Source organism: Triticum urartu, chromosome 6A (genome assembly GCF_056163025.1).
Source record: "Triticum urartu cultivar PI428250 chromosome 6A, HENAU_Tu73, whole genome shotgun sequence".
Classification (NCBI taxonomy): Eukaryota; Viridiplantae; Streptophyta; class Magnoliopsida; order Poales; family Poaceae; genus Triticum; species Triticum urartu.
Window position 1 is genome coordinate 325,133,637 of NC_141878.1, and position 72,089 is coordinate 325,205,725.

The window sequence follows — 72,089 nt, forward strand, 5'->3', positions numbered from 1 at the left end:
AAGCTACCGGCCTTTATCAATGCCTTGTAAGTGTTTCCCGTGCGATGACGTCCTCTTGTGTCCAAGCTCTAATGCCGAACTAAATTCGAGGCATATTTTCACAGCCGAGCTCCAACACTATTCGGCATTCAAGGTATCTGTCGCATTTCAGGTTCCGGCAAAACCCTTGAGGTTCGAACACTAGGGTGCGCACGAAGATCTCTCCCCCCTCTAGTTCGCACACACCATGATCTCAAGGCCTAGCTCGACAAACCCAAAGAACACGAGACACAAGAGTTCATACTTGTTCGGGCCACTGATGTGGTGTAATACCTTACTCCAGTGTGGTGTGGTGGATTGCCTCTTGGGCTGAGGATGAACAGTTACAAGGGAAGAACGACCTCCTAAGGAGAGGTGCTCTTGTGCTTGGTGAGTGTGGTGGCTTTGGTGGAATGGATCTGGTCCAAGATCATCTGAGATCTCTGATCTCCCTCTACGGTGGTGGCTAGTCCTATATATAGAGGCCCGGGTCCTCTTCCCAAATATTAGGTGGGAAGGGATCCCACAACGGCCAATTTGAATGGACACAACTTGTACAAGCTATCCTGACAAAAGTTGGTCTTCGCCTGCCAAAGGCTCTGGTGGTGACGCCATCTTGGGCTCCACGGTGACCTCTGTCCTGCTATCCTGCTGGTCTTGGTCTTGTTGCACCGATATGGAAACCTTTGCCTGATGCCTCAGGACTCCTCGCCCGCGCTTGCCTCTTTAACACCAAAGAGGAAATGAGGACACAGCGTGTGCTGGTGCCCGCCTGGTTCCAGTGGTCACGGCATGCGTCACACAAACCTCGCGAGGTGTCCCTTGCCTTGATCCCTCCGCCCCTCGCGAGCCGGCCTGGTGAGGCCGCCGCTGAGGAGGTCTTGTGTCGTCGGCCTCGTGAGGTTTGGCCCCTCGCGAGGGTCTTGAGTGTTTGCTGGTGAAGATGGGTTGTACACGGCCGCTGGTGGAGCCACGCTGCGGACCGCGAGCAGGCAAGTCTGGGGACCCCCGTTCCCAGAACGCCGACAGTAGACCCCGGGCCCAAGGCGCGCTCGGGCTTAGCTTCGAGGCGAAGCCAAAGGGCAAGTGCGGAGCGCCGCAGGCCCCAACAGCTTGCGACCACGGATTGGTGTGGGGCTACTGATTGGACGTGGGCGTCTCCACTTCCCCACGATGCCTCGGCAACTGACTGACTTGACGAGTCCTTGCTGCATGCATAAAAAGATCATTATTATCTTAGATCGTGGAGGCCGGTGGTGGGCCTCCCCTTGGCTATAAATGGGAAGAGGGGGCGGAGCCCCTGTCGCCCATCTCTTCCCTTTTATTCTCCCGCTCCTTCTTCTTCCTCGCTTCATCGCTTGTTACATCGACCATGGCGCCGATACGGAGGTTCTCGACCGCGGAGAAGGGCAAGACTCCCCTCGACGAGCCCGAGCCACTTCCGCCGAAGAAGAGGCTGTCTCATCGTCGAGACATTGTCATGAGGCCGGAAGTGTCGCGGCCATAGTACGAGCGGCCACCTCCAGGGTATCCATTGCCCTTGTATGCCCAACATGCGGGTTTCGGAGGGAGGGGCGACGAACGCCATCGCCCGCACCAGGGCCATGGTCGCCGCGCCGCGGTGACGCATGCCGTCGCCCAGGGGTCCATGCCATGGACTCCTCGCATGAGTTCATGCTGTGGGTGGCAATGCATCCACGCACTTGGATTCGTTTCCCGCGGTTCTTCACCGCCGAGATGCCGCCGAGGGGCCCCCTCGAGCTTTGGTTTCAGCAAGCCGACTGCGATGCCCCGGTGACTGGAGTGGAGGTTGAAGCCGTATCCTCTGGGAAGATCTTCATGGCTCGCGGGTGGGGCGAGCTCGCCCGAGTCTGCCGTTCAGAAGGCGCCCTCGCCATCCACTTCAAGTATGACGGCGCCTCCATGATGTTATTCAAGGTCTTCGACAAGGAAGGCCGCCGCTTGGAGTGCTGTGCTGAAGGGGGGTCGTCAGGACGACGCAGCGGCCAATGCCGAGCCTGCCGCTGGGCTCACCAGCAGCTCCTCCAGCGACAGTGGTGAATGCTGGTGGTCCAATGACTCTCCCGAGCTTGTCGAGACTCTGGAGACAAGCGACAACAGGTACATGCCCCCGAGCTCTCGCCGGTCCTGGAGCAAGGCTGCAGCGTCCGGACGCCGCCGTCGCTGATCTGGATGGGGTTGGCGCCGGCGTCCGGAGGCCCACTGTTGATGATGGCGTCGGCGATGTTAGGAGCGTGTAGATAGGAACTCCCTTCTTTTTGTTCCATGTGAGGAATTCAAACGGACCCTATGGGGGCGTGTAAATGGTCTGCGATGTCTTTTGTTGATATTATCCTTTATATGAAAATTTGCGAACGCATGTCCTGCTAAGGCTCGGTTTCCCCTTTCCAATCCCGCGGAAGCTTGGTGTTCTACGCCGACAGGTCCCGGTCCCCAGGCAGGCTACAGCTGTCGCTAGTATGCCAGGTCGCGATGACGTGGTCAAGGCCAGGAGGTGAGCGGCCCGAGGTCCAGTAAGAGCTCCTGAGGCGCGATGCTCAAAAGGTCCCCTTGAGCGCGCAAGCAGCTACCTGAGGATGGGAAAGGGAGGCAACGCTGCCACAGTAGGGCAGCGAAAGGCGAGTATCTTATTTTGTAGCGCTGGGTTGATCCATGCGCGAGACTTATCTTGGCATTTCAGAGCTGGTTCCTCGTGTTGTGCCAGACTTGTGCATCGACCGCTGTCGAGTAGCTAGGTTAGGCCCGTGCGAGCCTCCCCCTTCTCCATGCTCTTTTGTGTTCTCTACGTCCTCAGGTCCCGGCCCTCGAGCAAGCTCAGCTGCCGCTGGTATGCCAGGTCGCGATGTCATGGTCAAGGCCAGGGGGTGAGGGCTGGAGAGCCAGTAAAAGCTCCTGAGTCGCGATGCTCAGGAGCCCCCTTTTAACACGCAAGCGAATTGCATGGGAGAAGAGAGAGAGAGAGAGAGCCTGCGGTACCGCCTGCTTTAGTCCTTAGGAGGTTCCTGCAAGTTAGCGCGAGGAAGGGCACAAATTGCCATGATGATCATCGGTCCGCCACTGGTTGCTTCGCAAGGAGGTGAAGACACTAAGGGCCAGCTGAGGTGACGTGCGCGGGCGTGCCACGAGCCAAAGCTCGACCGCTCAGATTTGTCAGCGTTGCAGGGACGCACCCGAGCACAAGCGCCGTGCCAGCATGAGAGATTCCCGTGGCGGGCGATAATCAAGCAAGCCGTGATGACCATAGATAGATTATGCATGAAAAGCGAACTGGCTTAGGTAAATGCAAGAATGATACATGCCACTGGGTCAGGCCCGAGCGGCTTGGGGATGATGCAGCCCGAGGGGTGCCCCCAGCAGGGTGAATTAAAGATGCAGGTGGACACATGCCGCAAGGACAGACCCACGCGGCCTGGGAATAATGCAGCCTAGGGGGCGCTCCCAGCTAAATAAACTTGGAAAATGTCACCTGGTTTGGTTGTCGAAGGAGTGTTAGGGTAGCTGAAGACACGTGGTGAAGAAGTCGCTCCTCACAAGCCGTCGAGACCCAGAGCCTCGGGAGGCTCTGGAGGCTCAGGTGGCCTCCTGAGGACCGTCTCCATCTCCGCCAGGACTGCGTGGTGCCTGGCCTCCTGACCTGCCAGGATGCTCCGCAGATCACGCTAGAAGGCGGCTGTCATGCTCGGCAGGCCGAACAGCATGCAAACGTAGCTGTGAGGTGGTCCCTCACACCGGCCATCACGCGAGGGCCAGAAACGCTCCTGAGATGCGGCCTTGTTGAGCCCCAGGATGTCGATGCAAACGCGCAGCTCTCCACCCTCGTCTGGATGGGGAGCAGCGCCAGGTGGGTGGCGGTCGCCGCGTATTGCCCTTGCTTCCTGAAGCTCCTGAGTGGTCCTGACGATGAACTCCTAAGCGCCGGGCGCTCCTCACTTGGTGTCCTCCCGAGGGAAACGTGTCGCGAAGCACGCCTCCACGAGGTGCCCGAGCGCTTCCTTCGTGATGTTGGTCAGGTCCGATGCCCTCCAGAAGAGAGCCCCCGAGCCCTGCCCGAGGATGGCGCTGGGTGCGCCTCCCTATGCAAGGGAGGGAGCCACCACATGCACGGGCGCAGATCCTGAGGTGGCGCCGCTCCCTTGAGGCCTGGTGCGGAGTAGCTTCTTCTTCTTGGGGTTGGCCTCAGGAGGGTACTGCACATATGCGCTACCAGGGTCTTCGACTGCTGCAGCTTGGAAGGCGCGCTGGAGGGAGCACACCGTGTCTCTTTCCTCGCAGGAGACTGTGATGATTCCGCCGCTTCCCGGCATCTTGAGGACGTTGTAGCCATGGTGGGTGACTGCCATGAATTTGGCTAGGGCTGGATACCCGAGGATGGCATTGTACGGTAGGCGGATGTGGGCGACGTCGAAGTCGACGAGCTCGGTGTGGTAGTTGTCGCGCTGACCGAAGGTGACAAGGAGACGGACTTGCGCTATCGGGGTGGTGGAGCCGTCAGTCACTCCTGAGAAAGGCTTGGTGGGCTGGAGCTGATCGTATGGCACTTGAAGGCTGTCGAACATCTCGATGGACAGGACACTGAGCCCTGCTCCGCCGTCGGTGAGGGTCTTGGTGACTTGGATATTGCTGATGACGGGCAAACAGAGCATCGGGAGAATGCCGGCAGTTGCTGCGCATTTGAGATGGTCCGCCGATCTAAAGGCAGTGGCGTACTTGGACCATCTGAGCGGGCGCGTAGCCCCGAGCTTGGGGAGGGCTCCATTCACCTCGCGAGAGAACTACTTGAAGATGCGCTGGGAAGCTGGGGATTGAGCGCCACCCAAGATGCAGGCGATGGCGCGTGGCTCCTGGAAGCCCCCAGCCCCTTCGTCCTTCTGGTGGTCGTCATTCCTCCTTGGCGGCGGCGGCAACAGAGGGAGACCAGGGTTTCCCTGAGGACGGTCCTCACGAGGCGGATCCCTCCAGGCGCCATCACAAGGCCGATCCTGCCAGCAGTCCTCGCGAGGCTGGCCGCGCCACTCCTGGCGTGGCCCACGATCATCCCAACGTCCTCCACCTCGTCCACCTCCTCGGCCGTAGACCTGGTCATTGTGCTTGGGGCGTCGACCGAAGCGTCCATCTCGAATGGCCCCGAGCTCTTGACAATCGTTGGTGTTGTGGTTGCGGCCGTTGTGGAAGGCGCAGAACATACGACTGCCCTTGGATGACTTGGGGAGGCCTCGGCCGCGCTTGGTATCTGGTTCTGCCGCGAGTACGGCCACCCCTTTGCACTTCACGTCCTTGACCTTGACCTTCTTCTCCTCCGGATCCACAGCAAGGAGCTCGAGGAGGGAGAGACGCCCCTCCTCGGCTCTTGCACACTTGGTTGCTATGTTGAACAGCTCCAAAGTCATGCATAGCTCCTCATGGATGGCGAGCTCCTCCTTGATCTTGACATCGCGGACACCGTCGAAAAACATTAAGATGATGGCCTCGTCTATCACCTTGGGGATCTTGAGGCGCATGCTGTTGAAGCGCTGGATGTACTTCTGTAGGGTCTCTCCCGGCTGTTGCTTCATGCGGCGCAAGTCACCCGCAGCTAGCGGGCGGTCGCGAGTGCCTTGGAAGTTGGCGACGAAGCTGTCGCACATCTGGTCCCAGAAGGAGATCGAGCCCGAGGGCAGGTTCAGGAGCCACGAGCGAGCGCCGTCCTTAAGAGCCACGGGAAACCAGTTCGCCATGACCTTTTCATCGCTGTTGGCCTCCTCGATGCTCAGCTCGTAGAGCTGCAAGAACTCCGCAGGGTTAGTGGTGCCGTCGTAGCGAGGAGGCAGGTCCGGCTTGTACTTGCCTGGCCAGACAACGCTACGCAGCTCAGGAGTGAAGGCGCGACAGCCTGCCATGGCCACCAGGGCCCGTCATGGAGGTGGAGCTTGATCTTGGCGCCCGTGCGCCGCCACGGCAAGTGGCGCATGGAGCTGCCGCGTCAAGCGGTCCTGACGTGGTGGTGCTGGGAGTGGTGGAGCATTTTCTTGCAGACGGGGAACCTCTTGGCAGCTTCTTTTTCGTGCGCAGGCACACGGCACGGTGGATCACACCGCGGGACCGCACATCTTGGAGCGAGGACGCCATCTTGACACGGAGGAGGCGGAGGCGCTCCATGAGCCGCACGTCTCGGCGCGAGGGCGCCATCTTGGTGCGGACGGGGCGAAGGCGCTCCGTGAGCCACATCGCCAGCAGCCGAGGGCGGGCGAGGCAGCGAGAGGGATGGTGCAGGAGAGCCCCCCACGGCGCTGACGAGCTCGGCGATGCGGTCCAACCAGTCCTCGTAGAGGTCGTCGACCTGGCGGTAGCGCAGAAGCTCGCGTGCCATGAGCAGTGCGGCTTGCACGTCCGAGGGCGCGTGGCAAGCGTGAGACGATGAGCCGGCTGGAGTCAGTGACGGGGTGGCGGTGCCGCCGTCTCGCCGCACGGAGGGGTGAAGCAAGGAAGCTTGCTGCTCGTTTTCCACCGGGCCGGTGGCGGCGTTGGCGGCGGGTGGCGGAGAACGACGGGGAGGCCCGCCGACAGGGGCTGTCTAAGCGACACGGGCAGCGAGGGCGGCCTGGCGCTCAGTGCGGGCCTGGCGAGCATCGGCCATGAACTCAGTGGAGTGGCGAAGCGCGGATTGATGAAGGGGAAGGCTTCAGCGCACCCCTACCTAGCGCGCCAAATGTCGGATTTCGGGTTCCGGCAAAACCCTTGAGGTTCGAACACTGGGGTGCGCACGAAGATCTCTCCCCCCTCTAGTTCGCACATACCATGATCTCACGGCCTAGCTCGACAAACTCAAAGAACACGAGACTCAAGAGTTTATACTGGTTCGGGCCACCGATGTGGTGTAATACCTTACTCCGGTGTGGTGTGGTGGATTGCCTCTTGGGCTGAGGATGAATAGTTACAAGGGAAGAACAGCCTCCTGAGGAGAGGTGCTCTTGTGCTTGGTGAGTGTGGTGGCTTTGGTGGAATGGATCTGGTCCAAGATCATCTGAGATCTCCGATCTCCGGTTTCCCTCTACGGTGGTGGCTAGTCCTATATATAGAGGCCCGGGTCCTCTTCCCAAATATTAGGCGGGAAGGGATCCCACAACGGCCAATTTGAAGGGGGGCAGCTAGTACAAACTATCCTGACAAAAGGTGGTGTTCGCCTGCCAAAGGCTCTGGTGGTGACTCCGTCTTGTGCTCCACGGTGACCTCCGTCCCATTGTCTTGCTGGTCTTGGTCTTGTTGCACCGATACGGAAACCTTTGCCTGATGCCTCAGGACTCCTCGCCCGCGCTTGCCTCTTTAGCACCAAAGAGGAAACAAGGACACTGGGTGCGTTGGCGCCCGCCTGGCACCCGCCTGGCTCCAGTCGTCGTGGCATGCATCACACAAACCTTGCGAGGTATCCCTTGCCTTGATCTCTCTGCCCCTCGCGATCCGGCCTGGTGAGGCCGCCCCTAAGGAGGTCTTGCGTCGTTCGCCTCGCGAGGCTTGGGTCTTGAGTGTTTGTTGGTGAACATGGGCCGTACAGGGCTGCTGGTGGAGCCACGCTGTGGGCCGCAAGCAGGCAAGTCTGGGGACCCCCGTTCCCACAACGCCGACAGTATCCTCTTGCGTGTGAGCTCCAACACGAACTAAATCCGAAGCGTGTTTTCACAGCCAAGCGCCGACGATGGTCGGCATCCAAGGTATCATAGATTACCTTGGCCTCTGAAAATTTGAGTGAGTTTATCCGAGCTTAAATGCTGGAGTAGTCTTCCATAGAACGAGCCATTCAAATCCGAGCTTTATGCCGGACCGCTTCCGATCTCCAATGCCAGACTGCATCCGAGCTCTAACAATGGTCAATGTCTGAGGTGTCATAAACTACCTCAGTCCTTAAAAGATTGAACGAATTCAGCCGGGCTTAACGCCGGAAATGCCCTCTATGGAGCCAACCACTGGCACCCGAGCTTTATGCCGGACTGCTTCCGAGGTGGTGCACCACCCCGACTGTGGGCTGATTTTTTGTGAATATTTTCGATTGGTGCAATTTACTCTCTGCCAAGATATATAGCCAGTAGCCCTTAACGTGTGTGTAGGTCTAAAACCCGAGATGCACCTGAAGGATGAAATAGGACTGCTGATCCCAGTAGCCCCTGAGACTTAGGTTGATTCACAAAATCGGCCTGAGAATCAACTCCTAGCTCAGCAGAATACTTTGGGACACAAAAAGCGGTGTGCCTAATCCTCGAGACTCAGGTTGGGTGCGGCCGACCAACCTGACGATCGTAATCTCCTCGGAAACTATATTGCACTTAAGTTTTCTGCATTGGATTGTCAATGCAGTAGCCCCCCAGAATTGGGTTGGGCAACATAGCCGACCCTAGGATCGTACCTCCTCGGGAACTAGTTCAACTGTCATGTATGTTTTGACAATACTGAGGTGGTGTTCAGCAAGAAAGATGCAGAACTATAGTCTTTTAGAAAATATTTTCATGCCGAACACCTCAACCCAGAGAATGTCTCGCCTGAAAGGAAAACATAAAATAGGTGAAAGATGTTATAAGCTCAAAAGACCAAAAAACATGCGTAAAAAACTTTACGTCTAGATTGAATCAAGTTGTTTTGGTGCCAATACTAAATAGGTCTTAAAGTTGTACTTCTGTGGTGCTTTGACATGACACATCCAATATCTAGACTTCAAGTGGGTCAGCCTTCGGCTTCAACCTCCCTATCCCGAAGGTGGAGTGTTTCTCAGGCTAGTTTAGCGAACTAAACGTGAGAGACTTTAGAGAGAAACCAGGCTACCCGGCTATTGATCATACATCTGAGTCGAAAAAGGAGTGGTAGAAAAGACTTTGTAGCGACTAAGAAGAAAACAACTATTATAAAACAACTCATATTAATTTAAGAGCCCCCAAGTGACTTGGGTAAAAGAATTTTATGTACAATGATTGTACATATTGAAGTACTTTATATAATATCTGCATTCGCCTGAACTTTGAAAGTGTCTTAACGGACTGTCGGCTTCTCCCTCTTTGTCCAAGGGCCGAAAAGTGTTATCTACTCCGCCTACCGAGAATATCAGTGATGTTTCGGGTAACCAGGCAGTTAGGCCATGAGGCTATAACAGATAAAGCACGCCCAAGGAACTTATGCTATAGTACTTATGTAACGTAAGAAGTATCTTCAAAGAAAATAGTGCCCCCAATGGTACCTTTCCTTGGTCGCTCATGATTACTATGGTACTTGTGCAATAGATTTGTGTACGCGTGAGTTTCGTCGTGTGCCGACCATAGTTGAAAACAATAAGAGCGCTAGCTTTCGGCTTCACCCATCCGAGGTACGAGCTTGGATGACCTGGTCGTAACAATCGCAGAGGTGCTCCCTTTACTCTCTAGCCGAACAATCGGGAACGTAGAGGTAAGCACAGGAGCCAGGCAACCTAGCTTTGCGGAATACTTAAGTCAACATGATGCATATTTTGGCATAATACATGAGCAAGGAATGGTGCGCTACATTAATAATCATATGCAAGAAGAAAGGCTTCATAAAAGAAGCCCCCAAGTAAACGGGGAATTTGATTTTTTTGTGACAAACAAGGTTTTGACAAAGAAAGTTTTTCGTAAATGACTTTTTGTCAAAAAAGTATAACGCTTGGTCCAACCGAACAAAATTCAAAACTGAAAGTTTTTTAGCATGAAAGTGACTTAACTGGTTAATGTGCTCGGTGTGATGTGGGACGAGCTTATAGCAGCTCAAGGTCCCAACCCCCAAGCCGGTCTTGACATACCCGAGCGAAGAGCTTGATTGATGAAGTGATAGCATGACAGTGCCGAAGTGCCGAGGTGAATCCCCTGGTCCAGCTAAGGAGACAGAGTAGTTTGGCAGCATGACAATGAAGCCCCCCGTCACTCATCGTGTCGAAACAGGTTGGCATGGTGGACGTCAGTTTGATGAAGCGACGATGCGATAATGGCGACACAGGGTATCACACCATGGTGACGGTGGAATTTGGTTGATAGAGGCGAGAGGACGACTCCGTACGCCGAGGTGACTATGTGACGCAGCAAAAATTAATTATGTGCACACATAAAATAGTGCAAGGCAGAAGTAATAATAATAAAGTAAAAAAATCATTGCATAATCAATAATTTAAGCAAAGCGAATAATAATAGAAATATGCCCCGCCGAACACCCGCCGAGGTAGAGCTCTTTTGGTGATACCGAAGTCCTCGAGGCAACCGAACATGTCGGTATGGCAATTCCACCAACAAGGTGATCACGCGAGCCAATTTAGGCTGATTGGGACGATGACGCCTGCTTGCCGAATTGACCGCGTGACGTAGTCGAAGTCGATCATCTACACACGTAAAATAGTGCAGTCCAAAAATAATAATATAATGCTGGAATTTGATGGTTTTTATGAAACTGTCATACAATGCTGGAATAAGAACCAACAGTTGTTAAATTCTGCTCAAGATGTTGCTGGTAGATTCAAATTTCTTAGAATGGGTCTCAAGAAATGGAGTAAGAACTTGTCCAAACTCAATACCAACATCTCTGCTTGTAATTATGTTTTATCTATGCTGGATGGCATTGAAGATCAAAGAATACTCAGCACTATGGAAGCCAACTTCTGGATTATATTGAGGAAGCACATTTCCAAATTAATGGAAGTGAAAAGAATATATTGGAAAACAAGATTTAAAATGAGATGCGTGAAACTGGATGATGAAAATACTGATTTTTTCCATGCCATGGCTACCCAGAGTTACAGGAAAAACTACATTACTTTTATCAATGATGAAGATGGTAATCCTGTCCAAAATCATGATCATAAGGCTACTATCATATGGAAATCTTTCAAATACATACTGGGCAAGTCAATTGAGCCTCATATGTTATTTAACCTGGAAGAAATTATTCAGCCATCTGACCTATCTGCACTTGAAGCCCCTTTCACTATGGAGGAGATTGACCAGGTGATTAAGGATATACCATCTGATAGAGCTCTAGGACCTGATGGCTTCAATGGTGCATTCCTAAAAAAATGCTGGGATATTATTAAACAAGATATTTACACTATGATTTGGGATTTTTTTGAAGGGAACAGTGACATTCAAAGTACCAATACTGCCTTCATTACTCTTATTCCAAAGATATCAAACCCTACCAACATGAATGATTTTAGACCTATTTCTCTGGTCAGTCTTCCTTTAAAGATTATTACTAAGCTTATGGCTAACAGAGCTCATAAAATTATTACCTCAGTTATACATCAGAATCAGTATGGGTTTATCAAAGGTAGAAATATTCAAGATTGTTTGGGTTATGCTTTTGAATATCTCCATTTATGCCATCAATCCAAAGAACCCATCATCATTCTAAAATTAGACTTTGAAAAGGCATTTGATAAGGTGGAGTACAAGACCATTACTGCTATGCTCAAAGCAAAAGGGTTTGGGCCTAGATGGATCAAGTGGGTAGAAAATATTCTCCGAACTGCATCTACTTCTGTCCTACTTAATGGAGTGGCTGGGAAAAAGATCATCTGTAAAAGAGGGGTCAGACAAGGGGATCCTCATTCACCTCTATTATATGTTATTACTGCTGATCTCTTACAATCTGTTATTAATGCTGCTTGGTCAAATGGGGAATTATCACTTCCTAAAAATCATGCATATGGGCAAGATTATCCAATCATTCAATATGCTGATGATACTCTATTGATTATGTCTGCCAATGAAGACCAGTTAAATCATCTCAAATACCTTCTGAATCTGTTTAGTCTGTCCACTGGTCTCTTTGTTAATTTTAGCAAATCCTCAATGATTCCCATCAATGTTAATCATCAAGAGGTCACCAGACTTGCCATAGTATTTGGATGTAAAGTTGAAAGCCTTCCTTTCACCTATCTAGGTCTACCCATGGGCACCACAAAGCCAACAGTACAGGATCTCATCCCTGCCATATCCAGAATTGACAAAAGATTATCTGGGGTTGCTAGATTCATGAATTATTCTGGCAGACTAACTTACATCAATTCTGTTGTTGCTTCGATGCCAATATTTGCCATGTGCTCTCTCAAAGTACATATTACCATTCTGGATCATGTTGATAAATCAAGCAGAAATTTCTTATGGTATGGAAATGATATTAACAAAGGAGGCAAATGTTTGGCAAACTGGCAGATGATATGCAAGCCAAAAAATCAAGGGGGTCTTGGTGTTTTGAATCTGAGAGAACAAAACAAAGCTTTGCTTATTAAGCATCTTTACAAATTTTACAACAAGATGGATGTACCCTGGGTTAAACTAATCTGGGAGGCTCACTATCAGAATAATGAGGTCCCTCATGCCAACAGAAACAAAGGATCTTTCTGGTGGAGAGATTGCATGAAAATGTATGATGACTTTAAAGATATGACCATATGTGATATTAAAACTGGGGATACCAATATGCTATGGGAAGATAAATGGAATGATGACATTATGAAGATAAAGTTTCCAGAATTACATTCCTTTACCTACAAAGAAAATATATCTGTCAAGGATGCCAAGGATATGGATAATTTGTATAGTTTATTCCAGCTACCCCTATCCATTCAAGCACATCAAAAATTTCATCAACTTTCTGATGAATTAAATAATATCAGGCACATCCAAGAGCATGACAGTTGGAATTTCAATTGGAGCAGCAACAAGAGCATGACCAAGATGATTTATCAACACCTTATGAGGGGTGAAGATGCTGCTGATACATTTAAATGGATATGGAAATCATGCTGCCTTCCTAAACATAAATTTTTCTGCTGGCTTATGCTTAATGACATGATAAACACATGTGACCTTTTAACTAGAAAGAGCATGCATCTTGATTCCACTACTTGTGTATTATGCAATGCTGAAGACATGGAAGACAGAATGCATCTCCTATTCACCTGCCCATTTAGTCAAGGTTTCTGGTGGGATATTGAAATTGAATGGAACTCAGATTTGGACATTCACAATATGATCATGGATGCCAATCACAGATATAAAATCAAACATTTTATGGAGATTATGATAGTGGGCTGTTGGAGCATTTGGAATCAAAGAAATGGAAGGATATTTGAGGGGATTCCTTGCTCAATTAATGAATGCAAGTATGATTTCATCAGATCATTCAAAATTACCATGATGAGAGCTAAACCATCTCTGAAGGATGGCATGTCATCTTGGATTGATAACATTTAGTCTCAATAATTTAGATTTCCCTTCTTTTCTTATTGTATTTCTTTCATTATTCTGGTTGTACCCCCAACAACCATTGTAAAGACTTCTTTATTTTATCCTTTATAAATGAAAATGACATACAGTAGGGTTGTTGCCCTACTGTTCTTTGGTCAAAAAAAATAAAAATAATATAAATATATAAAAAATTCTCGCATAATTAACTTAAGAAAAATGTTTTTTAAAGAGATGTGGCCTGACGCCGAATTCAATGTCGATGCAGGGCATCGGCGTGATGCGGTAAAGGCGTGACAAAGCCTGAATTCATAGGTCGGTCCGTGTTCCGGGTGCGGCGTTCACCGACCTGTGTACGGAAACTGACCAAACCACCACGCGACCGTCGTTAATGCGGCCACCATTTGACCCTGTGTGTAGAGAATGGAACAGACCAGGGTAATAATTCATCGGGGAAAAATAAACCCACACAAGCAAAACTTACTAGGGTTAATAGCACCTGGTTTATTTTTTGTAGTGATCCAAAGAGACACATGCGGGCGTTCATGGATTTGCATCTAGTAGTAGTACTAGTGCCAGCGCTAGCTTGATATTGTGTGCGCGTGCTCGACTGGGACGCATCCGTTCAGGATCTCCCACGATGCGCAGCATGTCCTCACAAGTCGCGTATGCTGCTAGTCCGTCATAACGGACCTCAGATACAATGTGTAACCAGGCGGCACACACTGCTGCCACTGCTGAAATTTTCTTGATAAACAGAATAGCATGACCCAGCGGCAGTGATTTGCGAAAAAGATAGTTTATGTAAAACTGATCTAATTGAAAAAGTCGACAAAATACCTCCACAAAAATAATGCAAACCAACAAATAATATTCTATAATAATTTTACGTGCTAAAGGAAAAATTTAGAAAAATAAAACCTGAAATTATTCTGTGTGATTATAGTAGTTGGAGACATAACTCCTGTATGGCAGCCAAATCAATTAGGTGTGAGAACACTTTGGTACATGTGGACGGAGGAAGATTTCGGAGCCCAATGCTTGATGCCCTCGCACATGGGGGGACAACAGCAGTATGCCAGGCCTCGGCCGATCTCGGGTCACACTGGGACGACGGATCAAGTTGACCTAAAACGCCATATACTTGTGCTGCCCCAAAATATGCCTACAAAAAAATGCCATGCACACCAAAAGAAAAAAAGAAAAAATATACTGGATTCTCCGATGGAGCACGCAGGAGTGATATTCTTAGAGGGATATCACCTGAGTTGGGTTTACGCAAGGAACCGCCCTTAACTGTTTACTAGACATCGGTAAGCGTTCCCAAGTACTAGTACTAATTGTGGTAGTATAACCATCCTCACGTGCACATGAGTGAGCCCATGCAATTTACGATGCCTTGATATTATTTGCATGCTTTGATGCCTATGATCGCCAGGTCTCTGCGTGGGCCTCGGGTGCTACTGCCGCCCGATGGACCACCACGTTGATCCAATCAACGGACCGAATAGTAACCGGCGAAAAAACTACATAGAAAAACTCATGCAAACCAACAAGAGAATATCTGGTTCATATTTAATATATATATATATATACACACACACACATCCACACTACAAGTAGCTAGAAAGATAAAACCTGGAGGGAGGTGTTGAAATCCAAGGTAAAAAGCCAGGTGAAAGTGCAACTATCCCTAGGTGGTTTTGGTAATTCATAACAACATATAGCTCATTGAGCTAATGCTATTCCAAGATGACTATTTCAGGAAAGCTCAATGATTGGCATGGCATGGACGTGAAAGTGGAACCCTTAAAATGCTAAGGACAAAGGATTGGCTCAAGCTCAAAAGCTCAAGACTCTTCATTTTATATTTTAGTGATCCAAGATCACATTGAGTCTTTAGGAAAAGCCAATACTATCAAGGAGGGATTAGGTGTTGCTTAATGAGCCTCTTGCTTCATGTGCTTAGTGATATGCTCCAAAACCCTCAACTACTTTCCCATATCCACATTTGACCTAAACCCTAAGCCAAACTCGGTCCTACCGATTCTTTCTATCCGGCGCCACCGAGTTTCACTTGTCATAGCCATTGCCAAACCCTAAGCAAATCGGTTCTACCGATAGGGATCTCGGTCTCACCGAAATGGGATTGCAAACTCTCTATTTCCCTTTCGTAACTTTTCGGTCTCACCGAAAGAGCAGATCGGTCCCACCGAGATTGCAATGTAAATTCAGTGTTTCCTTTTTGTAACTTTTCGGTCTCACCGAAAGAGCAAATCGGTCCCACCGAGTTTGCCTGACCAACTCTCTGGTTAGCTAATTACCAAAATCGGTCTCACCGAGTTTGTGTAATCGGTCTCACCGAGATTACGTTATGCCCAAACCCTAACCATATCGGTCCTACCGCGTTGCATGTCAGTCCCACCGAAAATCTCTAACGGTCACTAGGTTTACCTTTTCGGTCTGACCGAGTTTGTTGATTCGGTCCCACCGAGATTGGAAAACTGTGTGTAACGGTTGGATTTTGTGTGGAGGCTATATATACCCCTCCACCTCCTCTTCATTCGTGGAGAGAGCCATCAGAACACATACACAATTCCAACTCATATGTTCTGAGAGAGAACCACCTACTCATGTGTTGAGACCAAGATATTCCTTTCCTACCATATGAATCTTGATCTCTAGCCTTCCCCAAGTTGCTTTCCACTCAAATCTTCTTTCCACAAAATCCAAATCCTATGAGAGAGAGTTGAGTGTTGGGGAGACTATCATTTGAAGCACAAGAGCAAGGAGTTCATTACCTACACACCATTTGTTACTTCTTGGAGAGTGGTGTCTCCTAGATTGGCTAGGTGTCACTTGGGAGCCTCCGACAAGATTGTGGAGTTGAACCAAGGAGTTTGTAAGGGCAAGGAGATCGCCTACTTCGTGAAGATCTACCGCTAGTGAGGCAAGTCCTTCATGGGCGATGGCCATGGTGGGATAGACAAGGTTGCTTCTTCGTGGACCCTTCGTGGGTGGTTGCTTCTTCGTGGACCCTTCGTGGGTGGAGCCCTCCGTGGACTCGCGCAACCATTACCCTTCATGGGTGGAGCCCTCCGTGGACTCGCGCAGCCGTTACCCTTCGTGGGTTGAAGTCTCCATCAACGTGGATGTAGGATAGCACCACCTATCCGAACCACGGGAAAAACATCCGTGTCTCCAATTGCGTTTGAATTCTCCAAACCCTTCCCTTTACATTCTTGCAAGTTGCATGCTTTACTTTCTGCTGCCAATATACTCTTTGCATGCTTGCTTGAATTGTGTGATGATTGCTTGACTTGTCCTACAATAGCTAAAATCTGCCAAGAACTAAAATTGGGAAAAGGTTAAGTTTTTATTTGGTCAAGTAGTCTAATCACCCCCCCTCTAGACATACTTTCAATCCTACAAGTGGTATCAAAGCTTTGGTCTCCATTTGCTTTGATCTCCATAGCTTTTGTTGGTCATAGCCTTGGTTTCACAACCTAGGAGAGTATGGCGTCTAGCGAGGGAAATTATCACCGTAGAGGTCCTTACTTTGATGGTACTAATTTTGCTAGTTGGAAGCATAAAATGAAAATGCATATTCTTGGACATAACCCCGCCGTTTGGGCTATTGTGTGTGTTGGTTTGCAAGGTGACTTCTTTGATGGGAAAGAACCAAACCGTGAAGCTACCGCGGATGAGTTGAAGATGTTGCAATACAATGCTCAAGCTTGTGATATTCTCTTCAACGGATTGTGCCCCGAAGAATTCAACAAAAGCAGCCGTCTTGAGAATGCAAAGGAAATTTGGGACACTTTGATTGATATGCACGAAGGTACCGACTCCGTCAAGGAATCCAAGTTGGATGTGCTTCAAAGTCAACTTGACAAGTTCAAAATGAAGGATGGTGAAGGTGTCGCTGAAATGTACTCTAGGCTTGCTCTCATCACAAATGAGATTGCCGGCTTAGGAAGTGAAGAGATGACCGATAGATTCATCATCAAGAAGATTCTAAGAGCCTTGGATGGAAAATATGATACTGTGTGCACATTGATCCAAATGATGCCCAATTACAAAGATCTCAAGCCAACGGAGGCGATTGGAAGAATTGTTGCTCATGAGATGTCACTTAAGGATAAAGAGGAACTTCACAACAAATCAAGTGGTGCCTACAAAGCCTCATGTGAAGCCCCTACATCATCAAGTGAGAAACAAAACTTCAATGAAGAATTGAGCTTAATGGTGAAGAGCTTCAACAAGTTCTACAAGAGTAGAAGCAAAGATAGAAGCTTCAAGTCAAGGTCCTACAATGACAAAAGATCTTCTAGTCGAGAGCGAAACTGCTACAGTTGTGGAAGACCCGGACACTATTCCAATGAGTGTACGGCTCCCTACAAGAGAAGAGAAGATTCTCCAAAAAGAAGAAGCAAAGAATCACCACCAAGAGAGAGAAGGAGTAGAGATGATCGTTATGAACGAAGATACTCACGGAGAAGCAAGGATTCGGAAAGGAAGGAAAAATCATCAAGGAGCTACACAAAACGAAGACATCAAGCTCATGTTGGTGAATGGGTATCTAGCTCCGACTCCGACAGCCACTCCGAGAGAAGTTATCACTCCGACTCCGGAGATACTCAAGATGAAGGTGTTGCCGGTCTAGCACTTGTGTCAACCAACTCCTACGACATATTTGACTCACCAAATGAAGGAATTGGAAGATGCTTCATGGCCAAAGGTCCTAAGGTAACACACCCCGAGTATGTTGATTTCAATAGTGATGAAGATGACTTGTTAGGTGATGATTTGCTTGTTGACAACTCTAGTGATGAATACTATGATGAAACATCAATTAATCATGCTAATCAAGATAAAACGAATGACAATGATAAGGAGAAGATTGAGGCTCTAACTAAAGAACTAAACACTCTTAAGTTAGCTCATGAAACTATCTTCAAAGATTATCGAGGACTTTTAAGAGCTCATGAGAAATTACGCTTTGAAAAGCTCAATCTTGAGCAAGAGCATGAGTTCTTAAAAGCAATCAATGATGATCTCCGCAAGAAAAGTTCTTCTTACATTGCCAAGCGTTTACTCTTATCCACTTACATGCCTCAAGTCAAGTCTAGTAACAAGAACAAGAAAGATTCTTCCTCTAGCAGTAACAATGATCATGCTAAATCCAATATTGTTGCTTCTAGTAGTTCTCTTGATTCCACTAATGATTCTCTTAGCCAAGTTACACTTGAGCAAGAAAATAGCTTATTGAAGGGAATTATAGAGAAAGGAGTGTACAAAAGCCTTGCCGGGAGTAAGCATCGAGGAAATTGTGCGCAAGCAAGGAATGCACCGGAAGAATCAAGGTGTTGGTTTTGAACGAAAGTTCAATGCCAATGGAGTTGAGTGGGAAGAAGATCAATACCCCAAGACAAAGTTTGTTCCTCAACAAGAGAAGTATGATACTTCTTTCAAGGGGACACAAGCTCAAGATGATCTTCCACCACAAGACTACAAGCAAAAAGGCAAGGACAAGCTTCAAGAGGAAATTGATGCATTTGAAGAAGCTCCTAAGACCTTAGTCAAGTGGATTCCCAAGACTACTTCAAGTTCCACTTCATCAAGTACGACTACAACTCCAAGGATTCCCATCAAGATGGTGTGGATCCAAAAGAAGAAGAACTAGAGAGTTCTTGAGGGTGACTCCGCCAACATACTTCACTCTTATCATTTTGGCAAGAACAAGTGCAATCAACTTCCACATCTTGCACTAGTTCAAGGAGTCACAAACCCTCTTGTTGGTAAGACAACAGACAAGGTAACCTAAAAGTTTTCATGGACATCATCTTGTGTGTGCATCACTCTATGTCTATGGATATCCGTGTTTGTTCCTTGTGGGACTAACCCATGTAGGTATTGAAAGTGCAATTCACTCAAATGGATAGCTCCAAGTGATCTACATCAACATTGAGCATCCACATCTTCAACATCTACATGAAGTCATCATCGACAAAACCCGAGGTTAGTTCATCCCTCTAAGGGGGGATATCACATCTAGGGGGAGCTTTACTCTAAGACTTGAGCTAAAGCAACTCTAAAGATGTGAACACAACAATGCTTTATGTAAAAGTGGTAACCCCACTTGAGCTTAAACAATGAGTATGACCTATGATCAAGTGTTCTCACTTGACTCCTAAGCCAATATACTCATATATAGATGACCTTGTCATCGCAAATTGCTTGATAGATGCTAGAATTGGTTGTGCATGCCTTGTCACATATTTCATTTGCCATCTTATTGTGTGAGCATGCTGGTTGCATATTTTACTCATTCGAGGACATCCACTTGTTGTTTTGATTGTTTGGTTTTATTTCCTTTTGCCAAGTGGATGGACAAGAATGCCTAAGAACCTCCTCTAGCTATCTATGCTTTTCTCGTCTCAAACTCTATTCATGCTACATCACAAAATTTGATCAAGTCAGATTCGAACCACTCTGTGTGAGGAGCGCTCGGAGTCCCCGATTCGTCATAGACTTAAACTTCCAAAACCTCTTTATGATTCTCGGTCTGACCGATACCCCACTTTCGGTCCTACCGAGATCATTAAGTTGATCTAGGTTTTCGATCTCGGTCCAACCGATTTGAACCATTCGGTCACAGCGAGTTGCAACAACTGTATACAGTTTTGCATCTCGGTGCCACCGAGTTGTTCCACTCGGTCACACCGACAGGGTCGGGCTATATATAGTCACGGGCAAAAAAATTGGAAATTTCTCCGAACCCCTTCGCCCGCGCGATAGCCTGCTCTGCCAACTTGGTCTCCGGATCGTCTCCTCGCCGCCAGCTGCCTCCAGTCGCTGGTCTCCGTCACCGTCAACGGGAATTCTACCCCGTCGTTGCCGCCGTAGCGAGTCTCCGCCGAACTAGGGTATGGACTCGATCTTTGTCCTATTCTCCAATCCGATTCTTAGCACATTATGATCATCATGATTCTTTCCACGATTGAAACACTCCTATCCAGTCAATGCGCTTGTAGAATAGGTTTGATTCGAAAATTTTAGGGTTAGGTTTCCGCCGAAACCATCTCGGACCCACCGAGTTGAAAAACTCGGTCCCACCGATTTGGCTTATGCCATTGCACAAGTGAGACTCGGTCTGACCGAGAATTACTTATTGGTGTGACCGATTTTGGAACTCTGTGAAACCCTAGCAGTCCCGGTGCCACCGAACTGTGACTCGGTCTGACCGAGTTCACTAGTTTAGGTGCCAAAACTGCTTCAGTATCACCGAGTTTAAAAATCGGTAGATCCGAGATGATTTCAGTGGGAAACTAAAACTAAGTTTTTGGATCATTCTTTTGCAAAAATCTCTGCATTTTGTGATGCTCATCCACTCTATCTCATCTATAATCTATTCACAGGGTCAGCAGTCAGAGTTTGCAACATGTCTGATCAGAGTGACAGCCAGAACATGTCAGAACAGCAAGTGCAGATGAGTGAGGGCACTAGTCCCTCAAGTTCTTCAGATGATGGCAGCAGAAGTACTCCTAGCAATCTGCCTAAAGCTGCCACCAGACAGAGAAAGAAGAGAACCTCAGAATCAGAGGATGAGGACTATGTGGCAGAAGAGGAAGCAACTTCCAAGAGAGTTGAGCCAGCACAGGGCACAAAGCCAGGGTTAAAGATCAAAAGGCCAGCAGGCAGGCAGCCTATGTCAAAGGCCAGAGCTTCAACTGAGAAGCTCACTCCCATAGAGCCAGTTGCTGCTGAAGGCAAGAAAAGAAAGGAAAGGGTGAAGAAAACCGTAGCCAGAGTGCTTGGCAAGGCTTCCATCATGGAAGATGAGGAGGAAGAAGAAGAGGTAGCTGCACCAGCACCTAAGGCACCCAAGCTGATGGGTGATGCCATAAGATCAGGGGCAGTTGCTTCCAAGGCCAAGCCAGCTCCAAAGCCAAAACCAAAGAGGAATACAAGAAGCATCCCAGCTGCTGAGAAGAATAAGGCCCCAGTGCTTGACACTTTAGAAGATGATGAAGAGCAAGTTCTCAAAAAACTCAAGCCCAAGATCCCAGACCACAACGATGCTCATCCTGTAGCTGAGGATATGAAGCTCAGGAAAGACTCAGGGCTGAGGAAGTGGAGAGAAGCAGATCCGTATGCTTCAAGGAGGAGGACTGCTGTTGACTACAGGTTCCACACTAAGGAATAGCAGGACTTCTATGAGATAGTCTTATTGGACAAGAAGCCAATTGTATGTGATATGAGATGGGTTGATTGGCAATACATCAAGGACAACGAAGAGTACTACCCTGGAGTGCAGGAAAGCTTCAAGGCATGTGGAGTAGAGGACTTTGTTGGGCAGAAGCTCACAAAGTGGAACGAGGAGCTTATCATGCAGTTCTACTCCACAACACATTTTTATCCAGATGGTAGGATAATTTGGATGTCAGAAGGTACGAGGTACCAGTCTACAGTTGCTGAATGGGCACAGCTCATCAATGCCGCAGAGGAGCATGAGGATGACTTGGATATCTATGCCAAGAAGAAGATGGACCACAACTCTATGTCCAATATGTACAAGGAAATTCCAAACGAGGCTCTTGAAACTTTCAAATTTGGCTCAGTGCATTATCTTTTGTCAGGGCTGCCAACTATTAATTGGATTTTGAGGCACACTCTCTTGCCCAAGTCAGGTGATCACAAGATGATCAGAGGCCATGCAATCAATTTGCTTCATGTATTTGATGTACCTCAGAAATTCAAGGTCATGAGCCTCATAGTAGAGACTATCAAGAGGACTGCAGCAGATCAGAAGAGGAGCCTTGTTTATTCCATCTTGCTTGCAAAGCTGAACATGAAGTGCAGGATCGACAGACATTGGTGCGAACTAATTTTTCTGCAGGTCCTACAACATCACCACTGACTTCAGCCGCCAATTCCAACCGAGATACAAGAAAACAGGCACCACCACCACCATCTGCTAGGAGTACACCTTCTGGGCCTGCCCAGAGCTCTTCTTCGTCCATGGCATCAACAAGGCACACACATGATATTATTTGTCGTCGTTGTAAGGGAAGAGGTCATTATGCGAGAGAATGCTAATCTCCGCATGTTATGATTGCTACTGAGGATGGTGGGTATGAGTCCGCTAGTGACTATGATGAGGAGACTTTGGCTCTTATTACAAGTGAAGAACACGACGGAGATGATTCTGATCATGAGACGCAATACATGGCTGCTGAAGATGATGATAGGTATGAAAGTTTAGTTCCTAAACGTGTATTGAGTGTGCAGGTCACACAAGCTGAGCAAAATCAGAGACATAATTTGTTCCATACAAAGGGAGTTCTAAAGGAACGTTCTGTTCACGTCATCATAGATGGAGGGAGTTGCAACAACTTGGCTAGCATGGAGATGGTGGAGAAGCTCTCTCTCACCACAAGACCACATCCACATCCTTACTACATTCAATGGTTCAACAACAGCGGCAAGGTTAAAGTAACATGTACTATTCGTGTGTATTTTAGTATCTCGACATATGCTGATTATGTTGATTGTGATGTGGTACCCATGCAAGCACTATGGTAGAAACAATCAGTATACTCTTGTTCATAAGGATAAACATATTACTTTGCTACCTATTACTCATGATTCCATTTTGAAAGATGATATTAATAGAGCTAATAGAGCAAAATTAGAGAAAAATAAGATTGAAAATCAGATTGTGGCAAAAGAATTTGAGCAACAAATGAAGCCTAATAATAAACCATCTAGTGTTACTTTTGAAATTAAATTGAAAAGTGCATGTTTACTTGCCACCAAATCTAACATTGATGAGGTAGATTTCAGCAAATCTGTTTGCTATGCTTTTGTGAGCAAAGAGGCATTATTTTCATTCGAAGACGCGCCTTCCTCTTTGCCTCCTGCTGTCACTAACATTTTGCAGGAGTTTGCTGACATCTTTCCACAAGACGTGCCACCGGGATTACCACCTATTCGCGGGATTGAGCATCAAAATGACTTAATTCCCGGTGCTTCGCTGCCAAGCCATGTGCCATACCGTACCAATGCAGAGGAGACGAAGGAGATTATGCGTCAAGTACAATAGCTGCTGGACAAAGGTTATATACGTGATTCTCATAGTCCTTGTGGTGTTTCTATTATACTATTGCCAAAAAAGGATGGTACGTCACGTATGTGTGTTGATTGCAGAGGCATAAATAATATTACTATTCATTATCGTCATCCTATTCCTGGGCTAGATGATATGCTTGATGAATTGAGTGGCTCTACAATATTCTCCAAAGTTGATTTGCGTAGTGGATACCATCAAATTCGTATGAAATTGGGAGATGAATGGAAAACAACATTTCAAACTAATTTTGGTTTATATGAGTGGTTAGTCATGCCTTTTGGGTTAACTAATGCACCTAGTACTTTCACGAGAGTAATGAATGAAGTTTTATGTTCTTTTATTGGACGATTTGTGGTAGTCTATTTTGATGATATATTGATTTATAGCAAATCTTTGCAAGAACATTTGGAACATTTACGTGTTGTTTTTATTGCTCTACGTGATGCATGTTTGTTTGGTAACCTTGGGAAGTGCACCTTTTGCACCGACCGAGTATCTTCTCTTGGCTATGTTGTTACTCCACGGGGAATTGAAGTTGACAAAGCCAAGATTGAAGCTATCGAGAGTTTGCCGCAGCCCAAAACGGTCACAAAAGTGAGCAGTTTTCTTGGACTCGATGGTTTCTATAGGCATTTTGTGAGAGATTTTAGCACCATTGCTGCACCTCTCAAGGAGCTTACAAAGAAGGATGTGTCTTTTTTTTGGGGTACCGCACAGGAAGAAGCCTTCACGATGTTGACACATGCTCCTTTACTCCAACTTCCTGATTTTAATAAGACTTTTGAGCTTGAATGTGATGCTAGTGGAATTGGATTAGGAGGTGTGTTATTACAAGATGGCAAACCTATTGCATACTTTTCTGAAAAATTGAGTGGGCCTAGTCTGAACTATTCTACTTATGATAAAGAATTATATGCTCTTGTTCTGACCTTAGAAACATGGCAACATTATTTATGGCCCAAAGAATTTTTTATACATTCTGATCATGAATCTTTGAGACACATTAAAAGTCAAGCAAAACTGAACCGTAGACATGCTAAATGGGTTGAATTCATTGAGACTTTCCCTTATGTCATTAAACACAAGAAGGGTAAAGAAAAGGTTATTGCTGATGCATTGTCTCGTTGTTATACTATGCTTTCACAACTTGACTTTAAAATATTTGGTTTGGATACCATCAAAGATCAATATGTGCATGATGCTGAATTTAAAGATGTATTTCAAAATTGTAAAGAAGGGGGAACATGGAACAAGTTCGTCGTTTACGATGGATTTGTGTTTCGTGCTAACAAGCTATGCATTCCAGCTAGCTACGTTCGTCTTTTGTTGTTGCAGGAGGCGCTTGGAGGAGGATTAATGGGACACTTTGGCGTGAAGAAGACGGAGGATATACTTGCTACACATTTCTTTTGGCCAAAGATGAGACGGGATGTTGAACGTTTTGTTGCTCGCTACACTACATGTCAAAAAGCTAAGTCATGACTCAATCCTCATGGTTTATATATGCCTTTGCCTATTCCTAGTGTTCCTTGGGAGGATATATCTATGGATTTTGTTTTAGGATTACCTCGAACAAAGAAGGGGAGATATAGCATATTTGTTGTCGTGGATTGATTTTCGAAAATGGCACACTTCATACCATGTTATAAAAGCGATGATGCTGCTAATGTTGCTGATTTGTTCTTTTGTGAAATTATTCGCTTGCATGGTGTGCCAAATACTATTTTTTCAGATCGTGATACTAAATTTCTTAGCCACTTCTGGAGATGTTTATGGGCTAAGTTGGGGACTAAATTGCTTTTTAGTACTACTTGCCACCCCCAAACTGATGGACAAACTGAAGTAGTCAATAGAACATTGTCTACTATGGTTAGGGCTGTTTTGAAGAATAACAAGCAAATGTGGGAAGAATGCTTGACTCATATTGAATTTTCTTACAATCTTTCGCTGCATTCTACTACTAAGATGTGCCCTTTTGAAATTGTATATGGTTTCCTACCTCGTGCACCTATTGATTTGTTGCCTCTTCCATCTTCAAAGAAGGTTAATTTTGATGCAAAACAACATGCTGAATTGAACTTAAAAATGCATTAGTTAACTAAGGAAAACATTGAGCGAATGAATGCTAAATATAAACTTGCTGGAGATAAGGGTAGAAAACGTGTTGTGTTTGCACCTGGATATCTTGTTTGGTTACATTTGCGTAAGGATAGATTTCCTAATTTGCGCAAATACAAGCTAATGCCATGTGTTGATGGTCCTTTTAAGGTGTTAGAGAAAATAAATGATAATGCATATAAACTTGAGCTGCCTGCAGATTTTGGGGTTAGTCTCACTTTTAGCATTGCAGATTTGATGCCTTATTTGGGTGAGGAAGATGAGCTTCTGCCGAGGACAACTTCATTTCAAGAAGGGGAGGATGATGAGGACATCACTACCATTGTTACACCCACAACCCCTGCTGCTATACATACTGGAACAATTACTAGAGCTCGCGCATGCCAATTGAATTACCAGGCATTTCTGTTTCTTGGTAACGATTCTAATGTTCATGAGAGTATGATGCTGCCTAAATTGGATACATTTATTTTGCTTACAAATGAAGGGCCTAGCTTGGATAAGAAAGATGACCTGGGAGCAAGTTCAAGCATGGAGATGATGGCATGCGCAAGGGGAACAAGAACAGAGTTACAAGTGATGATTTCAGGACTGGGAAGCCACCAGAATGAGTGCATGAAGCCTTGGATGAAATATAGAAGATGCCTCTTCATAAATTTCGTCCAGAGGCTATTCTAGGTCCCGTGTCACCTTATTATTGGGCCAGGCCCATGTAATTTCAAAATACTTGAGTATAGGCTGGTTTTAGAGTCTGTATGTGTGGGGAAACAAGAGTTAGGGTTGGTATCGGACCCCTCCTCCAAGGGCCACGAAATTCCCCCCTCTTCCTCCATATATACAGCCCTTAGGGCATCGTTTAGAATTTGGGTTTTGTTTAGATTAAAAGTTCGCCATAGCTGCAACTTCGCGTACTTCGTTTGTGTTCAATGACTATACCAAGACGTCACAGAACCCCACTTGATCAATAAAGCTTTCCTCTTTTATTCGCAATATCCACATTGCAATTTTATTTTATTGCTTGTTCTTCGTTTGCTTGCAGGAAATAGACCCTCGTGGTCCGGTTGATCGTGCTCCGGCGTGGTCAATAACTTCTCAGAGTTGGTTTAGCGATTGCTAAGGCGTGACATCCTCGCACATTCGTAGTCGGATCATCAAAGTCTACTCCACCAAGAATGATAGACACCATCTGATTGAAAAACGGGACACCTTTTCCTCTATCACTTATTCAAATGAATCAATCTCCTATTGAAGCTTGTCCTTGCCTTTTAGCTTGTGGTCTAGTGGTTGAAGATCATCTTGAGCTTGTGTTCCCTTGAAAGAAGTGGGGTCATACTTCTCTTGTTGAGGAATAAACTTTGTCTTGGGGTATTGAACTTCTTCCCACTCAACTCCATTGGCATTGAACTTTTGTTCAAAGCCAATACCTTGATTCTTCCGGGGCTTTCCTTTCTTGCGTACAATTTCCTCAAATTGCTTACTTCTGGCAAGGCTCTTGTAGACACTGCTACTTCTTGAGATTGCATTGGTTTTCCCTGGAAGAGAAAATGGTGATGCAGCAAAGTAGAGATAAGTATTTCCCTCAGTTAAGAACTAAGGTATCAATCCAGTAGGAGACAACGCACAAATCATCAATACCTGCACAAACAATCAAACACTTGCACCCAACGCGATAAAGGGGTTGTCAATCCCTTCACGGTCACTTGCAAATGTGAGATCTGATAGAGATAGATAAATAAAACTAAACAAAAGATAAAATATTTTTGGGTTTTTTGGTTTACAGATCTGAAAGTAAAAGATTGCAAAATAGTAGATCGGAAACTAATATGATAGAAAATAGACCCGGGGGCCATAGGTTTCACTAGAGGCTTCTCTCATGATAACAAATAATACGGTGGGTGAAAAAATTATCAAACCAGTAGGAGACAATGCACAAATCACCAATACCTACACAAACAATCAAACACTTGCACCCAACGCGATAAAGGGGTTGTCAATCCCGTGACGGTCACTTGCAAAGGTGAGATCTGATAGAGATAGATAAATAAAACTAAACAAAAGATAAAATATTTTTGGGTTTTTGGGTTTATAGATCTGAAAGTAAAAGATTGCAAAATAGTAGATCGGAAACTAATATGATGGAAAATAGACCCGGGGCCATAGGTTTCACTAGAGGCTTCTCTCATGATAGCAAATAATACGGTGCGTGCTCGCCTGCAGGATCGGTGCTGGACGGCTGATCGCCTCGCCCGCCGTGGCTTACCTCATAACGACCGGTGCGTGCTCTGCGACCAGGCCACAGAGGACATGCACCATCTTTTCACCCCTTGCCACTTCTCCCGCCAAATTTGGCACGAGGTTCTATCTTGGTGCAGATCAACCGCTACGATCCCGGACCCGGACATGCCCTTTGCGGATTGGTGGATCGACGCGTGCTCCGCATCGCCCGCTGCTCTACGCAAGGGACTAAACTCCATCATTGCCCTCACCACCTGGGATCTCTAAAAACACCGGAATGGGTGTGTCTTCGACCAGAGGCACCCCTCCATCGCGAGCTTGCTTCGGTCTATTTAGGAAGACGCTCACCTATGGGCTAGCGCCGGCGCCAACGGCTTGGCGACGATGATCTCTAAGAGATAGGCTCTAGCTTGATGTATCGGGGTTGAGCAGCCCCCACCCCAACTGCTCCTGCTACTTAAGCCCGTGCCAACTTGTGTATGCGTGGCTGATGTAGCATACACCCTTTGTATTTTTCACCCCTCCTATCAATGCAATGATACACAATCTTTGCATATTCGCGAAAAAAGCAAATAATACGGTGGGTGAACAAATTACTGTTGAGTAACTGGTAGAAAAGCAAATAAAACGTGTTGTGTTTGCACCTGGATATCTTGTTTGGTTACATTTGCGTAAGGATAGATTTCCTAATTTGCACAAATACAAGCTAATGCCACGTGTTGATGGTCCTTTTAAGGTGTTAGAGAAAATAAATGATAATGCATATAAACTTGAGCTGCCTGCAGATTTTGGGGTTAGTCTCACTTTTAACATTGCAGATTTGATGCCTTATTTGGGTGAGGAAGATGAGCTTCTGCCGAGGACAACTTCATTTCAAGAAGGGGAGGATGATGAGGACATCACTACCATTGTTACACCCACAACCCCTGCTGCTATACATACTGGAACAATTACTAGAGCTCGCGCACGCCAATTGAATTACCAGGCACTTCTGTTTCTTGGTAACGATTCTAATGTTCATGAGAATATGATGCTGCCTAAATTGGATACATTTATTTTGCTTACAAATGAAGGGCCTAGCTTGGATAAGAAAGATGACCTAGGAGCAAGTTCAAGCATGGAGATGATGGCATGCGCAAGGGGAACAAGAACAGAGTTACAAGTGATGATTTCAGGACTGAGAAGCCACCAGAATGAGTGCATGAAGCCTTGGATGAAATATAGAAGATGCCTCTTCATAAATTTCGTCCAGAGGCTATTCTAGGTGCCGTGTCACCTTATTATTGGGCCAGGCCCATGTAATTTCATAATACTTGAGTATAGGCTGGTTTTAGAGTCTATATGTGTGGGGAAACAAGAGTTAGGGTTGGTATCGGACCCCTCCTCCAAGGGCCATGAAATTCCCCCCTCTTCCTCCATATATACAACCCTTAGGGCATCGTTTAGAATTTGGGTTTTGTTTAGATTAAAAGTTCGCCATAGCTGCAACTTCGCGTACTTCATTTGTGTTCAATGACTATACCAAGACGTCACAGAACCCCACTTGATCAATAAAGCTTTCCTCTTTTATTCGCAATATCCACATTGCAATTTTATTTTATTGCTTGTTCTTTGTTTGCTTGCAGGAAATAGACCCTCGTGGTCCGGTTGATCGTGCTCCGGCGTGGTCAATAACTTCTCAGAGTTGGTTTAGCGATTGCTAAGGCGTGACATCCTCGCACATTCGTAGTCAGATCATCAAAGTCTACTCCACCAAGAATGATAGACACCATCTGATCAAAAAACGGGACACCTTTTCCTCTATCACTTATTCAAATGAATCAATCTCCTATTGAAGCTTGTCCTTGCCTTTTAGCTTGTGGTCTAGTGGTGGTAGATCATCTTGAGCTTGTGTTCCCTTGAAAGAAGTGGGGTCATACTTCTCTTGTTGAGGAATAAACTTCGTCTTGGGGTATTGAACTTCTTCCCACTCAACTCCATTGGCATTGAACTTTTGTTCAAAGCCAAGACCTTGATTCTTCCGGGGCTTTCCTTTCTTGCGTACAATTTCCTCAAATTGCTTACTTCTGGCAAGGCTCTTGTAGACACTGCTACTTCTTGAGATTGCATTGGTTTTCCCTGGAAGAGGAAATGGTGATGCAGCAAAGTAGAGATAAGTATTTCCCTCAGTTAAGAACCAAGGTATCAATCCAGTAGGAGACAACGCACAAATTATCAATACCTGCACAAACAATCAAACACTTGCACCCAACGCGATAAAGGGGTTGTCAATCCCTTCACGGTCACTTGCAAATGTGAGATCTGATAGAGATAGATAAATAAAACTAAACAAAAGATAAAATATTTTTGGGTTTTTTGGTTTACAGATCTGAAAGTAAAAGATTGCAAAATAGTAGATCGGAAACTAATATGATAGAAAATAGACCCGGGGGCCATAGGTTTCACTAGAGGCTTCTCTCATGATAACAAATAATACGGTGGGTGAACAAATTATCAAACCAGTAGGAGACAACGCACAAATCACCAATACCTACACAAACAATCAAACACTTGCACCCAACGCGATAAAGGGGTTGTCAATCCCGTCACGGTCACTTGCAAAGGTGAGATCTGATAGAGATAGATAAATAAAACTAAACAAAAGATAAAATATTTTTGGGTTTTTGGGTTTATAGATCTGAAAGTAAAAGATTGCAAAATAGTAGATCGGAAACTAATATGATGGAAAATAGACCCGGGGCCATAGGTTTCACTAGAGGCTTCTCTCATGATAGCAAATAATATGGTGCGTGCTCGCCTGCAGGATCGGTGCTGGACGGCTGATCGCCTCGCCCGCCGTGGCTTACCTCATAACGACCGGTGCGTGCTCTGCGACCAGGCCACAGAGGACATGCACCATCTTTTCACTCCTTGCCACTTCTCCCGCCAAATTTGGCACGAGGCTCTATCTTGGTGCAGATCAACCGCTACGATCCCGGACCCGGACATGCCCTTTGCGGATTGGTGGATCGACGCGTGCTCCGCATCGCCCGCTGCTCTACGCAAGGGACTAAACTCCATCATTGCCCTCACCACCTGGGATCTCTAAAAACACCGGAATGGGTGTGTCTTCGACCAGAGGCACCCCTCCATCGCGAGCTTGCTTCGGTCTATTTAGGAAGACACTCGCCTATGGGCTAGCGCCGGCGCCAACGGCTTGGCGACGATGATCTCTAAGAGATAGGCTCTAGCTTGATGTATTGGGGTTGAGCAGCCCCCACCCCAACTGCTCCTACTACTTAAGCCCGTGCCAACTTGTGTATGCGTGGCTGATGTAGCATACACGCTCTGTATTTTTCACCCCTCCTATCAATGCAATGATACACAATCTTTGCATATTCGCGAAAAAGGCAAATAATACGGTGGGTGAACAAATTACTGTTGAGCAACTGGTAGAAAAGCGCAAAGTTATGACGATATCTAAGGTAATGATTATGTAATATAGGCATCACGTCCGTGTCAAGTAGACCGACTCCTGCCTGCATCTACTACTATTACTCCACACATCAACCGCTATCCAGCATGCATATAGAGTATTAAGTTCATAAAGGATGGAGTAACACCTTAAGTAAGGTGACATGATGTAGAGGAATAAACTCAAGCAATATGATGTAAAACCCATCTTTTTATCCTCGATGGCAACAATCCAATACGTGCCTCACTAACCCTACTGTCACTGGGTGAGGACACCGCAAGATTGAACCCAAAGCTAAGCACTTCTCCCATTGCAAGAAAAAGGAATCTAGTTGGCCAAACCAAACCAATAATTCGAAGAGAAATACAAAGATATCAAATCATCCATATAAGAATTCATAGAATATTCAAATAATATTCATAGATAAGCTGATCATAAATCCACATCGGATCTCGACAAACACACCGCAAAAGAAGATTGCATTAGATAGATATCCAAGAACATCGAGGAGAACATGCTATTGAGAATCAAAGAGAGAGAAGAAGCCATCTAGCTACTAGCTATGGACCCATAGATCCGAGGTAAACTATTCACACTTCATTGGAAGGGCAATAGAGTTGATGTGGATGCCCTTTATGATCGAATCCCCCTCCGACAGGATGCCGGAAAAGGCCCCAAGATGGGATCTCACGGGAACAAAAGGTTGCGGCGGTGGAAAAGTGTTTTTGTGGATGCTTCCGGTGGTTTGGGAATATATGTGAATATATATGATGCAGAACTAGGTCAGGGGGTAACCGAGGTGCCCACAAGGCAGGGGGTGCGACCTACCCCTGGACGCGCCCTCCCCCCTTGTCGCCACCTCGTGGCTCTTCTGACTTGAACTCCAAGCCCTCCCCCCTGGACGCGCCCTCCCCCCTTGTCGCCATCACGAAGGTTTTATTCCGTTTGGACTCCGTTTAGTATTTCCTTTTTGCGAAGCTCAAAAACAAGGAAAAAACAGAAACTAACACTGGGCTCTAGGTTAACATGTTAGTCCCAAAAATAATATAAATAGCATATTAATGCATATAAAACATCCAAAACAGATAATATAATAGCATGGAACAATAAAAAAATATAGATACGTTGGAGACGTATCAAGCATCCCCAAGCTTAATTCTTGCTCGTCCTCAAGTAGGTAAATGATAAAAACAAAAAAATTGATGTGGAATGCTACCTAACATATTTATCCACGTAATTTTGTTTATTGTGACATGAATGTTCAGATCCATAAGATTCAAAACAAAAGTTTAGTATTGACATAAAAACGATAATACTTCAAGCATACTAACAATGCAATCATGTCTTCTCAAAATAACATGGCCAAAGAAAGCTCTCCCTACAAAATCATATAGTCTGGCTATGCTCCATCTTCATCAGACAAAGTATTTAAATCATGCACAACCCTGAAGACAAGCCAAGCAATTGTTTCATACTTGATGTTCTCAAACTTTTTCAACTTTCACGCAATACATGAGCATGAGCCATGGACATAGAGCTATAGATGGAATAGAATATGGTGGTTGTGGAGAAGAAAAAAAGAAGGAGATAGTCTCACATCAACTAGGCGTATCAACGAGCTATGGGGATGCCCATCAATAGATACCAATGTGCGTGAGTAGGGATTGCCATGCAACAGATGCACTAGAGCTAAAAGTTTATGAAAGCTCAAAAAGAAACTAAGTAGGTGTGCATCCAACTTGCTTGCTCATGAAGACCTAGGGAAATTTGAGGAAGCCCATCACCGGAATATACAAGCCAAGTTCTATAATAAAAAAATCCCACTAGTATATGAAAGTGACAATATAGGAGACTCTCTATCATGAACATCATGGTGCTACTTTGAAGCACAAGTGTGGAAAAAGGATAGTAACATTGCCCCTTCTCTCTTTTCTCTCATTTTTTTCTTTTTTTCCTTTTTTGTGGGCTTCTTTGGCCTCTTTTATTTTTTTGTAAAGTCCAGAGACTCATCCCGACTTGTGGGGGAATCATAGCTTCCATCATCCTTTCCTCACATGGTACAATGCTCTAATAATGAAGATCATCACACTTTTATTTACTTACAACTCAAGAATTACAACTCGATACTTAGAACAAAATATGACTCTATATGAATGCCTCCGACGGTGTACCGGGATGTGCAATGAATCAAGAGCGACATGCATGAAAAATGATGAATGGTGGGTTTGCCATAAATACGATGTCAAATACATGATCATGCAAAGCAATATGACAATGATGAAACATGTCATAATAAACGGAACGGTGGAAAGTTGCATGGTAATATATCTCGGAATGGCTATGGAAATGCCATAATAGGTAGGTATGGTGGCTGTTTTGAGGAAGGTATATGGTGGGTGTATGGTACCGGCGAAAGTTGCCCAGTACTAGAGAGGCTAGCAATGGTGGAAGGGTGAGAGTGCTTATAATCCTTGGACTCAACATTAGTCATAAAGAACTCACATACTTACTGCAAAACTCTATTAGTCATTGAAACAAAGTACTACGTGCATGCTCCTTGGGGATAGATTGGTAGGAAAAGACCATCGCTCGTTCCCGACCGCCATTCATAAGGAAGACAATCAATAAATAAATCATGCTCCGACTTCATCACATAACGGTTCACCATACGTGCATGCTACAGGAATCACAAACTTTAACACAAGTATTTCTACAATTCACAATTACTCACTAGCATGACTCTAATATCACCATCCTCATATCTCAAAACAATCATAAGGAATCAAACTGCTCATAGTATTCAATGCACTTTATATGAAAGTTTTTATTGTATCCCTCTTAGATGCCTATCATATTAGGACTAAATTCACAACCAAAGCAAATTACCATGCTGTTTAGGTACTCTCAAAATAATATAAGTGAAGTGTGAGAGTTCAATAGTTTCTATAAAATAAAGCCACCGCCGTGCTCAAAAAGATATAAGTGAAGCACAGGAGCAAAATTGCCTAGCTCAAAAGATATAAGTGAAGCACATAGAGTATTCTAATAAATCACGACGTGTCCCTCTCAAAAGGTATGTACAGCAAGGATGACTGTGGCAAACTTAAAAGAAAAGACTCATATCATACAAGACGCTCCAAGCAAAACACATATCATGTGGTGAATAAGAATATAACCTCAAATAAAGTTACCTATAGATGAAGACGAAAGAGGGGATGCCTTCCATGGCATCCCCAAGCTTACGCTCTTGCCACTCCATATTCCATAGTCCATCAAATCCTTACCCAAAACTTGAAAACTTCACAACACAAAACTCAACAGAAAATCCCATAAGCTCCGTTAGTATAAGAAAATAAATCACCACTTTTGGTAATATTGTGAATTCATTCTTTAGTTATATTGGTGTAATATCTACTGTATTACAACTTTTCCATGGTTCATACCCCTTGATTCTACCCATAGACTCATCAAAATAAGCAAACAACACATATAAAACAGAATCTGTCAAAAACAGAAAAGTCCGCAGTAATCTGTAACTCCCGAATACTTCTGTAACTCCAAAAATTCTGAAACATTAGGACAACCTGGGAAATTTGTGTATAAATCTTGTTCAAAAATAATTGGATCAAAAGCACGCTTCTGTAAAAAATGAGAATTATTTTCCTGGGTGCAAAAGTTTCTATTTTTCAGCAAGATCAAAACAACTATCACAGTAAGCCATCCCAAAGGTCTTACTTGGCGCAAAAACTAATTAAAACACCAAAACACAATTACTACTAAGGTAGTAATGTGTATTTTATTCAAAAACATAAGAAAAATAAAATACTCAAAAATAAAATTAGGTTGCCTCCCAACAAGCGCTATTGTTTAACGCCCTTTGCTGCATACAAACAGAAACAGATCTAGGTATTGTCATCTTTGGTATGCAATCCATAAGTAGCTCTCATAATAGAGTTAATTTTCTTTCTAGGAAAGTGTTCCATGCCCTTCCTTAACAGAAATTGAAATCTAATGTTTCCTTCTTTCCTATCAATAATTGCACCAATCGTTCTAAGGAAAGGTCTACCAAGAATAATAGGACATGTAGGATTGCAATCTATATCAAGAACAATGAAATCTACGGGCACATAATTCCTATTTGCAACAAGAAGAACATCATTAATACTTCCCATTGGTTTCTTAATAGTGGAATCCGCAAGATGCAAATTTAAAGAACAATCATCAAATTCATGGAAACCTAACACATCACATAAATTTTTTGGAATCATGGAAACACTAGCACCCAAATCACACAAAGCATGACACTCATAATGTTTAATATTATTCTTAATAGTAGGTTCCCACTCATCATAAAGTTTCTAGGGATAGAAACTTCCAATTCAAGCTTTTCTTCAAAAGATTTCATCACATCATCAACGATATGTTTAGTAAAAGCTTTATTTTGATTATAAGCATGAGGAGAATTCAACATGGATTGCAACAAGGAAATACAATCTATTAAAGAACAATTAACATAATTAAATTCCTTGAAATCCAAAATAGTGGGTTCATTGCTACTTAAAGTTTTGACCTCTCCAATCCCACTTTTATCAAATTTTGCATCCAGATCTAAAAGCTCCGAATCATTGGGACGCCTTTTAGCTAAAGTTTAATCATCTCCAGTCCCATCTTTATCAAGATTTATATTGGAAATCAAAGATTCAATAGGAGTCACATCAAGCACTTTAAGATCTTCATCATTATTTTCATAAAAACTAGAAGAACACGCTTTTACAAACCAATCTCACTTAGCACGCATCTTAGCGGTTCTTTATTTGCACTCATCAATGGAGATTGTCATAGCCTTTAGATATTCATTGATATCATGCTTGGGTGGAATAGATCTAATTTTTAAAGAATCAACATCAAGAGAAATTCTATCCATGTTCCTAGCCAAATAATCAATCTTAAGCAATTTTTCTTCAACCAAAGCATTGAAATTCTTTTGCGAACTCATAAATTATTTAACACTATTATAAAAATAATAGGGCATCTTATTATAATTTCCATAAGAATTGTTGTAGGAATTACCATAATTATTAGAGGAATTACTAGGAAATGGCCATGGATTAAAATTACCACTATATGTGTTATTACCAAAATTGTTCCTACCAACAAAATTCACATCCATAGATTCATTGTAGTTTTCAATCAAAGTAGATAAAGGAATATAATTAGGATCAATAGAATCACTCTTGCTAGCAAATAATTTCATAAGCTCATCAATCTTTCCACTCAAAACATTAATATCTTCGATCGCATGCACTTTTTTTACTAGAAGAAGATCTTTCGGTATGTCATTGCGAATAATTAACCATAATATTATCTAGGAGTTAGTATCTTCTCCTAAATTAATTTCTGTAAAATACCTCCCGCGGCCAAATCTAAAAGATTTCTAGAAGCAAAATTCAATCCAGCATAATTTTTTTGTATAATCATCCACAAATTCAAACCATGAGTAGGGCAATTTCATATCATCAATTTCATCCTCTCCCAAGATTGTGCAACTTGTTCATGGTCAAGTTTCTTAAAATTCACAATATCGTTCCTAAGGGAGATGATCTTAGTGGGAGGAAAATACTTAGAAATAAAAGCATCTTTACACTTATTCCATGAATCAATACTATTTTTCGGCAAAGATGAAAACCAAGTTTTAGCACAATCTCGAAGTGGGAACGGAAATAACTTCAATTTAACAATATCATTATCCACATCTTTCTTCTTTTGCATATCACACAACACAACAAAATAATTAAGATGGGATGCGGCATCTTCACTAGGAAGGCCGGAAAATTGATCTTTCATAACAAGATTCAGCAAAGCGACATTAATTTCATAAGATTCCACACTAGTGGCGGGAGCAATCGGGGTACTAATAAAATCATTGTTATTAGTATTGTAAAAGTCACAGAATTTGGTATTCTCTTGAGCCATCATGACAAAGCAAGCAATCTAAGACATGAGCAAACAAAAAAGATGAACGTAAGAAGGGCGAGGAAAAAGGCAAATCTTTTCGCAAATCATTTTAGAAGTGGGGAAGAGTAAAACAAGATGCGAATGGCAAATAATGTAATGCAAAAAATGAGAGTTTATGATGGGTACTTGGTATGTATTAACTTGGCGTAGATCTCCCCAGCAACGGCTCCAGAAATTCTTCCTGCTACTTCTTGAGCTTGCGTTGGTTTTTCCCTTAAAGACGAAAGGGTGATGCAGCAAAGTGGAGATAAGTATTTCCCTCAGTTAAGAACCAAGGTATCAATATAGTAGGAGATAACACACAAACCACCAATAACTGGACAAACAATCAAACACTTGCACCCAACAGGATAAAGGGGTTGTCAATCCCTTCACGGTCACTTGCAAAGGTGAGATCTGATAGAGATAGCTAAATAAAACTAAACAAAAGATAAAAATTTTGGGTTTTTTTGGTTTATAGATCTGAAAGTAAAAGATTGCAAAATAGTAGATTGGAAACTAATATGATAGAAAATAGACCCGGGGGCCATAGGTTTCACTAGAGGCTTCTCTCATGATAGCAAATAATACAATGGGTGAACAAATTACTGTCGAGCAATTGATAGAAGCACAAAGTTATGACGATATCCAAGGCAATGATTAGGTAATATAGTGTCATGAGAAACCATGACCACCTATGGGGCCAAGGGCCCCTTGCTGATTCGGCAGGGGGGGTGTCACGTTGCACAAAGAGCAGAAGAGCAAGGGGCAGCATGGTAGAAATCACACGGGCAATTTTACCCAGGTTCAGCCACCGCAAGGCATAAAACTGTACTCCTGCTTTGGTCGATTGATGGTGGAAGAATGGTGGTGGAGCGTAGTACACTTCCCGGCAGGGTTGCCTTAGGGCGATAGTGGCTACACGCGTATGAATGTGTGGGTTGCCTTGTGACGGTTGCCATGGGCCTCCTTTTATAGGTTAAGGGGTCACCACAATGGCAAAGTAGTCATTGTGCACTGATAAGATAGCAAATAGTGCTATCATACCTAACCCTGCAGGCTGACATGGTGCATTAAATGTGCCGCTTAACGTCACATCGTCGCTTGCCCGGCAAGCCTTGCCGGTCTGTTTTGCCAGGTTCACGCCTGCTTGCTTGACACGTCGCAGGACGGGTGTCGTTCGTAGGCATTTCCCGTAGAAAGAGGTTGCCATGTGGTGAGTGACTGCCAATTAGTCACTTTGCGGCTCGACACCGCATTGATTGATGATGTGGGACGTGGTGGAGTGGTTGGGTGAAGTGGTTTTGACTCCGTGAGTCCCGGCAGGCCCTACCGGGATGTCTTGGACGTTCTCTTTCGGGGGTGACCCCGCCCTCGCCGAGCTCGCCTGATCGGCATGGGAGGCTTTTCTCTTGGTGGTATCTTGCTTCTCTGGCTTGATCTTGGTCCTCTTGATCTGCATGTTGGTCCTTCGAAGATCTTGATCTCTTGTACTATCGCATGGTCTGGCGCTGGAATCTTGTTCCCGTGCCTGTGCACAGTCTAGGCAACACACCCCGGGTTTGTTGCACCGATAGAAGCCCCCGGGCCTCCCCCGAATGCGCTGTCGAGCGTTGTTGGGGTAGGCCCTAATAAGTGCGGGCGGGCCTCTTGTAACATCCCAAAATTTCAATTTGGAATGTTATACATAGGTCATCCATGCATATCATAGGACTCCTGGCCCGGCCAGCATTTATAAGCCGGGAGGCCCGACCTCAGCAGCCCAGCGCCCCGCCCGAAACCCTAAGCCGCCGCCGCCCTAGCGCCACCGCCGCACCAGCCGCCGTCGCCGCCTCGCTGCCGCGCCGCCGCCCCGCCGCTGTGCCGCTCGCCAGAGTTCGCCGCTGCCGCCGCCGGTTTTCTTCGCCGGTTCGGTTTTTCCGGTAAAAACCCTAGATCCTTTTTTATTAGATTGGTTTGGTTTTTATTTTTTTCTGGTTTAGTTATTTAACGAACGCCCATTCGTACGTTCATTTTAACGAATGGTTTTCACCCGTTAACCGCAGACAGCGAACGTTCGTTTGTTTGCCTGTTCGTCAGTTTTCTTTTTCCAGGATTTTTCCGCGATTATTTTCGATCGCAATTTCTACCCTGTTTTTCGTTTTAGTTTATCTTTGCGCTCGCTTATCGGAATCAGGCGATTCAAGCGCCTAGATCTTCGTCTCGAACCCCTCTTTCTATTTAACCAACTTGAACAAGATTTTGGTACTGTAAAATTTGATTTAGTCCAGATTAGTAATCAGATCTTGTTGCTTTCGCTGTTTGAGTTTCGTTGCTCCATTTGATTTGATTCTTTTTGCAAATCAGAGTTCTTCAGTTGAACTTTCTGGTTAGATTTTCTTGTTTGAGATTTACCCGTGCATATTTGCTTGATTGATTATGTATGCTATTGTTTGTTCGCGATTGAACACCCGGAGTGCGAAGCGTGCTACTATGAGTCTTTAGGATTTGCAGATCGTCAGCAAGGCAAGTAACACTTTGATCATACCCCTTTTATCACCCAGTTTTTATGCATTAGTTTCAACCTTCAGACATTGCATGAGTAGGATCTCTTAACATGTGTGTCTGGGAAGTAGATAATGACGTAGCACCTATTACCTATTTTATTATCAAACCCTTGGGAGTTACTTCTACGTTATGCTTATATTGCCATGGTATGCTCGTAGACGTGGTTTGGGTTTGAGTGTATCCATGATAGAAGTGAGTTGTTAATTAATGGTTCAACTTAAGGTGGCAACTTTAATACACATCTGGGTGGATTGCTTGTGGGCACCTGGAGAATCCAGTGTTGTCCTAAGATATCCCGGAGTACCCGCCGTGTGATCATCCTACGGTCCGCCACCCAGGCTCAAAGGGATCATAAGACTATTCATGATAGAAACTTCCGTGTGCAGCCACAAGCCATTATGGGCTCTAGCATAATTGAGTAAGTTGCGTGAGTCCTTGAAGAGGTGTACTAGCAGATGTAGGGGATTGTAGGTGTACAGGTCCGCCCGGAGTAAAGAGCAAATGCTTCTGAAATATTTTGTCTCAGTCATCCGTTTCTCAAACACCCGGTAGTGCGAAAAATCCAACAGAGGAGATCGAGTCTTGTGGGGAAAAGTGTGCAAACCTATGCAGAGTGTACAAACTAATCATGGTTAGCGGTTATGGACATCTTGAGTATCCGGTTCTTGGATTATCATATGGATCTCATCACTCTAAATTAATTTGTTGGGTTGATAATTACTTTTAATTGGGATTGAGTTGGAGGAACCTTCTCAATATTTTTCAACCACCATGATAGTTAAATAAAATATATTCCTTTGTTGTAGGGAAAAATTGGCTTTTCGCAAAACATATTAACCATACAGCCTCCACCATCCATATATGCATATAGTGATAGCTTTTATCTATTCATTACTCTCCTGCGTTGCATTGCCAGCATATTCCATGTGCTGACCCATTTTCGGGATGCAACGTATCATGTTGCAGACTTTTCAGACGAGGAGTAAGGTGTGGTAGGTCGTTTGTCATGCACTCAGCTATGCCGTTGGAGTTGATGGACTCACTTTATCTTCCAAGCCTTCCGTTGTTATTGTATTAGATGGCCTTAAGCCATATTTATTGTAATAAGTTCTCTCTTGAGACATTCGATGTAATAAGTGTGTGATTGCCACTCTGTTATAAAACCTTTGAGTACTGTGTGTGTCAGCATTACCGATCCAGAGATGACACTGAAGCACAGAGACTTGACCGTTTGAGGTCGGGTCGCTACACCTCTTAAGGTCTTCTTTGCTTCTTCATTAATCTTGAGTCCGGGCCAGTTTTCCGGTTTTTCCATCGCGTCGTGCGTAATGTCACAAAAAATGACTCAGATCGTGGCCTGCGGGCGGCCCATGCCCCACGATCACGGGGCAGAAACTGCTATCCCACTTGCTTCCGCTTTATGCGCTTCCACCACATGTACCTGATGTGTTGGGATGGGTAGGTGGTGGATGCGGAGAGCGCGGGGACGAGTGCCATGGCAGAAAACCAGGCGCCGATGGTTGGAGCAGGGGGTCGATCTTGATTCCCAAAGCTGCCGAAGGCGCAACGAGGCCGTATTGGGGGAGCGGGGCGGCCGCTTCCTTCAAGAGAGGGCAGCCCCCTCCCTTATCCCTTTATAAAAGGGGGTTAGAGTAGTGCGTCTGCTCACACACGTACTGTTGGAAGTGCATTTGAATTTTGAATTAAGTTACGTACTTTATTTATGCAACTTCGGTTGTGATGTAGTAAGATCTTACAACTTTGGTTGTGATCTAATAAGATTTAAGACAAGAATACTACTATGAGACTATTTGAGTTGTTAACTTGTCGTTGTGTGGTCTAATGCTTTTAATGGAATAAGATAAGATTGAAGACAAGTTTTTTACTATCGACCATTTGAGTTGTCATTGTGTGTGTGGACAATGTTTGAACAGTGTATTTGCTGCCTACTTGTGCTTATACCTTATGTTGTCATCTGTGAATGAACGATGATGAGTTAGTTTGATGGATGGGTAGAAGGTAGGAAGATGGGTCATGGGTTGTATTTGACCAGCTCCACCCGTGCCAAACCTGACCCATTGCCACCCTATTCATCATCCTTGTTGCCCCTCTGATGATGCATGAGTAGTTTACCACAGACCTACAGTCCATAGCTACTTTCTAGATGGCTTCTTCTCTCTTTTTGATCTTCAATACAATCTTGTCCTCGATGTTATTGGAGATCTATTTGATGTAATTCTTTTTTGTGGTTTGTTTGTTGGGATCTAATGAATTGTGAGTTTATGATCAGTTCTATCCATGAATATTATTTGTGTCTTCTTTGAACTCTTTTATGCATGATTATTATAGTCTCGTATTTCTTCTTCGATTTATTGGTTTGGTTTGGCCGACTAGATTGATTTATCTTGCCATGGGAAGAGGTGCTTTTTATGGGTTCGATCTTGCGGTGCTCAATCTCAGTGACAGAGTGAGACATGACATGCATGTATCATTGCTATTAAGGGTAACAAGATGGGGTTTATTCATACATGAGTTTATCTTGTCTACATCATGTCAGCGTTCTTATTGCATTACTCCATTTTCCCATGAACTTAATACACTAGATGCATGCTGGATAGCTGTCGATGTGTGGAGTAATAGTAGTAGATGGATGCAGGAGTCGATCTAGTAATCTTGGATGTGATGCCTATATATATGATCATTGCCTTGGATATCGTCATAATTATTTTCTTTTCTACCAATTGCCCAATAGTAATTTGTTTACCCACCGTATGCTATTTTCTCGAGAGAAGCCTCTAGTGAAAACTATGCCCCCGGGTCTATTTCCTATCATATATTAAACCAAAAATACCTTGCTGTAATTTTTCTTTATTTATTTTATTTTTTAGTTTTATTAGATCTATTTACCAAAACCTATACAATTTAATCTATCTCAATACAGTTGAGGGATTGATAACCCCTCTTACGCGTTGCGTTGCAAGTATTTGTTTTGTGTGTGCAGGTGATGTTTACATAGTGTTGCCCGTTTCTCCTACTGGATTGATAACCTTGGGTTCATAACTGAGGGAAATACTTATCTCTGTTGTGCTGCATCATCCTCTCCTCCTCAGGGAAATACCAATGCAAGTCACAAGTAGCAGGAAGAATTTCTAGCGCCGTTGCGGAGGAGACATCATCAACATCTATCAAGTACCTACGCATAAACTCTCATCTCCATGCAATTACTTTATTTGCCATTTGCCTCTCATTTTCAGCTCCTCACTTCTAAAAAGTTTTTGCAAAAATACAAAAATATTTTTCGTTGGCCTTTTTCTTGTTTGATCTTTTGTTTGCTTGTGATCTTGTTTGCGTAGTAACTATGTCTCAAGAAAATACTGAATTGTGTGATTTTTTCAATACTAATAATGATGATTTTATTAGTACTCTTATTGCTCCTCCCACCGCTAGTGCGGAGTCTTATGATATTAATGTCACTTTGTTGAATCTTGTTATCAAAGAGCAATTTTACGGTAATCCTAATGAGGATGTCAAGTCCCATCTAAACACGTTCATAGAATTGTGCGATATGCAAAAGAAAAAAAGATGCGGATAATGATATTGTGAAATTAAAATTATTTCCTTTCTCTTTGCAGGATCATGCAAAAATTTGTTTTCCATCTTTTCCATGAAATAGTATCGATTCTTGGGATAAGTGCAAAGATGTTTTTATTACTAAGTAGTTTCCTCCCGCGAAAATTATTTCGCTTAGAAACCAAATTATGAATTTCAAGCAATTTGATCATGAACATGTTGCACAATCTTGGGCAAGAATGAAATTAATGCTAAAAATTGTCCTACTCATGGTTTAAATCTATAGATGATTATACAAAAAATTATGCGGGATTGAATTTTGTTTCTACAAATCTTTTAGATTCTGCCGCGGGTGGTACTTTTATGGAGATTAATTTGGGTGAAGCCACTGAATTACTTGATACTATCATGGAAAATTATTCACAAATGGCATACTGAAAGAGGACCTACTAGTAAAAAGGTTAATTCTGTTGAAGAAATTAGTACTTTAAGTCAAAAAGTTGATGCACTTATGAAATTGGTTGCTAGTAAAAAATGCTCCTATTGATCTTAATGATGTGCCTTTGTCTACTTTGATTGAGCTAACTAATGACCCCATAGATGTGAATTTTGTCTCAGAAACGATTTTAATAACAATGCCTATCGGGATAATTTTAATCCTAAGTCGTTTCCTAGAAATTCCTCTAATAATTATAGCAATCCCTATGGTAATTCTAATAATAATAATAATAATAATAATAATAATAATAGGATGCCCTCTTATCTTGAGAGTAATATTAATGAATTTATCAATTCTCAAAAAGATTTCAGCACTATGATAGAAGAGAAATTGAAAAAGATTGATGATATATCTAGGAGCATTGATAGAATTACACATGATGTAGAAAATCTCAAGATTAAAATTTTTCCACACAAGGTTGATGTCAATGAATCAATTAAAGCTTTATATTTTTCATGGATGAGAGTAAGAAGAGAACCGCTATGCTAAGAGCTAAAAGAGAATTTTTAGTAAAAGCAATTCCACCTGATTTTTTCGTAGTAACGATGAAGATGTCAAGATGATTGGTGTTTCTTCTATTGCTTCCTTTTTTAGTAATGTTTAAATTGATGATAATAGGACTTAAGATGAGTTAACTTTAGCTAGAAGGTGTCCTCATAATTCGGAGGGTGAAAATCATGTTGAAAAATTTGATAAAATTGGGTTTGAAGAGGTAAAAACTTTAACTAGTGATGTGCCCACTCTTTTGGATTACAAAGATTTTAATTATGATAGTTTTTCTCTGATTGAGTGTATTTCTTTGTTGCAATCCATGCTAAACTCACCCTATGCATATGAACAAAATAAAGCTACTAAACATATTGTAGAATCGATGATGAAAGCTTTAGAAGAAAAGTTAGAATTAGATATTTCAATCCTAGAAAAATATATGATGAATGGGAACCTACCATTAAAGTCAAGATATAAAATTATGAGTGCAATGCTTTGTATGATTTGGGTGCTAGTGTTTCCACAACTTTGAAATCTCTATGTGATGTGCTAGGTTTTACCAACTTGGAAGAATGTTCTCTTAATTTGCAATTGGCGGATTCTACTATTAAAAAGCCTTTGGGAAGAATTAATGATGTTCTTATTCTTGCAAATAGGAACTATGTGCCCATAGATTTTATTGTTCTTGATATTGACTGCAATCCATCTTGTCCCATAATACTTGGTAGACCATTTTTAAGATCTATAGGTGACGTGATTGATATGACAGAAAGGAATATTAAATTTTAGTTTCTGTTGAGAAAGGGTATGGAACACTTCCCTAGAACTATAATTAAGCCACCATATGAGTCAATCATGAGGGCAACCTATGAAGCAAAAACTAAAGATGACAATACTTGAATATATGCATTATGCCTAGCTAGGGGCGTAAAACAATAGCGCTCATTGGGAGGCAACCCAATAGTTACCCTTTAAATTTTTGTTTCTTTATGCTTTTGTTATGATTGTGTTTTTTATGTTTTAGTTAGTGTTTTTGCCAAGTAATGCCTTTAGGATGGCTTGGGTGATAGTTGATTTGATCCTGTTGGAAAACAAAGACTTTTATGTCCAGTAGCAGAATTATCAAAAATCACTGGAGCAACGAAAACTTCTGAATTGTTTAGACAAGATTGATATACAAATTGCCTACATTAAGTACAGATTACTACAAACTGCTATGTTTTTGACAGATTCTTTTTTGTTGCATTGTGTGCTTATTTCGATGAATCTATGGATTCTATCGGGGGTTATAAGCCTTGGTAAAGTTAGAATATAGTAGGTATAATGACATAATAAAATCTGAATGGGTTTGCAACAGTACTTAAAGTGGTGATTTGCTTTATTATACTAGCGGATCTCAAGAAGGTTTTGTTAAGTTTTGTGTGATTGAAGTTTTCAAGTTTTGGGTGAGATCACGATGGATGAAGGAATAAGGAGTGGAAAGATCCTAAGCTTGGGGATGCCAATGGCACCCCAAGGAAATATTCAAGGACTCCCAATCAACTAGTCTTGGGGATGCCCCGGAAGGCATCCCCTCTTTCTTCTAACGACCATCGATAATTTTACGTGGAGCTATATTTCTATTCGTCAGATATCATGACTTTTGGTTGGAGCGTCTTGTATTATATGAGTCATTGCTTGTTTTACTTTTTAGTTTGTCACAATCATCCTTACTGGATACACCTATTTGAGAAAGCCATAATGATGCCATGATTTGTTAGAATTGCTCTGTGTGCTTCACTTCAATTTTTTGAGCTAGGGAATTGCTCTAGTACTTCACTTATATCTTTTTGACCACATCGGTGGTTTAGTTTTTGAAGAAATTCTCTCATGCTTCACATAGATTATTTTGAGAGTTAGCAAATTTTGAAGAAATGCTCTCATGCTTCACTTAGATTATTTTAAGAGTTGGTAAATGTCGGATTCAGGGCTCCACAGACCCTAGAAGGTTCGAACTTAGGGGCGTGTGCGGAGAACTCAACCTCTCCAGCCAACGAACGCGTCGCTCTCACGGCCTAGCTCAATGAACGGAAAAGGGAAGGGACTCGGCAGTTTACCCAGGTTCGGGCCACCTTGCGGTGTAAGACCCTACTCTTGCTTTGGGTGGATTAGCCTCGAGAGGGGCTGAGGATGAACTAGTATAGAGGAAGAACAAGCTCAGGAGGTCAGTTCTAGTGTGGGTGTGAACTAGTGAGGGTTCGGGTTCCGGATCCCCTCCTATGGTGGTGGCTAAGCTATATTTATAGTGGCCTCGGTCCTCTTCCTCCAAAACATAGGCGGGAAGCGATCCCACACTGGCCAAGTTTGAAGGGAGACAAGTAGTACATCTTATCCCGACGAACGGTGGTCTTCGCCTACAAAGCTTTTTCTCATGACGCCATGGTGGGCTCGGTGATGACATCTGTCCTGCCGTTCTGGTGGTCTTGGTCTCGTTGCATGGGAAGGGAAACCTTTGGCTAATTCCTCGAGACCCCGCGCCTGCGCGTGCCTCCTTATCACCAAAGAGGAAACTTGATGCTCTGTGCCTACTGGCGCCCGCCTGGCCTTGGTCCTCATGGCTTGCATCACCTCAACCTCATGAGGTGACCGCCTACATAGGAATCTCCACTCCTCAGGAGGCTGCCTGGGGAGGCCGCTCCCTCCGGAGGTCTTGGCATCGTCCTCCTCACGAGGCTTGGCCCCTCACGAGGGTCTTGTCTTGTCGATGCTGAAGATGGGTTGTACCAGGACGCTGATGGAGCCACACTATTGGCCGTAGGCAGGTAAGTCTGGGTGCTTGGTTCTTAGAACACTGACAGTAGCCCCCGAGCCCAAGGCGTGCTCGGACTTAGCTTCGAGGCGAAGGCAAAGGGCAAGGGCAAAGCGCCGCAGGCCCCAATCACCTACGGATCGAGTCGACGCGTGGCGCCTAATGGGACGTGGGCGTCTCCACTTCCCCACACCGCCTCAGTAACCGTCTGACTTGACAACTGCCTGTTGCAAACATCATTACCCTCCAAACTCGTCCTCTGCTCCCCCTCTTTCCTGTGAGCTCGTACCTCCTTCTCTAGATTCCGCGCCAGCACCAATCTGCTTCCGTTGCCATGCCTCCATGGTTGAAGAAGAAAGGGACAGCTTGCGCGCCAGCGGAGTCCTCGCCGGGGTTGGAGCCCGCGCTGGGCCGGTCGATGGTGGTCAACCAGGAGGGGCTGAACAAGGTTCGGCAGGCCCTCGCCGCTGATTCCAATGAGTGGAAGGCGACGATGGTCTGGCCTGCCTCCCGGGCCTTTATCGACATGGAGGCCATCGAAATCACCTTCATCTCCATGCCCTCCAGGCCGGCCTGATCCCCCCTTTCTCTGATTTCTTCAATATTGTGCTTTCGCATTACCAAATCCAAGCGCTGAATCTGGATCCCGGATCCATTGTCCTCCTCTCCGCCTTTGCCTTCCCGTGCGAGGCTCTCGTGCGCATTGCCCCGTCCATGGCCTTGTTCCGCTATTTCTTCTCGCTCCGCCTGGTTGATAGCAGATGATGCTCAGGGTGCGTGTCATTCCAGGCGGTGTCGGCAACAGCTGGCTCCCGCATCAATTTCACGCTCCGTCCCAAATGTAAGAGGATTCCAAAAGCAATGGGTCTATGTGGACGCCACCGTGCTCAGCCCCCTGCTCCACCTCCCATGGGCGCCAGTGGTGCCAAGCTCTGTCTGGGGACATGTGGAGCTCATTGACCGACGGCTTGCGCATGTCTTGTCCAGGCTGGCCAAGCTGAAGGAGGTAGGGGTGACGGTGTCGATGGTGGTGAGGGAGTTCGTCCGGCGGCGCATCGCCCCGCTCCAGCGCCATTCTCGCCCAATGTGGGCCTTCACTGGCCCCAACGATCCCATGAGGCTCCAGGTTCCTTCGCTCCCCTCCAAGACGTTGCGCATAATGCTTGAGCTCGTGATGGGTGACCCAGCGCCTACTGCGCTCCCCGCCGAGGGGTGCCTCTTGTACAACTGCTCAATCGGAGAGGCCTTGGTCGAGAAGATCCCGTGCTTCAATGAGTGGAGGTTTCTCCCCGAGGGTCACATGGGGCCTCGCGAAAACCCTGTCTTGGTGGCTCCCATGCTCGCTGGCCCGGTGGTGCGCGCCCCTAAGGTGCTTCCTAGGGTGGGGGCGAGCATCGCCGATTGCTCCTGAGATGGCCCCTGGAGGCAGGCACCACCAAATGCTCCTGAGGTGGCCGCTGGAGGGCAGGTGCCACCAAATGCTGCTGAGGTGGCCGCTAGAGGGCAGGTGCCATCATGTGCTCCTGAGGTTGCCGCTGGAGGGCAGGTGCCACCAAGTGCTCCTAAGGTGGCCGCCCGCAGCCCTGCAGACAGCACGTGGGGGAGCCTTGGCCACGGCTGTGACTACCGCCCCCGCCACCAGGGGCAGCGTGTCATCCTTCAGTGTAACCCTTCTGAACGTTGAGGTATGCCACAAGAGGAAGGGGTTCGGGAGTTGCCGTGGCATCGCCCCATCGTCCCTGAAATAGAGGAAATGGATAGCCGTGGATGAGTAAGTACCATGCCCTTCTAGATTATTACATGATGCGTCCCCCCTCTAACACTTTCCCTTTAGGGTCCCTTCTGTCGCAATGGTGAGCCCGCCTGGTGCGTGACCTCCGGAGGCTTCCGGTTCAGCCGCGGTCCCAAGCCCCCCCTGAAACGGACAGCCGCGCGGGAGGTGGTGCTGGCCCATTAGTCGAGATCGCAGATGGAGAGTCACGAGCCTATTCTCCCAGCATCCTTCCTCTGGAGCAACCCCCGAGGCACGAAGGTCGTGTCGAGCCCCCCCCCATTGGTTCTCGCTGGTGGTTGGGTGCCCCATGCGACGGCTTCATCTTTGAGCGGCAGAACCGTGCCACACCGTGCCCCATCCTAGGTTTGGGAAGCTGCCGGAGGGGCTCCGGCCACCGTCCCCCTGCCGGAGACGGGTGAGTCATCCCGCACCCCTTCGGTGGACCAGGACATGGAGGAAAGGCCTGACCGAGCGCTGGAGCTCGCACGCGGGCGCAATGCCGTCCACCACAGCCTTTTCCAGGAAGCGACGAGCGCGCTAGGCCGGCTCGGGCAGAGCTTGGCGACGTCAACTCATGCCTCGAGGCGGAAAACCTCTGCCTAGCACTCGAATGGCATCAACTGAAGGTCGCCATCAACCTTGGGTACTTGCAGCATGAGCGCGCCCATGCGGAGGCCAAGGGATCCCTTGTAGCTTCTCGGGAGGCTTGCACTGCCCTGGAGGAGGCTCGGGCCGCAGACCAGCATCATGAGGCAGCTCAGGAGCGCGAGTGGGAACTTCAAGCCTTTATTGCCGCCCTTGAATGGCAGGTCCAAGCATGCCGAGCCACCCTTGCAGCGCCACCAGGAGGGACCCCCATAGACGCGACTGGGATTCGGGCTCACGAGGAGGCGCTGGCGCTCGAGGCGTTGGAGCACAGCTTGGAGCCCGAGCAACAGGAGGTGATGGAGCGCCAAGTAGCCACGGCCGAGGACGCCCTTGCCTCTCGAGAGGCGAGAATTCGGCTGGAGGTCGACCAGAAGGTGGCGGGGATCCGCAAGGCCCTCGTTGAAGAATACCGCCGAAAGCTAGGGTTACAGGAGACTCGCTTCAAACAGCGGCAGGTCGAGCTGCAGGGCAAGGCCGATGCTCTCAAGGTGGAGCTAGTTGCGGTAGAGCGGCACGGGAAGGCCGCCGAAGAAGCCCGAGTCACCGCCGAGGCTGAGCTGTCCTCGCTTCAGTAGCAGGTCATGGGTGTCACGTCCCTTGTGGAAAGGGCTACAGATGATGCGAGCCATCGTGACGCTGCGGCGCGAGCGCTCCTTGATGCTCGGAGACCTCAGCATCAGGGCCAACCGGGCCTTGGACACCATCTGCGAGGGGAACGTCGCCCGCCCGTATGAAGCCGACAATGATGGCTACCTCCTCTTCTTCACCCAAGTCGTGGCCTTCCTTGAAGGCAGGGCTGCGAGGGCATGCCAGCTCGTCGAAGAGAAGAGCCGGGATCTCCTTGGGCGCACGTTCTTGCGCATCTTCATCTATCTTCTTAGCCTCAATCCGTATTTCAATTTCAATGCCACGATAGCCCCCGTAACCAGGGTAACCCAGGGTGACCTGGCGAGCTGGGTGGACAACCATGTGGACGACCTGATCAAGGTATTTTCCCTTGCTGACAACGTGACTGCACTCGCGACTGAACATGATGGAGCAGATGACGATGATGATGACGGCGATAGCACACCCCGCTGGGTTTGTACTTCCCTGCTTTCCTATGAAGTTTTTGGGAACGGTACCTTGGCGTGGAAGCATTTTTTGGAGTGAGCTCCCCTATAATGTGTGGAACAATGATAGGCCCTCTAGGTTAAGGATGGCAATGGGTAGGGTATGGGCAGGGTAGAGCAATACCATACCCATACCCGTATAGTCAGTGGGTACAAAATTCTACCCATACCCGTACCCATGGGTATGAAACTTTACCCATACCCATACTCGACGGGTACCCGTACCCATTGGGTACCCAGCGGGTAGAACAAATAGTACATAAACTGTTCACAATTTTACACTCAATGATAGCACATTTGACAAAAATATCAGTTATCTCAGCTCAATGACAAGGCAGATGTGTACATGACCACTCTCAAACTATAAAAATCACAAACATACTCATAAGTCAATAGGAGTAGATGAGTCACATGACTAATTGACGATATGTTAACATTAGTTCACAACTAGGCAGGGTATGGGTATACCCGTGGGTACAAGGCTATACCCGTACCCTACCCATGACTTAACGGGTAGGGTATGGGTACTACCCATGGGTATAAAAGTGTACCCATACCCTACCCATGCGGGCACGGTACCCGCGGGTACCCGTACCCATGGGTAAAACTGCCATCCTTACTCTAGATTAATTTCAAAATGTGTCGACGTGAGCCAGAGGGCTCCCGACTAGAGTAGTTGTCGTGACTTATCTTTTGTGTTTGTGACCTTGGGCGGGTCCTTGTATCGCAGAGACGCATTCTTCATGAGGCGAGCCCTCCGAGGGCTCGCAAGAGCCTAAGGCCTCCTGGCGTGCCTACAGGCCTGCTCAAGGGCGCCACGCGAGGAGCTAGACGCCAACGCTTTGGCTAGGTGTGCGCGCAGGCGGGCCTGCTGCAGTTTATGCCCTTGGCCCTGAGGGGGCCTTGACGTGCTCACGCTATCCTAGATGCGCACACCACATCCGGCCCCCGCTCACGGAGGGAGCAGCAGGAGGAGCCATGCCTTCCAAACATAAATCAAAGAGCAGAGAACACCGCCAATCGAAAAATTTCCACCGTTTTCTTTTAATAAGCACGTGAAACTCCAAATTTCATTCCAAAGACAACAAATTGGGTTACAGAATAAGGGCAAAGGAAACAGTCGCGTCCGGCGCCTACGCTAGTCTTCTCACCAGCTCCCAGCTCAGTGCTTCCACTAGGTGTGGGCATAGTCATTGGGGGATAGTGTCGACTGCCAGCACGGAGCGTGGGGCCTCCACTTGGACATGGGTCGGAGCCCCTGTGAGGCCCGAGGGCGGCGCTCAAGGGACTCCGGGGCGTGTACAACCCCACTCATTATTACATGAGAGTGTCACGAGCGGCGATTTGATGGGCACTCCTTGCTCCTGGCGGGGACCCCGCCCTACGCATCCCCCGACCACCGCTGGGGCATCCGGAAACCAAGTATGAGACCAAGGGGCTACGCTGGCGGTGGTCAGGCGATCGCGGGCCCTCTACCTGGGGAAGGGCTCGTCTGTGCCTTCCTCGGCGGAGGACCTACCTCTAGACGGCGCGCGCCACCGTCGTGGTTCCGCCCTGCGTTGTGCGGCCTAGGGGAAGCTCTAGCGCCGGGCTCCCCCCCGCGCAGCCCCCAGTGTGTTTTGCCTTGCATAGGGAAGGGCCAACGTCCTGAGGTGTGTGGAGTGGTTCACCTGTGATTCAAGGTTAGCACAATCATGTCCTAAGGATATTGGTTGTAACCATTGGCTGTTGTTGTCGAAGGTGCTGGCAGGGCGCTGAGTTGGCTCGTAAGGGGTCCCTACTCCACGTGACCTTGGCGACCTTGACGTCCGGGCTGGCGGGGGGAACGCGTACGAGCTTCTCCTTCGCTCGTATGACGTGCCCGCCAACGGTAGTATAGAGGCACCACGGGCCATTACCCTGAAATCAGCCTCCAGCCCCTCTGCTCCGTTGTGCGCCATCTTCGATATCCTACCTCACTAGCCTGGGAGCAACTCCTCATTGTTGTCACAGTGGAGGCCGCCTGCCCTGGCTGCCTCCTGGGGGCGCGCCTCTTGGGTCAGGCGGGTGGCACCGTACACCGAGCTGCCTCCGCGGGGTCCTCCAGTCTCCTCCTCAGGGAACGAGCAGACGCAACAGGGGCGTGCATGGGTCCCCGAAGGCGTTCGTGAAGCCAGCATGATGCAAAAAGGCACCACGCCCTCGCAAGCAGCGTCGAACAGCTGAGCGACGCGAGAGAGCAAGGCATGATGGCCGTTTTCAGCTAGCATGCACCGCAGCAGCTCACGCGCTACAACAAGCACGGCTCGCGTGTTCGCATCCTCCCGGCGAGCATGCAAGGATGTCTGTCAGTGTCAAAAACGGCGGATCTTGTAGTAGGGATCCTAAGCTAGGCATCTTGGAGTGATGGTAACATGGACATAGGATTTTACCCAGGTTCGGGCTCTCTCAAGGAGATAATACCCTGCGTCCTGCTTTCGATTGTATTGATATGAGGATAGTACATAGTACATGTATTCACCATGAGATTGTAATAATGAATCTCCGATTGTCTATTGACTAGCCTAGCCTTGGTTTATATATGCACCGCAGGCCTAGGGTTTAGAGTAGTCCTTGTCTTCTGTGCCAAGCCTTGTGGAATCCTCCTTGTATTGGACATGAGCACCCGAAGTGGCCCATTAGTGAATCATCATGGGGGTCCTCGGCCCGACCCACTGGTTAGGAGACGACGTGGTGAGTACCCCCTAGTCCAGGACACCATCAGTAGCCCCCTAAACCGGTCTTCAAGTTGAGGATGCTCCACGGTTCTTCCGAATAATTCTTCTTCTTCAATCGTCGGTCTTGAAAACTGGTTCAATAAATCTTCCCATGTCCGATCTTGACGATCACCGAGCTGAATCCGAAGAGTTTACATGTCAGGCATCCGAGGAGCCCCTCTAAGCTACCGTCCTTTATCATTGCCTTGTAAGTGTTTCCCGTGCGATGACGTCCTCTTGCGTCCGAGCTCTAATGCCGAACTAAATTCGAGGCATATTTTCACAGCCGAGCTCGAACACTATTCAGCATTCAAGGTATCTGTCGGATTTCAGGTTCCGGCAAAACCCTTGAGGTTCGAACACTAGGGTACGCATGAAGATCTCTCCCCCTCTAGTTCGCACACACCATGATCTCAAGGCCTAGCTCGACAAACCCAAAGAACACGAGACACAAGAGTTCATACTTACTCGAGCCACCGATGTGGTGTAATACCTTACTCCAGTGTGGTGTGGTGGATTGCCTCTTGGGGTGAGGATGAACAGTTACAAGGGAAGAACGACCTCCTGAGGAGAGGTGCTCTTGTGCTTGGTTAGTGTGGTGGCTTTGGTGGAATGGATCTGGTCCAAGATCATCTGAGATCTCTGATCTCCGATCTCCCTCTACGGTGGTGGCTAGTCCTATATATAGAGGCACGGGTCCTCTTCCCAAATATTAGGCAGAAAGGGATCCCACAAAGGCCAATTTGAAGGGAGACAACTAGTACAAGCTATCCTGACAAAAGTTGGTCTTCGCCTGCCAAAGGCTGTGGTGGTGACGCCGTCTTGGGCTCCACGGTGACCTCCATCCTGTTGTCCTGCTGGTCTTGGTCTTGTTGCACCGATATGGAAACCTTTACCTGATGCCTCGGGACTCCTCACCCGCGCTTGCCTCTTTAGCACCAAAGAGGAAATGAGGATACAGCGCGTGCTGGCGCCCGCCTGGCTCCAGTCGTCATGGCATGCGTCACACAAACCTTGCGAGGTGTCCCTTGCCTTGATCTCTCCGCCCCTCGTAAGCCAGCCTGGTGAGGCCGCCGCTGAGGAGGTCTTGTGTCATCGGCCTCACGAGGCTTGGCCCCTCGCGAGGGTCTTGAGTGTTTGCTGGTGAAGATGGGCCGTACACGGCCGCTGGTGGAACCACGCTACGGACCGCGAGCAGGCAAGTCTGGGGACCCCCATTCCTAGAACGCCGACAGTAGCCCCCGGGCCCAAGGTGCGCTCAGGCTTGCCTTCAAGGCGAAGCCAAAGGGTAAGTGCGGAGCGCCTCGGGCCCCAACAGCCTGCGACCATGGATTGGCGTGTGGCGACTGATTGGACGTGGGCGTCTCCGCTTCCCCACGCTGCCTTGGCAACTGCCCGACTTGATGAGTCCTTGCTGCATGAAGAAAAAGATCATTATTATCTTAGATCGTGGAGGCCGACGGTTTGCCTCCCCTTGGCTATAAATGAGAAGAGGGGGCGGAGCCCCTGTCACCCATCTCTTCCCTTGATTCTCCCGCTCCTTCTTCTTCCTTGCTTCATCGCTTGTTGCATCGACCATGGCGCCGATACGGAGGTTCTCAGCCGAGGAGAAGGGAAAGACTCCCCCCGACGAGCCCGAGCCACTTCTGCCGAAGAAGAGGCTGTCTCATTGTCGAGACATTGTATGAGGCCGGAAGTATCGCGGCCATGGTACGAGCGGACACCTCCAGGGTATCCATTGCCCTTGTATGCCCAACCTGCGGGTTCCAGAGGGAGCGGCGACGAACGTCGTTGCCCGCGCCAGGGCCATGGTCGCCGCGCCACGTTGACGCATGCCGTCGCCCCAGGGGTCCATGCCGTGGACTCCTCGCACGAGTTCATGCTGTGGGCGGCGATGCCTCCGCGCACTTGGATTCGTTTCCCGCGGTTCTTCGCCGCCGAGATGCCGCCGAGGGGCCCCCTCAAGCTTTCGTTGCAGCATGCCGACTGCGATGCCCCGGTGACTGGAGTGGAGGTTGAAGCCGTATCCTCTGGGAAGATCTTCATGGCTCATGGGTGGGGCGAGGTCGCCCGACTCTGCCATGCGGAAGGCGCCCTCGCCATTCACTTCAAGTACGACGGCGCCTCCATGATGTTCTTCAAGGTCTTCGACGAGGAAGGCCGCCGCTTGGAGTGCTGCCCTGAAGGGGGTCGTCATGATGATGCAGCAGCTAACGCCGAGCCTGCCGCTGGGCTCGCCAGCTGCTCCTCCAGCGACAGTGGTGAATGCTGGTGGTCCAGTGACTCTCCCGAGCTCGTCGAGACTTTGGAGACAAGCGACGATAGCTACGTGCCCCCGAGCTCTCGCCGGTCCCGGAGCAAGGCTGCAGCGTCCGGCCGCCGTCGTCGCTGATCTGGATGGGGTTGGCGCCGGCCTCCGGAGGCCCACTGTTGATGATGGCGTCGGCGATGTTAGGCGCGTGTAGATAGGAACTCCCTTCTTTTTTTTCCATGTGATGAATTCAAACGGACCCCATGGGGGCGTGTAAAGGGTATGCGATGTCTTTTGTTGATATTATCCTTTATATGAAAATTTGCAAACGCATGTCCTGCTAAGGCTCGGTCTCCCCTTTCCAATCCCACGGCAGCTTGGTGTTCTACGCCGACAGGTCCCGGTCCCCAGGCAGGCTGCAGCTGTCGCTAGTATGCCAGGTCGCGATTCCGTGGTCAAGGCCAGGAGGTGAGCGGCCCGAGGTCCAGTAAGAGCTCCTGAGGTGCGATGCTCAAGAGGCCCCCTTTAGCGCGCAAGCAGCTACCTGAGGATGGGAAAGGGAGGCGACGCTACCGCAGCAGGGCAGCGAAAGGCGAGTACCTTATTCCGTAGCGCTGGGTTGATCCAGGCGCGAGACTTATCTTGGCATTCCGAAGCTGGTTCCTCGTGTTGCGCCAAACTTGTGCATCGGCCGCTGTCAAGTAGCTAGGTTAGGCCCGTGCGAGCCTCCCCCTTCTCCATGCTCTTCTGTGTTCTCTACGTCCTCAGGTCCCGGCCCTCGAGCAAGCTCAGCCGCTGCTGGTATGCTAGGTTGCGATGCCGTGGTCAAGGCCAGGGAGTGAGGGCTGGACAGCCAGTAAAAGCCCCTGAGTCGCGATGCTCAAGAGCCCCCCTTTTAACGCGCAAGCGAATTGCATGGGAGAAGAGAGAGAGAGCCTGCGGTACCGCCCACTTTAGTCCTCAAGAGGTTCCTGCAAGTTAGCGCGAGGAAGGGCACAAATTGCCATGATGATCGCCGGTCCGCCACTGGTTGATTCGCAAGGAGGTGAAGACACTAAGGGCCAGGTGAGGTGAGGTGATGTGCACGGGTGTCCCACGAGCCAGAGCTCGACCGCTCAGATTTCTCAGCGTTGCAGGGACAGACCCGAGCACAAGCGTTGTGCCAGCATGAGAGATTCCCGTGGCGCGCGATAATCAAGCAGGCCGTGATGACCATAGATAGATTACGCATGAAAAGCGAACTGGCTTAGGTAAATGCAAGAATGATACATGCCACTGGGTCAGGCCCGAGCGGCTTGGGGATGATGCAGCCTGAGGGGCACCCCCAGCAGGGTGAATTAAAGATGCAGGTGGACACATGCCGCAGGGACAGACCCGCGCGGCCTGGGAATAATGTAGCCCAGGCGGCTCCCAGCTAAATAAACTTGGAAAATGTCACCTGGTTTGGTTGTCGAAGGAGTGTTAGGGTAGTTGAAGACACATGGCGAAGAAGTCGCTCCTCACAAGCCATCGAGACCCAGAGCCTCGGGAGGCTCTGGAGGCTCAGGTGGCCTCCTGAGGACCGTCTCCATCTCCGCCAGGACTACGTGGTGCCTGGCCTCCTGACCTGCCAGGATGCTCCGCAGATCACGCTAGAAGGCGGCTGCCACGCTTGGCAGGACGAACGGCATGCAAACGTAGCTGTGAGGCGGTCCCTCACACCGGCCAGCACGCGAGGGCCGGAAGCGCTCCTGAGATGCGGCCCTGTTGAGCCCAAGGATGTTGATGCAAACGCGCAGCTCTCCACCCTCGCCTGGATGGGGAGTAGCGTGAGGTGGGTGGCGGTCGCCGCGTATTGCCCTTGCTTCCTGAAGCTCTTGAGTGGTCCTGACGATGAACTCCTGAGCGCCGGGCACTCCTCACCTGGTGTCCTCCCGAGGGAAACATGCCACGAAGCACGCCTGCATGACGTGCCCGAGCGCTTCCCTCATGATGTTGGTCAGGTCCGAGGCCCTCCAGAAGAGAGCGCCCGAGCCCTGCCCGAGGATGGCGCCGGGCGCGCCTCCCTATGTGAGGGAGGGAGGCACCACAGGCGCGGGCACAGATCCTGAGGTGGCGCCGCTCCCTTTAGGCCCGGTGCGGAGTAGCTGCTTCTTCTTGGGGTTGGCCTCAGGAGGGTACTGCACATATGCGCTGCCAGGGTCTTCGATTGCTACAGCTTGGAAGGCGCGCTCGAGGGAGCTCACCGCGTCTGTTTCCTCGCAGGGGACTGTGATGATTCCGCCGCTTCCCGGCATCTTGAGGACGTTGTAGCCATGGTGGGTGACTGCCATGAATTTGGCTAGCGCTGGGTACCCGAGGATGCCATTCTACGGCAGGCGGATGTGGGCGACGTCGAAGTCGACGAGCTCGGTGTGGTAGTTTTCGCGCTGACCGAAGGTGATAGGGAGACAAACTTGCCCTATCGGGGTGGTGGAGCCATCAGTCACTCCTGAGAAAGGCTTGGTGGGCTGGAGCTGATCGTATGGCACTTGAACGCTGTCGAACGTCTCGATGGACAGGACACTGAGCCGTGCGCCGCCGTCGATGAGGGTCTTGGTGACTTGGACATTGTTGATGACGGGCGAACAGAGCATCGGTAGAAGGCTGGCGGTTTCCGTGCATTTGAGATGGTCTGACGAGCTATAGGCGGTGGCATACTTGGACCATCTGAGCGGGCGCGTGGCCCTGAGCTTAGGGAGGGCTGCATTCATGTCGCGAGAGAACTGCTTGAAGATGCGCTGGGAAGCTGGGACTTGAGCGCCACCCAAGATGCAGGCAATGGCGCGCGGCTCCTGGAAGCCCCCAGCTCGTCCTGCTGGTGGTCGTCGTTCCTCCTTGGTGGCGGCGGCAATGGAGGGAGACCAGGGTTTCCCTGAGGACGGTCCTCGCGAGGCGGATCCCTCCAGGCGCCCTCACGAGGCCGATCCTGCCAGCAGTCCTCGCGAGGCTGGACGCGCCACTCCTGGCATGTCCCACGATCATCCCAACGTCTTCCACCTCATCCACCTCCTCGGCCGTTACCCCGGTCATTGTGCTTGGGGCGTCAACTGAAGCGTCCATCTCGAATGGCCCTGAGCTCTTGACAATCGTTGGTGTTGTGGCTGCGGCCGTTGTGGAAGGCGCAGAACGTACGACTTCCCCTGGACGACTCGGGGAGGTCTCAGCCGCGCTTGGTATCTGGTTCTGCCGCGAGTATGGCCACCCCTTTGCACTTCATGTCCTTGACCTTGGCCTTCTTCTCCTCCGGATCCACAACAGGGAGCTCGAGGAGGGAGAGACGCCCCTCCTCAGCTCTTGCACACTTGGTTGCTATGTTGAACAGCTCCAAAGTCATGCACAACTCCTCATGGATGGCGATCTCCTCCTTGATCTTGACGTCGCAGATGCTGTCGAAAAACACTGAGATGATGGCCTCGTCTATCACCTTGGGGATCTTGAGGCGCACGCTATTGAAGCGCTGGATGTACTTCTGCAGGGTCTCTCCCGGCTATTGCTTCATGCTGCGCAAGTCACCCACAGCCGGCGGGCGGTCGCGAGTGCCCTGGAAGTTGGCGACGAAGCTGTCGCACATTTGGTCCCGAAGGAGATCAAGCCCGGGGGCAGGTTCAGGAGCCACGAGCGAGCGTCGTCCTTAAGAGCCATGGGAAACCAGTTCACCATGACCTTTTCGTCGCCGTTGGCCGCCTCGATGCTCAGCTCGTAGAGCTGCAAGAACTCCGAAGGGTCAGTGGTGCCCTCGTAGCGAGGAGGCAGGTCCGGCTTGAACTTTCCTGGCCAGACGAAGCTACGCAGCTCAAGAGTGAAGGCACGACAGCCTGCCATGGCCATCGGGGCCCGTCATGGAGGTGGAGCTTGATCTTGGTGCCCCTGCGCCGCCACGGCAAGTGGCACATGGAGCTGCCGCGGTAAGCGGTCCTGGCATGGTGGTGCTGGGAGCGGTGGAGCATTTTCTTGCGGACGGGGAACCTCTTGGCAGCTTCTTTCTTCGTGCGCGGGCACACGGCGCGGTGGATCACGCCGCAGGACCGCACATCTTGGAGCGAGGACGCCGTCTTGACGCGGAGGAGGTGGAGGCGCTCCATGAGCCGCATGTCTCGGCGCGAGGGCGCCATCTTGGTGCGGAGGGGGCAGAGGCGCTCCGTGAGCCACATCGCTCGCAGCCGAGGACGGGCGAGGCAGCGAGAGGAATGGTGCAGGGGAGTCCCCCACGGCGGTGACGAGCTCGGCGATGCGGTCCCACCAGGCCTCATAGAGGTCGTCGACCAGGTGGTAGCGCAGAAGCTCACGTGCCATGAGCAGTGTGGCCTGCACGTCCGTGGGCGTGCGGCAAGCGTGAGACGATGAGTCGGCTGGAGTCAGTGATGGGGTGGCGGTGTCGCCGTCTTGTCGCAAGGAGGGGTGCAGCGAGGAAGCTTGCTGCTCGTTTGCCGCCGGGCTGATGGCGGCGTTGGTGGCGGGTGGCAGAGAACGATGGGAGGCCCGCCGACAGGGGCTGTCTGAGCGACACGGGCGGCGAGGGCGGCCTAGCGCTCAGTGCGGGCCCGGCGAGCGTCGGCCATAAACTCGGTGGAGTGGCGAAGCGCGGATTAACGAAGGGGACGGCTTCAGCGCACCCCTACCTAGCGCGCCAAATGTCGGATTTCGGGTTCCGGCAAAACCCTTGAGGTTCGAACACTGGGGTGCGCATGAAGATCTCTCCCCCCTCTAGTTCGCACATACCATGATCTCACGGCCTAGCTCGATGAATCCAAAGAACACGAGACTCAAGAGTTTATACTGGTTTGGGCCACCGATGTGGTGTAACACCTTACTCCAGTGTGGTGTGGTGGATTGCCTCTTGGGCTGAGGATGAATAGTTACAAGGGAAGAACAGCCTCCTGAGGAGAGGTGCTCTTGTGCTTGGTGAGTGTGGTGGCTTTGGTGGAATGGATCTGGTCCAAGATCATCTGAGATCTCCGATCTCCGATTTCCCTCTATGGTGGTGGCTAGTCCTATATATAGAGGCCCGGGTCCTCTACCCAAATATTATGCGGGAAGGGATCCCACAACGGCCAATTTGAAGGGGGACAGCTAGTACAAGCTATCCTGACAAAAGGTGGTCTTCGCCTGCCAAAGGCTCTGGTGGTGACGTTGTCTTGTGCTCCATGGTGACCTCCATCCCATTGTCCTACTGGTCTTGGTCTTGTTGCACCGATATGGAAACCTTTGCCTGATGCCTCGAGACTCCTCGTCTGCGCTTGCCTCTTTAGCACAAAAGAGGAAACAAGGACACTGGGTGTGCTGGCGCCCGCCTGGCTCCAGTCGTCATGGCATGCATCACACAAACCTCGCGAGGTGTCCCTTGCCTTGATCTCTCTGCCCCTCGCGAGCCGGCCTGGTGAGGCCGCCCCTGAGGAGGTCTTGAATCGTTCGCCTCGTGAGGCTTGGGTCTTGAGTGTTTGTTGGTGAACATGGGCCATACAGGGCCGCTGGTGGAGCCACGCCGTGGGCCTCAAGCAGGCAAGTCTGGGGACCCCCGTTCCCACAACGCTAACAGTATCCTCTTGCGTCTGAGCTCTAATGCCGAACTAAATCCGAAGCGTCTTTTCACAGCCGAGCGCCAACGATGGTCGGCATCCAAGGTATCATAGATTACCTTGGCCTCTGAAAATTTGAGTGAGTTTATCTGAGCTTAAATGCTGGAGTAGTCTTCCATAGAACAAGCCATTCAAATCCGAGCTTTATGCCGGACCGCTTCCGATCTCCAATGCCAGACTGCATCCGAGCTCTAACAATGGTCAACGTCTGAGGTGTCATAAACTACCTCAGTCTATAAAAGATTGAACGAATTCAGCCGGGCTTAACACCGGAAATGCCCTCTATGGAGCCAGCCACTGGCGCCTAAGCTTTAGCCAAACTGCTTCCGAGGTGGTGCACCACTCTGACTCTGGGCTGATTTTTTGTGAGTATTTTCGATTGGTGCAATTTAATCTCTGCCGAGATATATAGCCAGTAGCCCTTAAGATGTGTGTAGGTCTAAAACCCGAGATGCACCAAAAGGATGACATAGGACCGCTGATCCCAGTAGCCCCTGAGACTCAGGTTTATTCACAAAATCGGCCTGAGAATCAACTCCTAGCTCAGCAGATACTTTGGGACACAAAAAGAGGTGTGCACAATCCTCGAGACTCAGGTTGGGTGCGGCCGACCAACCTGATGAACGTAATCTCCTCAGAAACTATATTGCACTTAAGTTTTCTGTATTGGATTGTCAATGAAGTAGCCCCCCAGAATTGGGTTGGGCAACATAGCCGACCCTAGGATCGTACCTCCTCGGGAACTAGTTCAACTGTCATGTATGTTTTGACAATACCGAGGTGGTGTTTAGCAGGAAAGATGCAGAACTATAGTCTTTTAAAAAGATTTTCACGCCGAACACCTCAACCAAGAGAATGTCCCGCCTGAAAGGAAAACATAAAATAGGTGAAAGATGTTATAAGCTCAAAATACCAAAAAACATGCGTAAAAAACTTCACGTCTAGATTGAATCAAGCTGTTTTGGTGCCAATACAAAATTGGTCTCAAAATTGTACTTCCGTGGTGCTTTGACATGACACATCCGATCTCTAGACTTCAAGTGGGTCAGCCTTCGGCTTCAACCTCCCTATCCCGAAGGTGGAGTGTTTCTCAGGCCAGTTTAGCAAACTAAACGTGAGAGACTTTAGAGAGAAACCAGGCTACCCGGCTATTGATCATACATCTGAGTCGAGAAAGGAGTGGTAGAAAAGACTTTGTAGCGACTAAGAACAAAACATCTATTATAAAATGGCTCATATTAATTTAAGAGCCCCCAAGTGACTTGGGTAAAAGAATTTTATGTACAATAATTGTACGTATCGAAGTACTTTATATAATATCTACGTTCGCCCGAACTTTGAAAGTGTCTTAACGGACTGTTGGCTTCTCCCTCTTCGTCCAAGGGCCGAAAAGTGTTATCTACTCCGCCTACCAAGAATATCGGCGATGTTTTGGGTAACCAGGCAGTCAGGCCATGACGCTATAATAGATAAAGCGTGCCCAAGGAGCTTATGCTATATTACTTATGTAACGTAAGAAGTATCTTCAAAGAAAATAGTGCCCCCAATGGTACCTTTCCTTGGTCGCTCATGATTACTATGGTACTTGTGCAATAGATTTGTGTATGCGTGAGTTTCGTCGTGTGCCGACCATAGTTGAAAATAATAAGAGCGCTAGCTTTCGGCTTCACCCATCCGAGGTACGAGCTTGGATGACCTGGTCATAACAATCGCAGAGGTGCTCCCTTTACTCCCTAGCCGAACAATCGGGAACATAGAGGTAAGCACAGGAGCCAGGCAACCCATCTTTGCGGAATACTTAAGTCAACATGATGCATATTTTGGCATAATACACGAACAAGGAATGGTGCGATACATTAATAATCATATCCAAGAAGAAAGGCTTCATAAAATAAGCCCCCAAGTAAACGGGGTATTTTAATTTGTTTGTAACAAACAAGGTTTTGACAAAGAAAGTTTTTCGCAAATGACTTTTTGTCAAAAAAGTATAATGCTTGGTCCAACCAAACAAAATTCAAAACTGAAAGTTTTTTAGCATGAAAGTGACTTAGCTGATTAATGTGCTCGGTGTGACGTGGGCCGAGCTTATAGCAGCTCAAGGTCCCAACCCCCAAGCCGGTCTTGACATACCCGAGCGAAGAGCTCGACTGATGAAGTGATAGCACGACAATGCTGAAGTGCCGAGGCGAAGCCCCTGGTCCAGCTGAGGAGACAGAGTAGTTCGGCAGCATGACAATGAAGCCCCCCGTCACTCATCGTGTCAAAACAGGTCGGCATGGTTGACGTCAGTTTGATGAAGCGACGACGCGATAATGGCGACACAGGGTATCACACCATGGTGATGGTGGAATTTGGTTGATGGAGGCGAGAGGACGACTCCGTACGCCGAGGTGACTATGTGACGCTACAAAAATTAATTATCTGCACACATAAAATAGTGCAAGGTAGAAGTAATAATAATAAAGTAAAAAATTCGTTGCATAATTAATAATTTAAGCAAAGCGAATAATAGTAGAAATATGGCCCGTGCGTCGAACACCCGCCGAAGTAGAGTTCTTTTGGTGATACTGAAGTCCTCAAGGCAACCGAACATGTCGGTATGGCAATTCCACCAACAAGGTGATCACGCGAGCCAATTTAGGCCGATTGGGACAGTGACGCCGGCTTGCCGAATTGACCGCGTGACGTAGTCGAAGTCGATTACCTACACACGTAAAATAGTGCAGTCCAAAAATAATAATATAAATATAAAAAAATTCTCGCATAATTAATTTAAGAAAAAATATATTTTAAAGAGATGTGGCCAGGCGCCGAATTCAATGTCGATGCAGGGCATCGGCGTGATGCGGTAAAGGCGTGACAAAGCCTGAATTCACAGGTCGGTCCGTGTTCCGGATGCGGCGTTCACCGACCTGTGTACGGAAACTGACCGAACCACCACGCGACCGTCGTTAATGCGGCCACCATTTGACCCTGTGTGTAGAGAATGGAACATACCAGGGTAATAATTCATCGGGAAAAAATAAATCCACACAAGCAAAAATTACTAGGATTAATAGCACCTGGTTTATTTTTTGTAGTGATCCAAAGAGACACATGCGGGCGTTCATGAATTTGCATCTAGTAGTAGTACTAGTGACAGCGCTAGCTTGATGTTGTGTGCGCGTGCTCGACTGGGACGCAGCCGTTCAGGATCTCCCACGATGCGCAGCTTGTCCTCACAAGTCACGCATGCTGCTAGTCCGTCATAACGGACCTCAGATCCAATGTGTAACCAGGCAGTGTCATGGTTCTAACTCTGACAGTGATGTAGGGGGGTACGTATGGAGAGGCTAGATCTTAGCTATGGAGGAGTTGTAAGCACACGAGGATTACGAGTTCAGGCCCTCCTCGGAGGAAGTAACAGCCCTATGTCTCGGTGCCCGGAGGCGGTCGACTGAATTATGTGTGTATGAATAACAGGGGTGCCCACCCTTGATACTGAGGAGGGGGTGGCTTATATAGAGTTCGCCAGGCCCCTCCAGCCCTCTGTAATGCAAGGTTTAAAGTACATTAAGACTGGGGGTTACTGGTAACGCCCCTAATAAAGTGCTATGATGACCATAAAAGCTACTTAATGACCGACCGTTAGCGTGCGGAGTGACTTTAGGTCTCCTGGCCGTCGAGTGGTTGGATCTTGGTTGAGTAATTGCTTCTTGGTCGAATGTCTTCGAGTCTGTCGAGTGGAACACCTCCAAGTCGATTGAAAGGTGATTTATTCTAGAGGTGTCCTTGGGTAGGGTAGTTAGGACAGGTCCGTGACCCTACCCTAGGTACATAGCTTCATCATTAGCCCCCGAATGGGTCGAGGTTTGAGTGGAGAAGGAGTTGAGGACTTCTCCGACTCGTTTTCTATGTCGTGAGCATATCTTGTTTCGGATCAACGGACCTGAGTGATGACAGCAACTCCCTTTTCAGTCGCCTTGATCCATTCTTAATTCTTCGCCGAGTGAGTTTCTTTACTTGTAAGGCTCCGAGTGACGGTGCGGAGGAGATCTTTGGTTTGACAAGTTATTTGCTGCCCGCAGATTTAGTGGGATCCGAATTTTGGGAAGCGCGCGGGACGTGGGAGGCCGCAGTAATCGGACGAGATAGAGCGGAGCCGCCTCGATCCCTGCGCCACCTTTTTCGCCACGTATCGCTCGTGCGGTCGTTACGGGTTTTGACAGAGCCATCTGGGCCTACCTGTCAGCCACTCGGAAGCGGCCTCATATAAGGCGTTGGACCGGAATCTCCCGAACAGTGTGCCCCATTATCTCTTCTCCTCCTCACGCCTCTTCTCTGCGCTCGCTCTCGCTCCAGCGCCACTGCGCCACACGCGTCTCGTCGGCGACAATGGTGAAGGAGAAGATAGCGGCTCTGGAGCGGGCAAAGAAGGCGACGGTGAGGTCAAAGGGGAAGGCGACGAGCCGGGGCGGATCTTCCTCGCGGACTGGCCTGCCGAAGGGTTGGATCCAGGGCGACTGGATCCACTCGAGGATCTCCCAAGAAGACCTCGACGACCTGGACGAGGGAGGGCTGATCCCCTACGACTCGGCGCGGCTTCCGGGGAAGGAATCCGAGCCGCAACCCCGGGAGGGTGAGCGCGTTCTTCTTGCCACCCACGTCGACCGTGGGTTTTCCTTGCCTCCTCATCCTTTCTTCCGAGGGTTTCTGAACTTCTTTGGGGCTTAACTCCACCATTTTACCCCCAACTCAATCGTTTATCTTACCGCGTTCATTTCCTTGTGTGAGAACTTCTTGGGTTGTCGACCTCACTGGGGTCTTTTCAAGCATATTTTCACTTGTCGCTCCCAGACAGTGAAAAAGGCTAATCCGAGAGACGAGAGGACCCAAGTGATCCAGATGTGTGGGGGTCTTGGCATCCAGACGAGGGGAAAAAGCTCCTTTCCAGCCATGATTCTTCCCGATTCAGTTCGCGGATGGCAGTCGACCTGGTTCTACTGCAAAGACCAGTCGGCGCCAGGGCAATCGACTGGCCTCCCTCCCTTTACCATGGACCAAGTGGAAAAACCCTCCCCTTTGAAGGTGCTCCCGGAGGAGAAGGCGCACGTGAAGGTGTTGGTAAACCGAGTGGTCCAGCTCATTCGTGATGGGGTCACTGGTATGGATCTCTTGGAGGTCTTCCTTCAGCGGCGCATCCAGCCTCTCCAAGCCCGAGACCACCCGATGTGGATGTATTCGGGTCTAGAAGACTCCACTCGGATCTACCCGGAGGAGGTCGATGACGACACACTGGAGAAGTGGCTGTCGAGCATTACCGGGGACAAGGACAATCCCAGAGGAGCCAGGAGAGTTCCCCCATTCGACCAGTCGTGTGCACCAGAGCAGGTCTGATTCTGAGTTTTTGCTTGTAATCCGAATTCACTCGCGCAGCTGTCTGTATTGCGTCGACTAACTTTGTTCTCCCTGCTTTCTTTCAGGCCATTACTGAAATGTATTCGATGCCCAACGGGGAGCAAGAGCAAGCTCTGGAAGGCGAGGCGAGTGGTGGCGAAAGTGGCGAGTGGACTTCTGATGGTGAAGGGGATGGTGGAAGTGATGACTCAAGTGATGGGGAAGAAGTCAAGTCACCTCCTCGCATAGAGAGACGATCCAAGCTTGACCAAGAACGGCCGAGTGCCCGCGACAAGGCAACTGCTCAGGCTGGCCAGTCTGCGAAGCGTCCCCGGGTCTCTTCACCAACCCCGATTGAGAAGGCGCCAAAGCACCCCAAAGTTGCAGAGCCGAAGACTCGGAAGGCGCTGCCAAAGATCAAGATCGATATCCCTGTCGCCTCCGCGTGAGTGTCTCTCCTTGTATTCACTCGACGCTCCGCGCTGTTTGTTTTTCTTGTTTTAACTGGACGAACTTTGGAATTGTTAGCGCTGCCACTTCCGGGACCTCAGCTTACAGGGATGATGATGAGGTGATGGAGGATGCAGTCACTTCTAATCCAGGTATGATTTCTGCCATACTATCTTTCTTTGGTCGATTCTACTACATCGTGCATCACTGGGTGACGTGATTTTGGCAATTTGAACTTTGCACAACTCCCAACATTATTGACCTCCCTGATGATGATGAAGAGCCCGAGAGGTCTTTGACGAGGAAGAGTAGGCGAGCTCCTGCAAGTGAGGCGCTACAGTTGACGCCGAGGGCGGAACCAGTCGTTCAGGACACTGGTGACGTCAATCGGGGTTCTGTTACCTTCGCGGAGCCCCTGTCGAGTGCCTTTCCTTCTTCTTCGACTGCTCAGGCCCCTGTCGACCCACCTTCAGTTTTTGTGACCCATCATGTCCCAGAGGACGAGGTGAATGCTGCTAGGGAAGCCATACGCCAGGCGGGCATTATGATGGAGAAGATGAAGATGGTGCGGGACGCCAGCCAAGCCGCCTATGATGCCAGCTCGGCTCTCCAGAGAAACGTTCAGGTTAGTCGGCTATCTGAAGATTCTTTCCGAAAATCTTTGTGTCTGTACACCCACTGGGTGCGTCGATTGAAGTTTTGGACTAGTGGAGACTATGGTGGACTGCTGGCAGTCGACTGTAGTCTTTGTATTTTGCCGAATGTATAAACCAAACTGGTAGTTTGTCTCTTCCACTCGACTTCGGCGGGCCGGTCGAGTGGGATCAGAACCGGTGGGGGCACGCTAAGTGCACCCACTAGGTGTAGTCCCCCAGACTATGGTGGACTGCTGGCAGTCGACTGTAGTCTGAGTTCTACTTTCTTTCTCTCTTTTTTTTGAACTCGACTTCGGCGGGCCGGTCGAGTGGGATCAGAACCGGTGGGGGCACGCTAAGTGCACCCACTGGGTGTAGTCCCCGAGACTATGGTGGACTGCTGGCAGTCGATCGTAGTCTTAGTATTTATTGCCTTTGTTGTTGTTTTTTTTTGCTGTAACGATAACTTCTCCCCTTTGATTTCAGAAATCTTGCGATCTTGGAGCTCGCTTTGCTGACTTGGAGAAGCAGCAGGTTCAACTGAACCTTGATTTGGAGCTGGCCAGGACAAAGCTGCAAAAGGTCAGAGATGGCGCCGCAGGTAAGACGATTTTGTTGACTAGTTAGTTTTTAGGCTTGAGTACCCTTCTGCTATTTTCGAATCAATCATCATTTCTTTGCAGAAAAACTGAGAGAAGCTCTGGCGAAGAAGGATCAGGACTTGGCTGCTGCCCGTAAGGAGGCTGACGACAAGACCGCTCTGGCCGAACAGAAGCTGGCTTCGGTCGGCCAGTTAGAAGAAGAGAATACCAGGCTGAAGACCGCTCTGAATGAAGCCAACAGGGAGTGTACACGTTGGAAGAAGGATAACCTCAACCTGAACGAAAAGATGGAAGGCATCGCTCGCAGGAGGGATGATCTGGAGAGCTACTTGAGGAGCCTCGCCAAGAAGTTGTACATCAAGCTTGAAGGTGCACATTCAGTTCCGACTGGTGTTTTTTTGTGTCGACTCAGTGTATGAAAATTGACTTATCCTTGGATCGTGAATGCATAGTTTTGCCAGAACTTTGAAGAGGAGACTGGGCGGATCGAACCAGGTTTGGATCCAATCAACTCTCCCGTGAAAGATGAAACTGCCATGAATCTGCTCCGACTGGAATCTCGCATCAACGGTGCCGTGGACTACTTGGCTCGACTGAAGGTTGCCATGTCACGGATCGACTCGGCACTTTGGCCAGAGGCTACGCTCCAAAACGATCTCGAGTCTCTGATGACTCGACTTAACGGAATCCCTGACCGAGTGCAGGAGTGGAAGAAGTCTTCTACTCGGTGTGGCGCTGATGTGGCTCTGTCCTTGGTTCGTGTCCACTGCAAGGAGGTGCGACAAGACAAGCTGGCAGCAATCAAGGTCGCCAACACCCAGAAGCATGACTTCCGAACCTTTATGGAGACTTTCATTGCTGCAGCCACTCGGATAGCCGACGGCGTTGACCTGGATGAGTTCGTCGAGCCTGCCAGCCCTCCTCCCGTGGAGCGAACAAACTCTTATGTCCCACCTTAAATTTGCCTCGGAATGCCAAGTGTTTTTTGTAACCGTTAAACTTTTTTGGGCTGCATGCCCGAGTACTTCGATCTGTGGTTTGGAACCTTTAGAATTTATCTGAACTTAGTTTACCATTGAATATCTTTATGAATCTCCTGCTGAGTGAACCCATTCTTCATTCGAGACAACTTTTGCACTCGTAGCGCAGTTCCGAAGGAGAGGGAAGCAGTCGACCCATGTCTTGTATTTGTGGTGCAGCTCCGAAGGAGAAGGTAGCAGTCGATTTGCACCTCGTCGTCCTTGCGGGTTGGGATGCGTTCCGTACTTAGGCGAGCACTGGGCTGCAGCTAAGCCCCCGAGTGGAAGGTCTGCTCTCCACTCGGTAGGATTTTTAAAAACTTAGGCGAGTACTGGACTGCAGCTAAGCCCCCGAGTGGGAGGTCTGCTCTCCACTTGGTAGGATTTTTTTCAAATTTAGGCGAGTATTGGACTGCAGCTAAGCCCCCGAGTGGGAGGTCTGCTCTCCACTCGGTAGGATTGATGAGGACATCAATACCATTGTTACACCCACAGCCCCTACTGTTACATATACTGGACCAATTACTAGAGCTCGCGCACGCCAATTAAATTACCAGGTACTTTCGTTTCTTGGTAATGATTCTAATGTTCATGAGATTATGATGCTGCCTAAATTGGATACATTTGTTTTGCTTACAAATGAAGGGCCTAGCTTGGAGAAGGATGAACATTGGAGCAAGAACACGCATGGAGTTGATGGCATGCGCAAGGGGATCAAGAACGGAGTTACAAGTGATGATTTCAGGACTTTGAAGCCGCCATAAGGAGTGCATGAAGCCTTGGACGAAATATACAAGATGCCACTTCATAATATTCGTCCATAGGCTATTCTAGGTGCTGCGTCACCTTATTAATGGGCCAGGCCCATGTAATTTTGAAATACTTAAGTATAGGCTCTTTTTAGAGTCCGTATGTGCAGGGAAACAAGAGTTAGGGTTGGTTTCGGACCCCACCCTCAAGGGCCACGAAATTCCCCCCTCTTCCTCCATATATACAGCCCTTAGGGCGTCGTTTAGACTTTGGGGGTTTTGTTTAGATTAAAAGTTCGCCATAGCTGCAACTTCTCGTACTTCGTTTGTGTCCAACGACCAGACCAAGACATCACAGAACCCCACCTTGATCAATAAAGCTTTCATCTTATATTCGCAATATCCAGATTGCAATCTCAGTTTCTTGCTTGTTCTTCGTTTGCTCGCAGGAAACAGACCCTCGTGGTCAGGTTGATCGTGCTCCGGCATGGTTAATAACCCCTTGGAAGTTGGTTTAGCGATTGCTAAGGCGCGACGTCTCGCACGTTCGTAGTTGGATCGTCAAGGTCGACTCCCACAGAAAATGATAGCCACCATCTCATCGAAACATCAGGACACCTTTGCCTCTATCATGTGGTATCAGATTTCCAGGTTGCTCGGTGAGATTTTACAGTTTTTCGTAGATTAGATCGAGTCTGTTCTTCATACCTACAGTCCATGAAAAAGCCACAAAAAAATTAGGGTTAGTTCATCATATCCGAACCAATCTGAGCCTTTGCATAATCTTTTTAGGGTTTTTGCTTTGTTGAATTTGCGGTTGCATCGTCGTGTCAAGTTGCTGGTCTTAGAGTCTAGTCTTTTAGAGTTTCGAGTTCTGGTCATAAGTTGTCACGCCGCCGCCGCACCATCATCATCACCCATCTACCACTTTTGCTTATCCGCCACTGCTCTGAATCCATATCCATATACCACCACCAATCCGTATCCATATACCACCACCAATCTGTATCCATATACCTCCACCGCTACCATATACCACCACCGCTGCCATATACCGCAACCATATATCCACCACCAATCCGAGTTCTTCTCATATTAGGTTTGTTCTTGAGATCAATCTAAATTCCGATTCGTGTTTCCTTGCCTGCGTAGGTCTCGGAAAAAAGAGTCTGGAGACCCCCGGGCAGTTTTTAGGCCAAAATTTTCACGGGCAAATTTTCTTCCATATCCTATTCTAGGCTTTTCTGAGTCTTTTGAGCCACGTGCCATCATAGTGATTTTTTGTCACACTTTTTCGTCGTCGCTGCCCTGATTTCTGAAAAAAAAGTGAATTTTTTTTTTCGTGCCCATCCTATCAGTTTGACGAGGGTAGATTTTGAGACACTCGCCATTATAGTGATTTTTCGCAAAAAAAAGAGGAGCGCAAAAAAAAGGAGCGAAAAAAAAGCGAAAAAAAGAGAGTTCCAGAGTGTGCTTTTCCCTTATTTACGTGCAGCGCCGTGATTTTGTTAGTGTTCTAGGCTCGCGTCTCTAGCACGGTCTAGCCTAGGACCAGCACAGTACCATCGTTGAGCGTTTATTCAACTTTGCATCTCTGAATTGATTATTGCTGACCCTTTTTGCTACCATACTATAAGCCTTCCCAGCTCCACATACATCTACTCGTGCGTTTGACTGTCCCTGGCAATCGCTCTATCCAAGCTTTTGAGAGTTTTGACTACAACAGTTGCCGATCACCGCCTGCTGCTGGGTAAGAACTGGTAAGAATTTGTGATTTGCTTGACGGATTTGTGACACCCGCCACCACCACCACTTGTTAGTAGTCTGTAGGATCATATTCTTGTGTGTTTCTATTGCTGCTAACCATGCCAGGATCACAAGCCGACGAGACTGACTGGGAGAACTTGACGAACAAGGAGCTTCATGATACGTTTCAGCAAATGATGAGTGGACAGGTGCAAGATGTGCTAAACAGATTTGAAGAGGCCATAGAGAAGATAGATGGCATGGAGAAGACGTTTGAAACAAAGCTCGATAACAAGTTTGCTGAATTGCTTTCGCGTTT